General features: G+C 34.3%; 1 protein-coding gene across 5 annotated transcripts; it reads left to right on the forward strand.

Moving 5' to 3' along the window:
- Nucleotides 1–2260: 2260 nt before the first annotated feature.
- MACIR (macrophage immunometabolism regulator) lies at nt 2261–47778 on the forward strand. Of its 5 annotated transcripts, none has more exons than XM_074281915.1 (4): nt 2316–2472; nt 13235–13324; nt 42763–42828; nt 45231–47778. In XM_074281915.1, the coding sequence occupies exon 4, from the start codon at nt 45254–45256 to the stop codon at nt 45875–45877; it is 624 nt and encodes a 207-aa protein (XP_074138016.1). In that variant the 5' UTR covers nt 2316–2472; nt 13235–13324; nt 42763–42828; nt 45231–45253; the 3' UTR covers nt 45878–47778. The 5 variants fall into 5 exon arrangements, with proteins under 5 accessions (XP_074138015.1, XP_074138019.1, XP_074138016.1 ...); XM_074281917.1 differs by lacking the exon at nt 2316–2472 and adding an exon at nt 3668–3768; XM_074281914.1 differs by lacking the exon at nt 42763–42828 and having other exon boundaries at nt 2261–2472.
- Nucleotides 47779–72089: the final 24311 nt, after the last annotated feature.

Below are 72089 nucleotides of genomic sequence, written 5' to 3' on the forward strand. Positions count from 1 at the left end.
CATTTTTTTGGTCTCTATCTTTGCTCTCATGACATTCATCTTTTCATAATTTTAAAGGAACATATTCTTTTTATAAAGTTATTTTTATTTTTATCAATTAAAAGTATACAAAAAATGTTAACACTCTTTAAAAAATATTTTTGAATTCCAAATTCCATCACAATTTCATACTACAATTTGGCTAGCAATTCCCCATTTGATGGGCATTTTTTCAACTTCCAATTTTTTTGCCATCATAAAAAGCTTCTATGAATATTTTTTGTACATGTGATCTCTCTGGGGTACAGACTTAGTAGTAACATTGTTGGGCCAAAGAATACGTACAATTTTATAGTCCTTTGGACATAGTTCCAAATTGTTTTCTAGAATAGTTGGACCAGTTTGCAGCTCCACTGATAGTGAATTGGTGTCCCAATATTTCACATGCTCCCCAACATTTGTCATTTTCCTTTTCTATTCTATTATTATATAGAGGTTCTCAAACTACAGCCTGCTGGCCAGATGCAGTGGGCTGAGGACATTTATGTAGCCCAATGTGTTATGGCAAATGGGCTGAGTGTGAGTTTTTGTTTTTACTATAGTCCAGCCCTCCCACAGTCTGAGGGACAGTGAACTGGCCCCCTATTTAAAACGTTTGAGAACCACTGTCAACTAACTTGATAAGTGTGAGTTGATACCTTAAAGTTGTTTTAAATTGCATTTCTCTAATCAATAGTGATTCAGGACATTTTTAATGACCACAGATAGTTTTGATTTCTTTTTCTGAAAACTGTTCATATCCTTTGACTATCAATTGATTCCCAATCTTATAAGTTTGAGTCAGGTTTTTATATATTTGAGAAATGAGTCTTTTATTAGAGAAACTTGCTGTAAAATCTTTTCTTGATTTCCTTCTAACTTAGCTATAATTCCTCCCCAAAAACTTTTACATTTAAGGAATCATAATTATCCATTTTATATCCCACATTTCCTTCAAGGCAGATAGGTGGTACAGGTTACAGAGTGCTGGGTACTGAGTCAAGAAGATTCATCTTTCTAAATTCAAATCTAGCCTCAGATATTTCCTAGCTGTGTGACCCTGGGGATATTTGCCTCAGTTTCCTCATCTGTAAAATAAACTGGAAAAGAAAATGGAAAACTACTCCAGTATTTTTGCCAAGAAATTCCCAAATGGGGTCATAAAGAGTTAGACATACATGAACAACAACTATATTCTCTGCCTCCTTTGATCATAAATCCTTCTTAGTTATAGCTCTGACGGATAAAGTACTCCATGCTTATGATAATCACTCTTTATATCTCAGTCATGTACCATTTTGATTTTACTTCACAATCTGGTGTGGGATGTTCGTCTATACATAGTTTCTGTCAAACCATTGTCCAGTTTTCACAACAATTTTTGTCAAATAGTGATTTCTTGTAAGAGGGCAAATTCTTACACAAACTAATGGGAAAAAGCTTCCATAGTGGTTAATTTATTTTGATAACATACAAAAAATCTGCTTAACACCTTTTACACTCTGTATTTCACCATTGTCGATGGAAAGGGATGTTATTTTTTTTTTTTTCTTCTTTCATGGGTTTCTTGGTCCCTGTCCTCAAGAAGTTCACATTCCAAACTATGTTACTGATCTTTCCCCTCCCTCATCCCTAGAATTTTCTCCTTCCCCATCTATGTCTCCTGGCTTTTCTAGATTCCTTCAAGACCCAAATAAAACCCCACTTTTTAGGGGAAAAATACTTTCTATCTCCTTGAGTGCTTTTATTTTCTCTTTGTTGTTTATTTCTTCCTGATTTGTCCATATTGCTTTTTCATGTTGTCATTCCCTTCAAATAGTGAGCTGCTTGAGAGCAGGGTTTATCCTGTGCTTTTCTACACATTCCCAGCGTTTAGCACGAAGTCCGGCAAATAGGAGGCGCTTAATAAGTGCTTGTTGCTTTGACTTTACCTTGGACTCATCTTTTCATCCTGAGCTCAGTTCCTCAGGTTGCCTGAGGAAAGGAGGAGGGTTTGGGACTATATGATCCCTTCAGATGCCTTCCAACTTTAAATTCTTGACAAAGAGCAACACTGGAGGGTGAGATACGAGCACTGAACGTGTTTATCTTTGGGGCAGGGACTCTGAGGCTGGAGGTGCAGTTTGGGATTGGCCAGGGGTGCCACCCTTCCTCCGCGCTCCACCCTTCCTTAAGCTCCCGCTCTTTCCCTCCTAGGTGGCCCCACCCCGCTTCTGTTTTGGGCCCGAGAGGGCGGAGCTCCGGGCTCTGAGTGGCAGAGTCTCCGCAGCCAGTGGAGGAGGCGGAGACTAGCCTCGGACTGCTGCCGCTGTAGCGGCTGCTGCTGCCGCTTGGCTCCGCTCCTCCGGGAGGTTCACCACGCTGCTCGGACTTCCGTACCACCTCCCTGCTTCTCCGGCCAGGCCCTGCGCTACCCAGGAGGGCGCTGCTGCCGGGGGAGGGCTCCGGTACCAGGTAGGTGATACAGAGATCATGGCGCTTGGAGCTGCCTTTTGTACTGCAAAAAAGGCGGTACGCTTAAGTGCTGGTACCCCTGCGCCCCAGCCATTCCGACGCCTCTCCCCCGCGAGCGCAGACTCCCGCTCCTGGGCGGCGGCTGGCCGGGCCCGGCTTCTCCGGGACTGTTCCCTGCTGCTTGGAGGGATACCGGGCCGCTGCCGGCCTCGCTCCGGCGGGGAGGCTTCGAACCGGCTTCAGCGAGGGAGCGCGCGAGTGTCTGGGGGTGGGGCCAAAGAGCCTGTGCCCGCAGCGGAGGGGGAGCACGGGGGAAAGGGGTCTGATTCTGCATGGAGGGCAGGGGTGCTCTACGTAAGCGGGAGATTACGGTATCGGCGGCCTTGGGGTGGGGCTGGAGAGGTGTGTGTTATGTGTGTGGGAGAGTGTGTGTGTGCGCGTTTGTGTGTGAGTATATATGTGTGTGTGAGAGTGTATGTGTGTTTGTGTGAGAGTGTGTGTGAGTATATGTGTGTGTTTATGTGAGAGAGTGTGTGTGTGTGTGTGTGAGTATATGTGTTTGAGAGAGTATGTGTGTGTGAGTATATGTATGTGTTTGTATGTGAGAGAGTATGCGTGTGAGTATGTGTATGTGTGTGTGTGTGTGTGTGTGTGTGTGTGTGTGTGTGTGTGTGTGTGTGTGTGTCCACGCCCGGGTGTGTTCTCTGGGAGTGTGCAGTGGTGCTTTTGAATCGAACCAATCCCGGGCACTCCCGTTTGAGGTCTATGCGTTTGTGCTTGTGTACGTCTTGGGCCGTGCAATGCACGCATCCACACTTTTTACGGTCACGCACACATGCCGGCGTGTCCGGGGGTGCAGAGGGTATTTCCGGGGGACCGCTCTGCCTCCTGCTTCGTTTCCCAGTACTCCGGGGTTGCACTTGGTCCCTGCCCCGGAGAGTCTGGGGGAGGGGAAGGGTGACAGATAGTGACTTGTGTGTGGGTGTTTCCCTGTCCTTATCTTGCCCTGCCCCTCCCCTCTCCATTTTCCTCTCCTCACTGTCTTCCCCGACAAATCTGGGTGTAAAGGGGAAGGAGTTGCTGCGACCCTGCCCTCTTGCCCTGTTTGGGCACGGGGAGGAGGGCGGGATGGGCCGTGACCTGCTTCCTTAAGCTCAGCCCGCCGGTGGGGAGGGGGAAGGGGGGGCGGTGATTACGAGTGGGAGCGCCCGCGAGCCAGAAGTGAAAGTGCCAGAGAGAGGCTGCTGGGGCTGGCGTCTCTCCCGGTCCCTTCTGGACTTCAGGCTACCTTGGGAGGTGAGAAAAAAACGACTAGGAAGAGGCAGTGGGAGGCTAAAGGGACGTAGACGCTTATGTACCGTGCCATTGTTGAGGCTGTCGAACTCTCTCTGGTGAGAGAACCTAAATATCACGGGAGGGAGGGAGGAGGGCGGGACAGACGGAGACAGTGTAGCAGGTTGGTAAGGGAATCCCCCTCTGATGCTCTCTGCCCTCTCCTCAGCCCTACATTCCCAAGCATCTTTCCCTTCCCAGCTTGCACGAAGCCCGTTAGTCTATTTCAGCCTCAATGACTTAATTTCTTTTTTAATGTGCCACGTGAGGAGTGGTTAAAGGTACAGAAGGAAGGGTAGAAGGTAGAATTCCTGAGATGGCATTTAGTACAGCACCTATCGCAGCTAGGTTACCTTAGCTGAGAGGACAGCCTGCCAAGCGTTCGTGGCACTGCAGCAAGCCCAAGTTTGACTTCTTTCCCCTCCTCCCCCATACACATACTCGCACACACACACATACTCGACCTACCATATGCTGTGGGGTTTGTGGATGGTCTGCTGTTTTAAAATGTGCCTGTAAAGCTCAGAGATAGAGTGAAGAGAGGACACTTCCTCTTCCAGAAGTTTATTCTCATCATCATCATCATCATCATCATCATCATCATCATCATTTTTTATCTATCTTATCTATCTATCTATCTATCTATCTATCTATCTATCTATCTATCTATCTATCTATCTATCTATCTATCTATCTATCACCGATTTAAGTATTGTTAGCAACCCCCCTGCTCTCCTAAAAAACATTATACTGGATTAATTTCGGGGTTGTGGTTATGAAACTAGACTGGGTGTAGTGTATTTTAGGTTTCACAGTATTTTATGAAACTGACCATGTTAATAAAATAACTTTTGAAGAAAACAAAATTAAATGTGAACTGAGGTAGTTTTGATTTGTTAAGATTAGATGAGAACACATTTTTTAGGGATAAAAACCCAAGAGTAAAATAGGTAGGTTATTTGTTTTCTTAAGTGAAAGTCTGTACAGTTTTATCTAATATTTTTATGCTTGCTGGCTTGTGACTTAATTTTTTTTTTTAAGCACTGGAATATAGTGTAGTTACAGCAGTTAAGCTCTTTTACTTATATACACAATTTGGAGCATTTTTTTTTTTCTTTTCTGATTTATAGCCTGTAAGTTAAAATGACAAAACACTAGTGAGGAAAATCTTGAGCAGATTTTTTAAAAGTGTAGCAGATTCTGTTCTTTTTATTTGATAATCAGTATAACATTTTGTTTGATAATCAGTTGTCCTTCAGAATAGATTTGTCGCCCAAACAAACAAAAGTTCAGATGGACCTGTATTTCCAATGATTGTCAGTTACATTTGAAGCACAACTAAATTTCTTTTTCTAAACAAGGATGATTTCATCAATACTAAAAGCAACTTTGGTAATCTAGTTTGTAGTTTCAGCAGCATTGAAAGATACTGAATGAAACAATGTTTCACTTTAAATTATTTTAAGAAGCTTGATGTCAAATAACTTTCTTAGTTTGATATCAAAGTTTTATTTGTTCAAAGTACCAAAATAATTGAATACCAGATTCCTTAAAATGATTAAAAGTGAATTTTCTTAATAATAGACATTCACAGAGCTAGTATTAGAATAATAAATTAGTCTTGCCTCATTAAATATGGCTTGAGTAGTAGGAGTAATAGAAGTTAATGTTTTATGGAATGCAAAATTATTTTCAGAAAAGTTTTATTCTAATTAAACTGAATGCTTACCTTTAAATGCTTTACCTTTACCTTACCTGTATAACTTGTTTAGAGCTGTCTTAGAATACTTATACTTAGAACTTTAGAATTTATTTTACAGTTATTTTAGAATTCGCCTTTAATTCACTTTTAAATGTTGACTATCTTCACAGCCCTTCTGAGTCTTCACAAATACTAATATCAATTTTTATGAAAAGAAATAAAGATTGTTTTTGGATCTGAAATTATAATTTGTGTCTTAGCCTCACAGTTTCTATACTTAAAAACTCTGTCTTTTCATAAATCTTTAAATAGTAACAGAATTCATTATCTTATCCTTTTGAGGGCATGTGTGCTGAGTCGGGTATTTGCCTATTTTGAGTACTTTTTTCTGTAAATGTATCCTTATTGATTTCTTAGTGAATGCTTTTTACTTTTTCTCCGTTTATAATTTTAAATGGGTCTGTACTCTAATCTTTTTGGGGGTGGGGAGGTGATGATGGTGGTGGTTCTGAATTTCTTTGTCTTAAAATACAATTTAACATCCTAGATCCTAGGAAGCCCTTAGCAGATAGGTAATATTTGTAATCCATTGATCTTAGAGGGATGGATGTCTGAATTTTTTCTTTTATATATTTTATTACTTCACCTACATATATGCAGCTTATCTTCAGGGTAATATCTATAGCATCTTCTTAGGGAGCTTGTACCTTGACTAGCTTTAGGTCTATGTCTTTGCAGACTTACCCCCTGTTTCCTAATGGGCTTTGTTTGCCTTTTCAGTTTCACCCCCTTTGCCTTCTGTGCTGTTGTTGATAAATTCCTTATTCAGGAGTCTGGTTGCTTTTCACCATCTTTAGAATTTTCCATTCTTAGCAGTTTCCAGGATAATGTCACAGTGTTTTATGTCTGCTTCCACATGGTTTATGCATGATTTCTTATAGTTCTGAGCATTAAATCTTATCTGCCTCTCTAGCTATGTCTTTTCTTTCTTTTTTCTTTTTGCATTATTTTACCTAATGCCTAAAGTGCTGTTTCTACCCCCCACTCCAGGTTATCTTAGTATCTATTTTGGCATCATAAATGTTAAATTCTAAGTTAAGAGTAGTGATTATAAAAGCCTTATTGTTCAGGTGTCTTTGAGATGAGAATTAGTGGAAAGAAAAGGTGTTGGATTTGAAGTCAGAAGGCCTGGAGTCAAATTATGACTCTTCCACCTGTGTTATCTTGGTCAAGTCACATTGGGCCTCAATTTATTCATCTGAAAAATGAGGGGCTTGGACTAGATAACTTTAGGGTTTCCTCCCAGTTCTGTCTGTGATCCTATAATCATGAAATTTTCTCTCATTTTTTGATGTCAGATGTTGTTTATTTATAAATATAATATACTTCACTTATTTTTATCACTTTCAGTAATTATTAAAGGGAAGGAAGGAAATCATTATTTATAAAATGCCTACTCTGTGTCAGGTACTTTAAAGAAATTGTCTCACTTGATCTGTACAGCAACCCTGAGAAGTAGGTACTATTATCATCACCATTTTATAATTTAGATCCTGTCTTGCCCAGGGTCACACAACTAGTTAGTTAGTTGAAATTGGGTTTTCCTGTCTGTCCATCATGCCATTTCTGATCAAGACTTTATGATGTATCTTTATCTATTTACCTTTACCTACTTTTAGAAAGTCACTCTTGGAGAATGTTCATTCTTGTACTCTCCTGTGATATTTTCAGTAATGTGAAATGTGATTTAAAAATAGCTGTGTAATGACATATTATTCAGCATTCAGTTACACAGAATAATGAGTCATATCATAAATGAAAAAAAAATGGCGACAAAATATAGAGTGCTCCCTTGGTTTCACCTTGTTATGTTCTCTTTGATGCTGTATTCTATTTTAAACTGGGTTAGTGAACAATAGGTATAATATGTTACTATAGTTTATTTACCATGAAATTACTGACCATTCCCTCTGTTGCCATATATCTTTAGTTTATAGTTTATAGGTCAAGAATTGAGTTGAATATTAAATATTTTATTATAGTCTTCTTAACTATTTTGAATACTCTTAACTATTTTGAGTAGTCTTCTTAATATTGATAAAATAACCTTCTGAGAGTTTTAGTAATATTTTTTAGTAATACCTACAACTTTGTAATCTGTTTTGGAATCACTATTTAAAATTCTAATCCTAGAAGTACACAAACTATATAGATCATACTTATAAGGCTAAACAGGGAATTGGGCTAAGGACTAAATGGAACTTCTAGAGGAGCATAGTGATTAGGGTTTCTTGATTTTTCTTTTTCCTAATTTGGATTTTGATTTGTGTTATAATTTGGGGTAATGTGGTAATTAATATAAAAACATTTATGATGTGCTCCCCTCCTTCCAGAAGTTTGTAATCTACAGAAATATGCAAAGTATATACTAAGGTAATATGAGACCCATTAATTAAATATTTGTGTGTTATTTGGTTGATTTAATACCATGGTGTATCATAGTTGTGCTCAATGATAAGATGACTTGATATTTGGAAATCTAAGTTCAAGAAACAGTCACTAAATTTTATGATTATTACTTAAATTTAAATACTAGGAAAAAAGTCATTATATCACAGCTCTCCTATATGTGGTCTCTCTCAACTGGAATGTAAGCTACTTGAGAACAGAAAATAAAGTTTTGTTCTTTGCACTTGATCTTAGGTGCTTAGCACAGTTCCTGGAATATAGCAGGAACAAATGCTTTTTCATTTGACCATTTCAGAATATGTATTCTTTTTATAAAATAATTCTGAATGCCCTTTTTTTTCCAGAGATAGGAGGAACCTTAGATATTATATAAATACAATTTTAGAATGCTAATAATAGCTAGCATTTACTTAGTGTTTTAAGGTTTTCAAAGTGTTTTACAGGTATTATTTCATTTGATCCTTATAATAACCCTATAAACTAGGTGCTATATTTAATCCTAATTTTACAGCTGAAGAAACTGAGACAGGTAGGGGTAGTTATTTACCACCATAACAAGTAAATTTCAGAGGCCAGATTTGAATTCAGTCTTCCCAACTAATGACTAGTATTCTATATACTTCAATACCTAAAAGAAAAAAATAGAACACTTCCAAAATATGGAGCTCCCCGAATCTGATATTTTATTAAAAACTATTGCATAAAACAAGGCATATTTGTATACATATATATGTATATGTATGCATATATATATATGTTGTTTGTGTGTATATATCTGTTTATCTAGCAGTTTCTATATATCCAAAGGGCTTATGATCTCTCCATTCATGAATATTTGTGATTTAAAGAGAGAATAAAATTAAGAAAGTCATTCAGTACTTATTATGCAGCTTTTATTATATGCCAGTGTGTTAGATGTGAACAATAATCAGGATAAACAAGACTTTATTCTTGCCCTCAAGGAACTTATTATAGTCTAGTAGAAAAGATAAATGTTTTCACTAATTATAATTTTAAGATAGGTACAAATTACTGTTAGTTCTGAAGAGGCCAACCTCACAGGTGGTTGGGCAGGAAATTAGCTAAGTGTCATCTATATGGAAGAGCTGGGCATTCTAGGATGCAAAGGATTTTAGTGATTGAAAATTGTGCTCAGGGAGAGTCTAAGTAAAAATCTTGATGACCCAGAAAGTACAGGAGAGGAGACAGAGAGAGATGAGGTTGAAGAAGTATGTTGGTCCTACTGTAGGGAGGGCCTGGCATTTAAAAAACCCTTCCTACATTGTACCATTTAATTGGGAAGTCATCTCAGAAGGAAGACTCTAAAAAGAAGAGAGGGGGGATTAGAAAAAGCCACTTGAAAAAAGATTTGAGTTAAGTGTTGGAGGAAGCCAGGAAGCAAATAGAATATTCTGATCTTATAAAGTAGTGGGGGTTTCAAAGTCACAGTATCAAAAGGCTGTAAAGTCTGGAGCTGGAAAGAAATTCAGAGGCCAACTGGTACAACCTTTTTTACTTTACAAATGAGGAAACATAAGAGCGGAAATGACATTACTTGGTGCATATGCTGTCAAGCATACTCTGCCCTTTTCTACTTCTGTGATACAGAGGCCATGAGGGCCCTTGGCTGCCATCTCTATTGAATGAAGCTCAGATCATTCTTTAGGATCTATGTCATCTCCATAAAACTTTCACTGATCTTCTTTTCTTCTAGCTAGATAGAATGAGCTTTCCTTCATATATATATATATATTTTAAATACTTTAAATTTTAATAATTTAGTTTTAATATTTAAATTCTCTTAATCATTGTTGTTTAGTTCTGTCTAGCTCTTTATGATTCCATGGACATAGCATGTCAGACCCTTTTGTCATTCATTATCTCTCAAAATCTGTCCAAGTTCATGTTTATTGTTTCCATATTATCTGACCATCTTACCTTCTGCTGTCCCTTTTTCCTTTTGCTTTCAATCTTTCCCACCATCAGGGTTTTTTCCAATGAATACCATCTTATTATATGGTCAGAGTATCTAAGCTTCAGCTTCAGTATTTGACCTATTTATAGCCTGAATTAATTTCTTTTAAGTATTAGCTGATTCAATTTCCTTGCTATCAGTGTTTTTCAGAGTCTTCTTTAGCACTATAATTCCAAAGTGTTGATTCTGTGGTGTATAGTCTAGTTCTCACAAAGAGAACCATAACTTTGACTCTATGGACCTTTGTCAGTAAGATTATGTTTCTGATTTTTAGTTCAGATATGCCATAGCTTTCCTTCTGAGAGCAAGGACCTTTTAATCTCATGACTGAAGTCAAAGTTTACAATGATCTTTGTGCCTAAGAATATAAAATATGATACTGTTTCCACTTCTCCCTCTGTTTGCCAGGAAGTGATGGGACCAGTTGCTAGGACCTTAGTTTTTTTGATGTTAAACCTCAAACCAGTTTTTCTACTCTCTTCTTTCACCTTCAAGAGGCTTCTTAATTCCTCTTCACTTTCTGCCATCATAATGATATCTTTTGCTTATCTGAGATTCTTGATATTTCTCCTGACAACCTTAATTCTAACTTTGGCATTTCTCATGATGTACTTTGCACAGAAGTTAAATAAATAAGCTGGTAATATAATAACCTTGTCATACTTCTTTTCCAACCTTTAGCCAATCTACTGTGGCTTCTTGGTCCACATACAAGTTGCTCAGGAAACAAGATAATCTGAATCTGGTGCTCCTCTCTCTCCTTCCCTGCCTCTCCTTCCTTCCTTTCTTCCCTTTCTCTTTCTCTCCCTCCCTCCGTTTCTTCTTCTTTCCCTCCTGTCTGTAATGTTATTGTGTTTATAACTCTTATGTCAGAAGGTTTCATGATATGAAGGGCTTAAGTGCCATGATTGTTGCTAAAGTCAAGTTAGAGCAACAATATATGAGTGCCTATTATGGCTAGACACTGTTAACTGCTGACATTACCAAAAAAGGCAAAAATACCAGCCCTGCTCTCAAGAAACTTCAGTTCTAACGGAGGAAACCACAAGCAAACTACTATGTAAATGGAAAGTATATACAGTTTAATTAGGAGTCATCTTAGAAGGGAGTCATTAGAAAAGGAGATTGGAAAAGGCCTCTTGAAGAAAGGGATATTTAAGCTGTGGGTTGAAGGAGGCAAAGACAAGGAGGGAGAGCATTTCCAGGCATGGAGAAAAGTTATAAGATGAGAAATGGAGTATTCTGTGAATAACAAGAATTCCAGGAAGGTATTAAAGTGTAAAAAGATTGGAGAAATGAGGGAGTCAAATTGTGAAGCTATGCAGGGGTCAGGAATGTGGGAGATGTTTAAAAAAAAGTAATTAGCCTTTATATTGTATCTTGTCACTAAAGGGAGCACTGGCGTTTATTGTGTTGGGGTGATATGGTAAGACCTATGTTTTTAGAAAGTTCATTTTGGCAGCTGAATGTTTGATAGACTCTAGGCAGGAAAATCAAGCAGCAGCCTACTGCAGTAGTATAGGTATGAGATAATGAGGGCCATATTGGTGACTATATGAATGGAAAGGAGACATCTATGAATGATGTTGTGAAGATAGAATAAAAAAAATGTTTTAAAAGTTATTTTCAGTCATATCTGACTCCTTGTGAATTTGGGATTTTCTTGACAAAAATATTGGAGTGGTTCGGCTCATTTTACAGTTGAGGAACTGAGACAAAAAGGAGTGATGTGCCCATGATTACTTAGACAGTAAGTGTCTCAGGCCAGATATGGCTTTGTGAAGATAACTCTAAGCCTAGTGTTCCATCCACTGTGCTATCTAGCTGCCATTACAAAATCAATAGGACTTGGCAGAGTATAGTATAAGTATAACAAAGTACAATACAAGGATGACACATAGTATTTGAACCTAAGTGACTGAAGATTATGGTATCTCTCAATAGTAATTAGAAAGTTAGGAAGAGGAGATGATATATGTGTGGGGGAGACAATGAATTCTGTTTTGGACTTGAATTTGAGATGTCTATGGGACATCCAGTTTGAGATTTAAGTTAAGCAGTTGTAGATTTAAGACTGAAGGTTAGGGATGAATAAATAGGTGGTGTGTGTGATTATATTAACATTAAATTTGCTCTGTTTAGAAGAATTGCCCATGTTTAACCTATATTGGATTGCTTGCTCTCAAGGGAAAGGGGAGGTGGAGAGGAAAGGAAAAAAACACAAGGTTTTGCAAGGGTGAATGTTAAAAATTATCTTTTCATGTATTTTGAAAAATAAAATCTATTATTGTTAAGAAAAAATAAATTTTCTTCAGAATGTTCAACACACCTGAACCTCAGTTTATCCAAACAACTCATTACTTTTCCCATAAACCTATCCTCCATGCTTTTCAATTTTTATTTAGAGTACCATCATCCTCTCAGCCACACTGGCTTATGAACTAGAGCCATCCTTAATTTCTTTCCTTCCTCAATCCTGCCTTATCCAAGTCCAAAGATATAATTCTTTTTTTCTCCCCCTTTTCCTTGTTCCTTAAAAACACAACAATGAAATCATATGTGGGTAGAAATGCACTTCAGGGAGTTTTGGTGAATCTTAAATTGTTCCAGGAGGAGATACTACCTACCTTCTCTCTCTCTCTCTCTCTCTCTCTCTCTCTCTCTCTCTCTCTCTCTCTCTCTCTCTCTCTCTCTCTCTCTCTCTCTCTCTCTCACTCTCTCACTCTCACTCTCACTCTCACTCTCTCTCACACACACACACCCCTAGAGATGGAGAAATGGTAGAAAACAGCCAGTACTCTTATTGTTTTAAAAAATTAAAACTTTTCTCCTTATTTCCCAAGTGCTTGACAATTATTGTTTATTCCTCATAATAATCTCCTGAAGAGGATTATAATTGCTTACATTTCACTGGTAAGGGGGAGAGACACAGAAAAGATAATTGTATGAATTCACAGAAGGATCAGGATATTATAGCCAACATTTAATCTCCAGATTTGAACTTTTATCCTTTTATTTAGACTAGGCAGCCTTTCTGAATCTCCACCAGGATTTTTTTTTAATAGTACACAAAAGCTAGCACTTAAAAACTTTTGTGTTTTTCTTTAGTTCAATGAACTAAAAACTTTTGTAATTGAATGAATTGAATGCTAAAACCTCTCTTGATATGTTATAGTCCTGTTATTTTATTTTATATTTACAGATTGTATGTGGCTTTGCAAATTGTAATTTAGAATTTTTGGGGAAGTTTAAATTAAAGGTTTATTTTTATATTTCATGTTAAGGATCTGGAGAATAGAAAGAAAATTAGTATGCCTGTGCTCCCTTGGGACTCACTGGAAACTGTATCGTGACATCTGCTGGGATTTAGTCTGGTGAGTCATATTTTTACCTTTTAAGTGCTTGAGCAAAAACATAGTTCTATCATATATTCTGAGATATCATAATTAAAAATAAAACTAAAAAATGTGACATTATTGCAAATATGTCATAATACAGTATTCTAGAGTTTTTAATGTATTAAATGCTTATAATTATAATTGCAAGTAGCTTGCTTTAATTTTTTTTCACTCTAATTTTTTTCTCTTTTGATGTGTACTATTTTTGTGTCTTTAAAGTAGTAGCTAGTGTCTTATGGAACCATATTTCAGAGTATAGCAGTTAATGATACTATGGCTGTTACTGAGCTTAAACTTTTTTCAGGGGGATAAATTTAGGTGGTATTTTAGTAAAAAAAAAAAATTACCCATTAGTCTCCCAGTCAAAGTTTTGGGAAATAGTTTTGTGGAAACACTTATTTTAAATAATGACATGCCAAAAGGTTAAACAAAATCCCAGGGTAAATAGATGACTAAAAGGGTCATCATTCTCAGTCACTTGTACATGTATTAGGATTTAGAAGTTTCTTTCATCATGATTTAAAACATTAAAAATATAGTACATTCCTGTACTCTTTCCATCATGTTGTTAGTATGTCTATATTAATACAACTAAAGAGAACTTGTGCAGAATTATTAGTCTCTACATTATATCATACTGTTTATTAAAGTATTTCACTTGACCTGAAATTTGTAGGTCACTGTTTAGAACCACTTAAGAGTTGTTGTCATAATCCTTGAGCAGAGCAGCTTAGTAAAAAAACACTGCCCAATTATTTAGCAGCAGAATGATAAAGAGGAACAAGATATAAAAAGCTACTTAAGTCAGATATAGCATAACATAATTTTTCATAAAGTATCAAGAAGATAAAGGAGTGAAATTTCACTTTAAAAAAGGACAAGAAAGCAATTATAAATGGAAAAAATCCTCATTAAATCTTCCTTGATTGTCTTTGGTATTTGTGACATTATACTGCAATGCCTACTTTTTCAATCCAACCCCAAAATCAGACTTCTGTGAATTTCAGGTTTCTGAAACTCAATAGCAATAAATATTTGTTTGTACCAGGTAGTGTGCTAGGTTTGGGAGATACAAATAAAAAAGTTAGTTTGGTTTTTGTGCTAAAGTAACTTACATTCTAATGTAATGGAGGTGAAACAAGAGCATCACACAGAAGTCAATACGAAGTATATATAAAAACGGTCATTTTTGAGCAGAGGAAGGGGGAAACTAAGACTGGGGAGGGTGATGTTATTAAAAGCCTGTGGTCTTAAAGGAGGTAGCACTTGGTCTGTGGCTGGAAGAAAGACAGGAGTTCCAAAAGGTAGAAATAAGGAGGGAAAACATTTTAGGAATTGAAGAGAGGCCTATGCAAAAACACATAGATAAGAAGTGGAATGTAATGTAGGGGGCACATTAAAACTAATTTGGTTGGGAAAAATGTATTTGTGAAGGCAACAATGTGCAATCAATCTGGAAAGATAATCTGGAGCCTTAATGTAATGGATTTTAAGTGCCAGACAGAAAAGTTTATATTTTATCTTAAAGGCAATAGGGAACTGAAATGATCAGGAGAGTGACAGTCAGATATTTGCTTTAGGGATATCAATTTGATAGTGCTATGGAGAATAGATTGGGCAGGGGATTCACCAGAAGCAAGGAGAATAGTTAAGTCATTATTATAGTGTAGATGAAAAGTATTGAAGTTCTGAAATAAGGTGGGTGTTGTATGAGTACAGAGAAGGGTGTTGGTGCAAGAGTTGTTAAAGAGAGATGATTGACGAAACTTGGGAACTGGTTGAATTTGGAAGATGAGTGAGATTGAAGAATCAAAGAAAAGTCCCACGTTATAAACTTGAGGTGACTAGAAGCATGGTAGTGCCCTTGATGATAGGAGGAAAAGGGAAAGATGAATTCTCTTTTGAAAATAATGTGGTTGAGATATCTGTGGAATACCTAGATAGATGTGTCTGTAAGTAGTTGGAGATGGGGATTTAGAGTTAAAAAGGGGTTGAATGAGGGCCAGATAAATTGTTTTAGGAGCCATCTGCATGGGGATAATAGTGGAATGTATGGGAAATGATAATCTCATCATATAGAAAAAGAAGAGTCCAAAACAGAACTCTGGAATATATATAAGGATGGAAGATGCATTATAATCTTCCAGTGGAGACCTTGAAGGAACGGACAGAATGAAAGAAAACCATGACAATTCAGTTTTATTAAAACCTAGAGAGGAGAGAAAATCCCAAAGAAGAAAGGCTGATTAATGGCATTAAATGTATAGGAAACAAGGACAATTATGGAGGAAAACAAAAGAAAAACATACCTCCTCTTTCCCTGCCTCCTTTTCTTTTCTTTCCTTTTCCTTTTCCTTTTTTTAAAAAATATTCATAAAGAGATCATAATTGATCTTGGGAGACAGTAATATAAAAAAAGTGGTAGAAATAAAAGCTATATTTCAAAGTGAGTATAATTGAGAAAGTGAAGGCAAGAAGTATAGAGGACAGTTTCTAGAAGTTTGGCTGTAAAAGGCAGGTAAAATAGAATATGATAGGTTGATGAAATGCTTGAATCAAGTGAAGGTTCCTTAAAGATGCTGGAGATCTTGGCATCTTTGAAAATAGCAGGGAAGGAACTAGTAGATAAGTGGAGTAGAAAATTGGGGAATAGGGAATTGGGAATGATTGGGGAAGGAAGAAAGGGCGCCATTAAAGGGTTGGTTTTGTGGAAGGTAAGGACTATTTCATCCTCTGAGATTGGAGTAAAGATGGAATGGACTGGGGGATGAAACTGAGGTGATTTGAAGTATGGAATTGGAAGGAGAATGAGGTCAGGATGTATAGCCTCAACTTATTTTAGTAAAGTATGAGATGAGGTCCTTTTGGAGGTGGTAGTATAGGTAGTTGAGAAGAGAAGATCTGTGGGGTTATCAGTGGATTAGCATGCAGTGGTGAGATTTCAGATTAATTTTTATAGTGGCCTTAAGTCAAAATGGCATTATGACTCCCTAGAAGGATTTAATAGTATTTGAACAGGGAAGAGAAGGTAAATGATTGGGAATTGTGTAAAGATTGGGTTGAATAGGTATGACCAGTGATGGGATAATGGATCCAGAGAGTCAAGGATCAAGGGACATGTGAAGTTGAATTGATTACTAAAGGTCAAGATTTGATGGTGTAAGAACTGAAAAGATAGGGAATTGACTGGATGTAAAGATTTCAGAGTTTTGCTTATAGAAATAGAGCATTTCTGGGTGATGTTGAAGTCAAGGGCTTGTCCATCTTGTATAACTGAAATGGAGTGAAGTAAATAAGCAGTTACAATTACTAGTCTGTACCTTTGACCATTGACCTTTGCAGTGTCAACTCTACCTGGCTCACCTCCTCTGAGGCCTTCAAAGGTCTCTGGCCACGATTTCTTAAATCTATACTTTAATAACTGATAGCACGCTCAAGAACAGCCACGTCTGTTCTAATCTTAAAAGCCTTTATTATACCTACTCACATAATGCCCTGACTTACTGCCCTGATTTGTTAACTCCTTAGTGAACACCTGGTCTGAAGACCCACGTGTTCACTACCAAACTCCTTACCTCTCTGGGCTATCCATCAGCTTGGCTCAGCTACCCCAGGCTAGGGAGCCAGGTTAAAAGAGAGCGACTGGCTGCAAGCAGTGGGCTTATAAAGGGCCTGTGAGGTCACACACACAGCCAACCAGCGAGAGAGCTGTCACCCATTATGAAGCTATCTCAATATGTCCAGAATCCCACCCACAGGGCAGTCCTATATCCACAGAGATTACTTCTGGGCCACTCAATCTCCTGTTGCGCTGTGGCGCCGCCCATTTAAAGGACCCTTACAAAATACTACTGCAGATCATAGGGTTGAGAGACCTGGAAAGTAAGAATCTTTGTGTGGATTCTGTATTGATTACAAGCAAATTAAAATGTTATGTGTAAGGGTAGTCTGTCATTAGCAAGCATTTATAAAGCATCTATTATATACCAAATAATGTGTAAGTACTAGAAATAGAAAGGACAAAAGACAATCTGTATTCTTCAGGATTGCATAGCTTAATGGAAGAGATAACATGCCAACACTTAGGTACAAACAAGTTATGTTTAGGATAAATTAGAGATAATTAACAGTGGGAAGGAATTCAGATTAAGGAAGACTGATGAGAAATGACTTACATGTTTTGATAAATAATAACTCTTAAGAATCTAAGACCTGGACCTGAAAGTATTCCCATTCCCCCCCCTTGACCCCATCAGCAGGATATGATAGAAAGTATATCTGTTTCAGAAAAAGGAACTCAGGCTGTGATATCTTCAGGAAGCCAGGTTTCTATGATTACTAGGAGATAAAAGGAATGTGAGAGGAAGAGGTCTAATATGTTAGTTAAAAATAGAATGAAGGTTCCATAAGAATAACAAAAGTTGAGATCTGTCTTGGTTAGGAATTTTAGAAGGCTGGGGTCACCATGGTCATAAATGAGGGAGTGTGGAATGTGATTGAGGGAAGAGAACTTGTTTCAGAAGCCTGAAGCCTAGAATCATAAAGGTTTCAGGTGGAGCCACAGGGCGGTAGATGATCATGGTCTTTATAGCAGTAAGGGCACTTTATATCTTATAGTTTTCTGAGTATAAGAAGTAGAAAGAGTGTGTGTGTGTGTGTGTGTGTGTGTGTGATGGGGGGTGGCGGGATAGGACTGGCAAGATAGCCTTCTTGCCTGGCCTTGTGCTGATGGATTAAAGCTTTATTTGAGATTAAATATATTCTCTGATTAAGCCAGGGAACTCTGCCTCTTGCAAGACTTAAAGCTTAGTGGATTTATTTCCTGTGGTGGGAGTGGTGCTGTGTGAACCTACCTCCATAATTTCTGGAGTACCTATCATTTCTGAGGAACTCTACTTTTGTAACTGAGAGATGGATGGCAAAGCAGAGGACAGATGGCCATGCTGGTTAGTTTTTGGTATCCTGATGGAATGGTTAGATGAGAAGAAGCTTGTTGTGGTGTAGAGATGAGGTTTGGTTTACCTATAGACTGATCAATAACAGGTGCAATGCTGTCATAAGACATGGACCAAAACTCAGAAGGAACCTAGGGAACCTGGGTTTCTGTCCTGGTTCTGCTGCTTAATATCTGTACAGCCCTGGGCTTTCTTAGGTTATCTCACTTCATGGATTTCATTTTTATCATCTACAAAATGAAGGAATTGAGACTGGATATCATGGAAGATCCCTTTTAGGGCCAAATTTCATAATCCTATAAATATAGAAGCTAAAAAGGTTTTTAAGTAACCTATTTAGCTGCTGTAAAGCCTTTTATTTGTTTTGCAGGCGAAACCCCTCAGGCCCTGGTTCAGAGACCTCTTTTTCTTTCTTCATTAGCACCTCCAACAAGTTTGATTTCTTAGCCCATAGAGGATTCACACTAGCAGGTGGTAGGCTGGGATGGCATGAAGGGAGTAATGTGATTTGTCTACAGTTGCTGTCTTCATTTCCTTTTTCTCTTATTCTTCAACCCAGTTTGGGTTTCTACCTTATCCAAACTATTTTTCCAAAGTTATCTTTTAACTGCCAAATCTGATGGTCTCTTCTCAGTTCTGTTAGTCATTCAATATTTGTTGCATATTGCTATGTGCCAGGGACTGTGCCGAGTGATGGGGATAGAAAGGCTTTAAACAAACAAACAAAAAAACCCCAGTTATATCCTAATGGGGCAAGACAATACAAAAAGAAGAAAAAAAAATCAGTGGGTGACTAATTTTAGAAGTCTCAAAGTTGAAGTTTAGATGGGAAATAAGGAGATATTTGAGCTGAGCTCCTTTCTTAAATGAAGTTTTGGAGTCCTCACTTTCTTAAGCCACCTGCTATGGTTGACATTGTTGGCTCATCCTCTCCTTGTAGAATACTCTCTTTCTGAGTTTTTGTGAGACATTACTCCCTCCTAGTTTATTGACCACTCCTTTTCAGTTTTCCCTTCTTGGTTCATCATCCATATCCTACTAAATATAGACATTCTCCTATGCTTTGTCTTGGGCTTTCTTTTATTTTGGGTGGTATAGTGAATAAGAGCACTGGACTTAGGGTCAGGAAGACCGGAGTTCAAATATGCCCCAAGCACTGTTTGGGAAACTTATGAGAACCTGTAGGGGATTCATTTTTCTCATTTGTAAATTATAATGAAATATAAGGGAAACATAAAGATTAATCTTAAGGCACCCCTATTAAAGTCAAACTGTTATATATGAATGCTGCCATCATTGCTAAGATAGTTTGAAAGAAAGATTAGAGTTGAGCTGTGTAGTATGGGGTGATTCTAAACAATAAAATTGAATAGAGAAAAGATAAAAAGGATCAATTCTCTCATAAAAATGGGGAATGAAATAAAGAACTAGTATAGAGAACAGGTGGGGGTGGAGGGCTGGTATTGTTGGAATCTTATTCTCATCTGGGTTGAAGAGGAAAAAACATACACATCTGGAGGGGGGTGTAGAAGTCTCCTGAACTTGTAGAGAAGTAAGAAAACTGGGGACAGGGTAAGCACTCTTAGAACTTTTAGGACTTTTAGAAAGGTGTATAGATTAACATGGCGGGGGTAGAAGATAAAGGAGGAACTCTTAAAGGGGGTGGATAAAATTAGACATGATGAGAATAAGGGGAGAAGTTAGAGGCTGAGAAGAGAAAATATTACAAATAATGATTGAGGAAATTTACAAATAGTCATTATAACTTTGAATGAAAATGGAATAAATTCACCTAATAAAACAGAAATAGCAGAATGGATTAAATATCAGAATCCAACAATATGTTGTTTACATGAAACACATTTAAGAATGAAAGTTAAAATGGAGGGTTGGAGTAGAATTTATTATAAATCAGGTAATGCAAAAAAGACAGGGATAGTAATTAGGATCCAAGATCAGAAAGAAAGCAGAAAATTGGGGAAAGAATTTGATAGTTTCTCAGGAAAAAAGTCTCATCTCACAGACTTTTCAAATCTATAAGAATATAAGTCTTTCCCTAATTGGTAAATGGTGAAAGGATGTCAACAGGCAGTTTCCAGTGAAGAAATCAAAACAATTTGTAGTCATGAAAAAATTCTCTAAATCATTATTGATTAGAGAAATACAACTTAAAACAACCTTGAGGTAACATTTTGCATCTACTAAATTAGTCAAAATGATTGAATGAAAAAGTGACAAATATGGGAGAAGATATGGAAAAATTGGGACACTACTAATTCGTTGTTAGTAGAATTGTGAACTGATCTTATAATTTTGGAAAACAGTCTGGAATTATGCCCAAAGAGTTATTAAACTGTTTATATCCTTTGGCTCAGCAATACCACTACTACATCTATTTCTAAAGATGATTAAGTAAAAAGAAAAAGAATCTATGTATTCTAAAATGTTTATAGCAGCTTTCTATGTGGTAGCAAAAAATGGAAATTGCAAGGATGCCCAACAATTGAAGAATGACAAGTTGTGGTATATAATTGTGATGGAACACTATGCTTTAAAAAGCATAGTGATCTTGGAAAAACGTGGAAAGACTTGCATGAAAAAAGAGTGAAATGAGCAGAATCAAGGGAACATTGTATAAAGTAATAGCAATATTGTTTTAAGGATGCCTCTGAGAAAATGTCATTTTTACTATTAAAATTACCCTAATTAACTATAAAGGATGTATGAAAAAAACCATTCTCTGTATCCAAAGAAAAAACTGATAAATAAAAGTCTGAATAGAATAATTTTACACAGGCACACATATGCGCGCGCGCGCGCACACACACACACACACACACACACACACACTGTGTCTAATGATAGCTATCTTTGTGGGGGAGGGGAAGGGAAGAAAGGAAAATCAAATAAAAATTATATAAAAACTTTATTATATATTTTAAAGGAACAATGGCTTGTTGTACATAGTAGATTTGCAGTTTCATATGCAGTAAACTTTTTAAAAAAACATTATGTTATGGAAATGCTTGTTATATTCTACAAATTAAAAATGAAAAAAATGAGAGGGTTAGTCTTAATGATTTGGAAAGCCCTTTCTACCTCTAAATCTGCAGTCCCATGATCTCTTTGCACCCTTTCTTTCTTCCTCTGGGTGATCTGGTTTGTTTTCTTCTACATGTGTTTCTAAGATATATGTGTTCAGCCCCAATCTCTCCCCTTAACCCTGGCATCATATTATCAGCTATTTATTGAGCATTTCACAAGGAGTATCCTGAAAACATCACAAAGTTTAAAAGTGTAAAATGGAACATATCTTTTCTTCCAAACCGTGCCTTTTTTCTGTCAAAAACCCTATCCATTCTTCTATTCTGCCTAGTTCATGAGTCAATGCTGTCCTTAATTACTCCCCTCACATAGTCAATCAGTTGTTAGATCTTGCTGTTCCTATTCCCTAGAACACCTGTCCCATGTTTCCTCTTATCATTTTATCCATCATTGCAATGGTGTCCTAATTGGCATCCTGCCACAATTCTTTCACCACTCATATCCATCTTCTGTACTGCTGTTGCTGAAATATTTTTCTTGTGTAATTTCCTGATTCAGTAAATTCTGATGGCTCTCAGTTGCCTCTAAAATAAAATAGGATCAGAGGGTCATAGATTTTAGAATTGGAGGAACTTAATAGTTATCTAGTGCAATCTCTTATTTGATCAACTGTAGCAAAGAGATTCTTGCTGAAAGTTACAAAGAGTAGTATAATTATGATTCAAACATAAGTCTGCTGATTCCAAATTCACTATTTTCAGATTACATAAATTTGTCTTTCTACACACTTCTTTTCTGCATTCTATTGTGTGGCCAAACTTGCCTTCTCTTCCATGTTCCTCATGGGTCATCTCCATTCCTTCACAAAGATCATTCTTGCTTGCAAGCTATCTCCTAACCTCTGACTCAAAGATTCTTTTACTTCCTTTAAGATACAGTTTAAGCACAACCTTCTACAAGGATCTTGACAGCATTTGCTGTTAACTGCCATTTCTCCCTAATTATCTTGTATCTACTCTGCATACCTCCTCTATTAGGATATAAGATCCTTGAGAGTAGGGTGTGTTTCATTTCTTGTCTTTGTATAATCTTCAGCACCCATCTTCTAGCATGATGCTCTTTGTTGTACAGTAGGTGTTTACTAACATGCTTGCTTGTAAATTCTGGTTGGGAAGATCCTCAAGGTTTCTAGCCAAAAACGGAAGTGTTTCTATTTTCATTCTGAATATATTAGGTCCCAAACTATGACCAACTGGGGGCTTGGCCTGGGGACTTTTTGGTCAATCAGTGAGTCAGTGTGATTTGTGTTTTAGACATGCCCTAAGAAAGAAAATGTAGCCAGAGAAACCCCAAGAGAGTGTGAATGAGAGGCCATTTTTTATGCCGCAATTGCTACCTAGACTTAATCACTGAATGGATATGGCCTCAGTGTCAAACTAAGACCTGTTAAAAACATAACATAATATAAAAAGACCAAGGTCTCCCACTGTCCAAGGCCATCTCCAGTTATCCTGTATCTATATCTGGCCACTGGTCTCAGAGGATTCTGGAGGAAGAAGTGAGGCAGATGACCCTGCATAGCCCACCCTCACTTAAATTCAATTCACTTTCATGTCATGGCATCATCTCCCTGATATTTGGGTCAGTATTGGAATTGTTATTCATAAGGAAAACATCAAGTTGACAGAATGTAAACTTGCGCATTATGCTCTGTCCAAGAAGAGAGGGAGGTACATAATCCATTTTATATATTTTTCTATAAATGCTTAAAATAAAAAAAAAATGTTTCAATACTTGAAGGGATCAATTTTAATTGCTGTTTGAGGGACAAGTTACCACAGTAAAACTGAAAAATCTTAATCTAGGAGTTAGCAATTGTTTAATTATTTTCAAGCATATTTGACTCTTTATGATCACATTTTAGGGTTTTCTCAGCAAAGATATTAGAGTGGTTTGCCATTTCTTTCTCCAGCTTACTTTATAAATTAGGAAACAGGCATATAGAGTTATGCGATTTGTCTAGGGTCACACACTAATAAGTGTCTGAAATCAGATTTGAACTAAGGAAGAAGAGCCTTCCTGACTCATGGCCCACACATTCTCTCTTCCAAGGCACCTAGCTACGTAGGAGTTAGTAAACCTAAGTTCTATTTCTGTTTCTACCACTAATTACCTAGGTAACCTTGAGTAAATCACTTCACCTTATCTGGGCTTGATTATCCCTTGATTATCTCTTTCTAGCCTGACCATTCAGTCCTGGAATCCCTAGGGTCTGAGCACAACTGATTCTAGGCTAAATGCTTCCTTTAAATAGATTTATTTTTTTGATGTTAGATTTTCAATTTCCCTCTTCTCTGCCTCTCTCCAACCCATTGAGAAGGGAAGACATATGATTGATACCTATTAAACATATTAACTTATGGGAAACATTAATTTTATTTTATTTTATTTTTTTTTCTTTTTTTTTTTTCCCTGAGGCTGGGGTTAAGTGACTTGCCCAGGGTCACACAGCTAGAAAGTGTTAAGTGTCTGAGACCAGATTTGAACTCGGGTCCTCCTGAATTCAGGGCTGGTGCTCTATCTACTGCACTACCTAGCTGCCCCCATTAATTTTATTTTAAAGGGCATTTGATGACATCTTAATGACTTGTTCTCAGTTATTCTTTATTCTAATATTTAAAGCTAAAAGTCATTATAAACTCATACCATACTTTTTTATGTTCTGTCTACTTGATATGTTTTTACTTTTGGGGGCAAAAACATGTCCAAAGACATGAAACAGTTTTAAAAAAAATTTTGGAGTTAAATTCACTAACATGTATGATGGGAAAAGGTGGCTTATTTGTGCTTATCTAGAAATGTCTTGTAATAGGTGTTAAACATATTGATGATTTTTAGATCTCATTGAAGCAGTTTTTGTTTCAGCATTTACTTTTGCAACACCTTGTCTTTCAAATCCTCTCCCTCCTCCCTTAACCCCTCCAATACAGCAAGCTATCCAATATAAGTTAAACATGCATACAGGGTATATTTTCAAAGTATTGCTGTTTATGTTACAACATAGGACACATGAGCATCTGTGACTATGTATTAAGGTGCATTCATTCCACACACATCCTGATCATTGCTTCTTGATTGTGTTGAGCCTAACACATATGGTTCTACAATTTATAATTGCTATAATTGGAACAATTTAGGTTGTTTTAAGCAGAGATGCCAAAATCTGAATGAAAACATTTATTTATGTGTTCAACAGGCCTTTATAAAAGGCTTATTATGTGCCAGGTACTGTGCTAAGCACTGGGGATGTAAATACAAATAGAAGTAAAGAGAGACCCTTACCTAAAGGTGTTTGTCTCCTAATGGGGAAAGATAGCATTTAAAAGAAAATTGAAATGTTGGGAAGGTTGATGATGGAAACTAGGTACTTAGTGCAGCATCCAGAAAAAGTCCAGAGTCAAGTCTGGAGAGAAATGAGACTTGTCTGGCCTCTGGTACGCCTTACTTAAATGAAGGTTCTAGGAGGAGCCTAGAATTTAGGGGGGGGGGCTGTATATACACACTTATATGTGTTAATAATTGTTGAGTTGTTCATTTGTGTCTCATTCTTTATAGTTGTTGAGTTGTTCATTCATATTTGACTCTCTTTGATTCCATGGACATAGCACACCAAGTCTTTTTGTCTAATACTTTCTCTCAAAGTCTGTCCAAATTCATGTTTATTGCTTTCCTAATATTATCTATCCATCTCACTTTCTAATGTCCCTTTCCCTTTTGCCTTTCATCTTTCCCAACATTAGGGTCTTTTCCATTGAACTCCATCTTTTCAGCATATGGTGAAAGTATCTAAGCTTCTTCCACTTCAGTGTTTGACCTTCCTGTGGATGTCCCAAATTCTTTTCTTTAAATGTTGAATGATTTGATCTCTTTACTGTCAAAGGGTCTTTCAAAGTCTTCTGTATAATTACAAAACATCAGTTTTGTGGCACTTGGCTTTCCTTACAGTCCAATTCTCACAGCCATACGTTGCTACTGGAAAAACTGTAGCTTTAACTGTATGGATTTTCTCAGTAAGGTGATAGCTCTGCTTTTTAATATGTTGTCCAAATTTGCCACAAATTTCCTTCCAAGGAGCAAGTTTGTTTCCCCCCCTCCCCCATTTTCATGACTGTAGATGACAATCTGCAATGATCTTTGAGCCCAAGAATATAAAATCTGACACTGCTTCCTTTTCTTCTTCCTCTATTTGCCAGGAAATGAAAGGATCAGATCCTAGGATCTTAGTTTTTTTTATGTTAAGTTTCTGACGAGCTTTTTCACTCTCCTCTTTTACCCTTATCAAGAGGCTTCTTAATTCATCATATTCTGTCATCAGAATGTTATCTTTTGCATATGTGAGATTATTGATATATCTCCTGACAACTTTATAATTATAGCTTTTTATTTCATCCAGCCTGGCATTTCTCATAATGTATTCTGCATATTAGTTAAATAAATAAGGTGACAGGGGCAGCTAGTGGTACAGTGGGTAGAGCACCAGTCCTAAAGTCAGGAGAACTTGAGTTCAAATCTAATCTCAGACACTTAACACTTCTCAGCTGTGTGACCCTGGGCAAGTCACTTAACCCAATTGCCTCAACAAAACAAAAACAAACAAACAAACAAATAAATAAATAAAAGGACTCCTTTTCCAATCTTAAACCACTCAGTTGTTTTATGTTTGATTCTAACTGTTGCTTCTTGGCTTGCATACAGATTTCTAGAGGACAAGTAAAATGACTTGTTGCTCCTATCTCTTTGATTTGCCAAATTTTGTTATGATCCACATGGTCAAAAGCTGTAGAATAGTCAGTGAAGCAGAAGTAGATATTTTTCTGGAACTCCCTTGATTTCTCCATAGTCTAGTGAATGTTAGCAATGTGATCTCTAGTTCCTTTGCCACTTTGAAACCAGCCTGCTTTTCTGGTAATTCTTGGTTCACTCATTGCTAAAACTTAGCTTGTAGAGCCATAAGCATAACTTTGCTGGCATGTGAAATGAGTGCAATTGTTACATAATTTGAACATATCTCGGCATATCCCTTCTTTAGTATTGGGACATAAACTGATCTTTTGCGGTCTAGTGACCACTGTTGTGTTTTCCAAAATTGCTGGCATATTAAGTGCAGCACAGTAAGAGCATCAACTTTCAGGGTTTTAAGTAGTTTAGCTGGGATTCTATCATCTCTTCTACCTTTATTGTTAGTAGTGCTTCCTAAATCCTCTTGACCTCATTAATCCTCCAGGATGTTTGGTTCTAGATCAGTTACCACATCCTCATGGTTGTTGCTAACATTAAGATCTTTCTTCTATAGTTCTACTGTATATTCTTGCCACCTTTTAATCTCTCTTGCTTCTATTAAATCCCTATCATTTTTGTCTTTTATTATGTTCATTTTTGCATGAAAGTTTCCCTTGACATATCTAATTTTCTTGAAGAGATCCCTTATCTTTCCCATCTTACTATTGTCTTCTATTTCTTCCCTTTGTTCCTGTAAGAAAACCTTCTCCATCCTTGCTATTCTTTGGAATTCTGCATTCAGTTGAGTATATCTTTGTTTCTCCTTTTTATCTTTCTTTCCTCAGTTATTTGTAAGGCCTTATTAGATAGCCATTTTGTGCATGGGCACGTACACACACATAATATTATGTAGCAGGTGGAGAGTAATGCTAATGTGGCTTTCCAGGATAAAGCAGTTTCTTTGACTTGATAAAGTCTGGGGTGTAATAGGAATAGAGGGGTTTACTTTAAATTTTAAAAATTATTTTATTTATTAAAAATAAAGTTTTATTGGCTTTTTCTGCTTTTACATAGGTTAAATTACTCCCAGTGTTCCTCTTCCTTGACTTTTTGTTTAAACATGACATCAGGCATTAAGTTTCTTTCTTGGGTGAGATCATATTAAAAACTATTGAAAAATGGAATTCCTTTTTCCTGTTTGTATAATCTCTCCCATTGGGGGGGGTGTAAGGAGGTATAATTGTAGGTAGGTCTATGTTCTAATAAATTAAAGTTTTTAACAATTATGTATTAAATTTACATATACAATGGACAGCAGAATTTAGGGCTTGAAAAAAATTGGAAGAGGAGCTCTTTTTTTTAGATTATTGTGATATATCCTATCCACAGATTCTGGTGGTACTTAAAAGTGCCCACATTTTTTTTTTTTTAAATTACTATTTCTTTTTTTTTTTTTTACTTAATAATTTTTTATTATATATATATTTTTTATAATATTATCCCTTGTATTCATTTTTCCAAATTATCCCCCCCTCCCTCTATTCCCTCCCCCCGATGACAGGCAATCCCATACATTTTACATGTGTTACAATATAGTCTAGATACAATACATGTGTGTGAATATCATTTTCTTGTTGAAGTGCCCACATTTTTAATAACACTTAGAATATTACTCTGAATTTACTAAGAAAATTAAAAATTTAGGCAAGTTTTTGGGTTGGGTTCTACAAGTAAAGCTTGTTATTAATCTTCCTTATTAGTAACAGATAATCTATAATTGTTTTTTGTGCAAGTTGATGGCTGTACAAGAAAGCTAAATAATGATACTAATAATAACTAGCAGCTATAAAGAATTTTAAAGTTTGCAAGAAATATGTATTTTATGTGAGATGGGTTCTAATATAATTCCCATTTTACAGATGTAGAAAGTGACTGATAGTGTCTAAGGCAAGACTTGATATCAGGTCTTCCTGACTATGAATTATTCATTGTACTACCTGGTTACTCAAAACTCAAAAATAAGCTTTACATATCTAAAGTCACATTTATTAGGATAAAATTTTAGTTTGCATTAAAATTGGCCTAGTCTCAAATAGTCAGGAGCACAGCTGCTTTAGAGCACTTTCAGTTTAGATCACATTCACATTTACCCCTATCCTAATTGTTTCTGGCTTAGGGCCTTTTATTGATTCCGGTTGGTCACCTTAATGCTTGGGACTCATGTTTCTGAAATTCACAATAGCCAGTAGTCTGAAGATGAGGTTTTGATCTTATATTTAGGAGGGAATCTCCTGAGGCCCTGGGGTCATCAAAGATCAAAGTTAATTGTCATATAATCTGGATCTACCAGAGGACTTTCCTTATCTGCCCAGGTTCAGGCTGTGCTGTGGTAGGAGGACATTTAGATTGAAGCTTTATGAATTTGTGACTGGGTCAATATCATGAACAATAGATATAGATCAGATCAGACCTAGGAATTTAAGGACTATGATGAATTAGAAGTCATTTTTGGCACATACAAAAAAAAAAAAGTATAAGGAAAGAGACACATTCCTTATTTCAATGCAAAGCTTTTTTTTTCCAATCTAAAATCATGCAAAAATAAAGCATTTTTATTTACATTCTTTCATGGGAAACTAGGATTCTTTTCAGTAACTTGAAAATAATACATCTTGCTTTCCTCTTCTTGATAATCCTTTGTATTATCTATATAATTTTATTGTGTTTTCCAGGTATATATTCTTTTTTTTTTTTTCAGGTATATATTCTGATGAATATGCTCTCCTTGGTGTACATTCAAATGTATATTGTAATCTGGGAAATAGATATTCCTTCTCTTGATCTTTTTAAAATTATTATTAATATAGCTTTTTATTTACAAGATATATGCATGGGTAATTTTTCAGCATTGATAATTGCAAAACCTTTTGTTCTAATTTTCCCCTCCTCCCTCCCCCCTCCCCCAGATAGCAGGTTGACCAATACATGTAAAATATGTTAAAGTATAAGTTAAATACAATATATGTATACATGTCCATAGTTCTTTTACTGTACAAAAAGAATTGGACTTTGAAATAGTGTACAATTAACCTGTGAAGGAAATCTTGATCGTTTCTTTGTAAATGATGAAATCCTTAATAGATTATAGATTTCTTCTAGGAGGCCAAGCAGTATTCTGGGATTTGATACAATCAGCATAGTATTATCCACAAACTAGATCATCTGCCAGACTTCACTTTCAAAAGGTAATTCCTCTTTAGCTGAAACACTGAGCTGGTATTCTCCATCATAGTTGCAAACATCTTTGATGAACTATATCTCTCCCTGATTTATGCCTTGTTGGATGTTTATGATGCTAGGTTGTTGAAAAGGGCTATTTTTGTTATCTCTTTCAAGGAATCTCATATGGTTATCTTTCATTTAATTGTGAGATGATAAAAATGTGGTCTGTTGTTGACTTGTTTCCCTTCATAAAGGCTCTTCTCAACTGACACAAATAATTCCTATAAAGATTTTGTATAGATTGGCTTGAAGGCATATAAGTTGATTATTATTGATATTTCTTTGGTTACCTTTTTTCTGTGTTAATAAGATCTGATATTTTTTTCCCCTTACATCTTTGATATCTTTTCCTTCTTCAGATATCTTGTATATTAGCCTCTCAGTCTGTCTACTTTTCCTGTCTTGATTCTCTTGTGCTGTATCTACTTCATCTATAAGTATAGGACTTACTGTGACATTAGGGTTTCAGTGTAATGATTTAATTTTTCTTGATGGAGAAAGCAGTTATAATGATTTTTACCAATCTTTTCCTTTTTTCTTGTTTGTTGCCCTCCATACATTTTCATTCTTAAGTGTCCTTTGAATGGCTTTGCTTGCTAAATTGCATACCTTGCCAATGTTTCTTTAAATTATTCTTATTCTCCTTTGCTTTTTTTTGTTTTTGTTTTGTTTTACAAAAAAGATTTTGCTCATAAATGTCTGTCATTCTCCTTCTGTAAGATTATACAAATGAGTTTATATTGTGTATTGTGACCTGGTGTTGCCATTGGCAGCTATCACTCTCATTTTGGCAAGTGTTTTGATGTTTGCTGACTAATGTTCTTTTCTAGCTTTTTTGGTGTCTTTGTTGTGGCAATTAATTTACATTGGCTAAATTTCTAGATAAGATTATTATAATCATTATTGATGTCACTTCATTGTTGTCCATTTTCCAGTTTTGAATGCCAATTATTTGTTTAAATAGTTTGGAGTTAAGTTTTATCCATCATATTTTTTATTGAGATTTTATATATCTATATATCTATATCTATATCTATATCTATATCTATCTATCTATCTATCTATCTATCTATCTATATATATATATATAATTTTTTTTTTTTTGTATTTTACTACTTATCTTCTCTGAGTCAGTTGTCTGAACAGAAACCAGTAACCCTAGAATAGCTCCTACATCAGTAGCAAGTCTTACCTGTACCTAATTTTTTTTTGCAGTGTTTTTTTGGTGCTCATCATTTCTAGCACCTCTTAATTATTTTATTTATTTATTTTTTTTAAACAAAGTATCCATGCTAATATGGTAGGTGTGAGTCTTCTGTATAATAGACAGGACTTTGACCTTTTTTATTCCTTTTTCCTGAATCATGATTTTTCATATATTTTCTCCCATCCTCACTTTTCCTCACCTTTGTATCAAAGTCATCAAGTATCTGAGTGTATGTTGAGTCAATTTGGAAAGTCTCATCAAGTTCTTTGTGGACTTTCTCTAGTACTTCATCTTTAGCAACTGATTTTGATGCCTAACTTCCACTTTTTTTCCAGTTAGCTTTTTTAGCAAACACCTTTTTTAATACAATATGTAATGACCAAGTTATCTCCCTATTATAATGTTTTTGTTACTTTTGGGTGTATGATAAAATCCATTTTCTCAACTCTTTGCCTCTAAGAGCATCTTTCCATTTAACTGCAATTTCTATTTATCTTATATTTATAGTGGGAATTACTATAGGTTGACATGATTTAGTTTCCTCAAGCAATATGACAAGATTGATGTGATTTAATTCCCTTGGGCAATATATTTTGTTTGTTATATTTGTTAGTGGACATGGATCTAATGTTTAAAATGCAAGTACTTAAATTTAAGTTTTTTGATGATCTAAAAACTGTGTGACTATTAGCATGTTCTGTCTCTTTTCTTGCTCAAATTGGAAAGGGGCCATGCAGGATTGAGGACTCTGTGAAGTTTTTCTTGTTGATTGATCAATTAAATTCATTATGATGTGTCCAGCTTCCTGGGGACATACTGTTTTTTAGTTAGCTAAGTTGGTCCTTGGAAAATAGACATGGTCTGTTTCTGGGACCATACTCAAAGCATTTCTGATGTGATAAAAACTGCCACACTTTATTCACTCTTGGTAGAGCTTTCAAGAGTCAAGAATTCAGAATCTTTCCCACATCATGATGAAGCATCAAAATAGGACTTGGTAACTGTATGATTTCTTGTAAAATAAATCTCTAACCATCAGTTTTTATTAGATTTACACTATATTAAATATAAGTAACTATCAAGGCAAGCCCTGGGAAATGTAGGAATTCTTTTTAGTTTTTTTCTGTTTCTGAAAGTGGGAATAGGAAAGGATATATATGTGTGTGTGTGTGTGTGTGTGTGTGTGTGTGTATACACACACACACATGATCTCTTAATCAATATTGCATATGCAGCAATATGTAGCACATTTTAAAATAATTCAAGAGAATAGTTTATGTTTAATTTAACATATAACAAGAAACCTCTCCAGATTTCTTATTGATGATAATTATCTCCTACATTAATAATTTTAGTGATTTCTAAGAACAAAAAAGCTATTTCATAACATTTTTTGTTGCCACATTTTTCTTTACATTGCCTTCCCTTGCTCAATTGAGTTATTATTCACAACAAAGAATAAAAAGGAGAAAAACAAATTGGGGCAAAACCAACATATCAACATTATCTCATAATAAACACACTGTTACATAGTCTTGCCTGAAAAGAAGAGAGAGAGGTTTATTTTCTTAACTTTTTTCTAGGACCAAACTTGGTCATAATTATAAGGCATTCAGGTTTTCTCTTTCCTTTCCATTGACATTTCTGGTATCATTATGTGTATTGTTTTCTTGATCTTGCTTATTTCACTCTACATCAATTCATTTAAATCTTCCCATGCTTCATTTCTCACACAATAAGGAAGATTACATTATAGTCATATACTGCCATTTGTCTAGTTATTCCCTATTTGATGGTAACTTATTCCCAGTTCTTTTCTACCGCATACATTGTGGCCATAAAGACACTGAAGACATTTATTTTTTCTGTCTTTGATCATTTTGTGAGTGGTGCCTATGAGTGAGATCTTTGTATTAAAGGATATGGATATTTTTGCTGTTTTCTTAACCTCATTCTAAATTATTTTCCAGACCACTTGGGATGTTTCCTAGCTTTACTAATATTATATTAGTAATTGTCTTTTTGAAGTATCTCCAATATTAACTATTTCTGTGTCAGCTTTGCCAATTTGTTATTGTTTGTTCTGAATTGTTTTGGTTTGTATTTCTTTTATTATTCATGATTTGGAGCATATTTAGTTGTGAATACTTTGTAATTTTTTTTTTGAAAACTTGTTCTTTGACAACTTGTGAAATAGAGAATAGTTCTTGATCTTAGTATATTTGTGTCATTTATACATATATATTGGATATCAGAAATATTTTATACAAATATGCCTTTCCCATTAGTGTTTTACTTTTTTAAATCTTAGGTGTAAGAATTTTTAAATTTTGTGTAATTAAAATTATATGTTTTATCTTTTCTGATATTTTCTTTGACACTTTTGGCAGCTGTGAAAAGTACGTAATTTGGGTCCTCTTCTACTTTTTAAGTGGTGTGATCTTTTATATGTAGTTGGTTTATGCATTTTGAACTTGTGATATGTGATGTAAGCTATTGGTCTAAAGTTAATTTCTGACAAATTTCTGATAAATTTTTCTCACAGTTTTTGTTCAAGTAAAGAATTTTTCTAAGTTTGTAAATTTGTTAAATACTGGATTATTGAGCTTTCTTATTTTTACTACTCTTGTTTATTCTGTTTTATAGATCTTTTCTCTTTTAAAATTAATACCAAATAGTTTTGATGAGGAGGACTTTGTAATGTAGTTTGAGGTCTGTTTAGTCTACCTTCATTACTATATTTTTTCATCATTTCTTTTAAGACTGAAAACTTTTGTTTATGCCAGTTAATTTAAATAGCATCATCATTTTTCTCACATTGCTATGACCCACATTAATGTTCAGTGACTATTCTGCAATTAAATTTTATTTTTTTAAAGAATGCCTTATATTTTTGTTTGTTTGAGGGTTTTTTGTTTGTTTGTTTGTTTTTTGGTGAACTGACTCCCCTCCCATGCAATATTGTTATTTTAAATGAAATTCTAATATTTCCTTCTTGATTTTGTTATTGCTAAATAGGCATACTATTTCTTTTTGCATGTAATTGAGGAAAGTACACCCAGGGCTTTTAGAGAGGAAATTCTTTTTTGTAATGCTATTTCTTTAAATGCCTTTGCTTTGAATTAATTGTGTGAGGATTGACTGGAGTAAATCTAATTTACTTCTCTTTGGGAGTGCTGGAGATGTACTTTTAGGATTGTGGGCTCATGAAGTACTTTGAACTTAGAGTAGTTGTTGCATAAGGAAATCACTCTGAAGGTATGGATGGTATTAGGAAGAAGGGAGATTGGCATACTGGAGGGATCACTAAAATTACAAAGAAACTTTATGCCTTTACATTACAAATACAGTCTTTGAGAAAAGAATCGTAAGGCCCTTGACATGGTGAGCCTCCAAGAACATCCCACAAAAGAAATATATATAATGTATGTATGTATGTATATGTGTATATATATGTGTATGTATATATGTATATGTGTATATATATGTGTATGTATATATGTGTGTGTATATATATACACATATACATATATATATATATATATATATTTTTTTTTTAATAGGAAAGAGCAAACCTATTACTGCTAATGCTATTTCACTCTCATTCTCTCTCTCCCCAATCAACTGCTTTGTGAGCAACCAGATTGCCAAATTATTAGCGCAAAGGTCACTTTCATATTCCCAAGGATCTTTTATTCTAATGGGCAAGACAACAATGACATATCTGAGTACACACAGAGTACATATGACACTTGGGGGACCAGAAAAGTCTTCATGTAGAAGAAGATGCTTGAGCTTCATATAAAGGGAAGAGAAGGATGTTCTAAAATGGAGGTAGGGAAAGATATATATTCAGGTCACAGGAAATGGCTAGTACAAAGGCACAGTGTTAGAGTGCTGGATAAGAGGAACAAAGTAAAGACCAATTTTGTTAGATTGCATAAAGGATGCTAGAAGGAAATAATGTCCTGTGAAGCTGTAAAGATAGGTTTGTGTCTAGGTTAGGAAGACCATTTAAAGCTAATCAGATATGTTTATTGATCCTTGAGGGAGACACTGGAGTTTATTTAGAAGGATGAATGACAAAGTCAGTTCTAAACTTAAGCCCAAAAAAAAAAAAATCACTTTGCCAGAAGTGTGGAGAATGTATTAAAGAGCTGAGAGATTTGAGGCCAATGAGATATTCTAGACAAGAACCGGTGAGGGCCTGAGCTGAAATATTGGTTGGATCAGTAGAAAGAAGATTTTGGATTTGACGGATGCTTTGCAAGTAATAAGGAGCCACTCATGCATATGTGATAAATGCATACCTCTTGTTGGAAGAGGGCCTCTAAGGCAACATTTTGCTCAAATTTTCTTTCATAGTTAACAAATAATAAGCACAGCAGAATCTTGTATTTTCTATATCTTGTAATCAACTGTGTGATAAAGATGTGGACTCTTACAGAATAATATTTGCAAAAATATGTCCTTTCTCTACTGATGCTCTCATTAAGGATGGCCTTAAGGTACATGTGGTTCATTCTGTACATTGATCACTATTCTTTTTATTCCTGACAAGCTAATTTTTGTTTGTGAGCACAGATTTTTTGACAACATCCTTACTATGGAGCTCTTTAGCATTCTCTACTTGGTAATTGTTAAAGCCTGCTTACAAGTAGCATGTGCCACACTATTTACTCATAACATCACTCCTAATTCTTCAGAATCTGTTGTTCTCTATAACTTGCAGCCACATCCTACTACCATTGGTATTAAAATAGTGGCATTTATATCAGGGAGAAGTTTGGAACCATTAAAGGAACTCTGAATTTTCCAAAGGTAATCCAGCCCGATATTTTGTTTAATTTTTCTCCTCTTTGATTTGGGACTTAGTTCAGTGTCCATTTAATGCAGTGACAGTACAGAAGATATAAAAGGATCCTGACGATGTGATTGGCATCTTGTTTCTGAGTGGAAGCCAAAGCTAATGGCAGTTGCCTACCGTACTGTGCCAGAATAGTTGTAATGGTCTGAATCTTTGTCACAGAGAAATCACTGGAGAAAAAGCAAGAACAAGTGTTCCAAATTCACGCTTCATTTCTCAGGTCCATTGTGTATCATCTATTCTTCTCTCTTAGAAGGAACTCAATCAAATCAGTGTCAGATGGGTATTTCCATTTAAATGTCCTTAGGTGGACTTGACTCAGAACAGTAGAGACATCTTTGTCTATTGCTCTCATCTCAATGAAGTTATCAAGTCCTATAGAATTTTTTTTCATTTCTCTACCATAAGTACCTTATTGATTTATGCCTTTATGAGTTTTAATGTATTCTTAACTGGGTTCTCTGTTTACATTATCTTTTACTCTAGTTCAGACTACATGTTGCTACCAGGTTAATCTTCCTCAAATTTTAAACCATTCTTATCATGTCTCTTTCCTGTCCATAAAATCTTTGGTAGTTCCTTATGACAATTAGACATAGTCTGGATTTCTTTTTTCTTTCTTTCTTTTTTTTTTTTTTCTGAGGCTGGGGTTAAGTGACTTGCCCAGGGTCACACAGCTAAGAAGAGTCAAGTGTCTGAGACCAGATTTGAACTCCAGTCCTCCTGAATTCAGGGCTGATGCTCTATCGACTGTGCCACCTAGCTGCCCCTTGGATTGTTTAACTTGACATTCAAGGCCCTTCATATTCATGTCTGCTTAAATTTTCAATATAATTTCCATTTACTCTTCTACATGAAACATTTCATTCAAACTGATTTATTTCCCCCCAACTCCTTGTGTTTTTCTCCTTTTTTTTTTTTTTTTTTACTTTTGCATTCATTGCCTTTGCCCTGGGTGCTCTCCCCCATTATACCTACTTGAGTTCTACCCAGCTTAAAATCTATTTCTCCATAAACTTTTCTCCATAAATACCCACATCATCCTGAAGTAATCTCTTCCTCCCTTGCACTCCCAAACATTCATTGTTTAAACCATTCAATTTGTAGTTAATTATGTATTGCCTTTTGACATGTGTTATTGTAGTGAACTGTTATTTAAGTTTTCTATTTATATTTAACTTATTGTGTATTTGTTTTGTTTCCTCAAGTAGATTTTTACTTCCTTGAAAGTATAAATTGAATTTTATACTTCTTTATTTCACACCTAACACCGTAGCCATTACTCAAAAACTACTAATTTTTAAATTTTACTTTTCTTCTCAGTTCCACTTAGGACTTTTAAAATGGAAACCAGAATATGCAAGTATATAAATAATATGGTAAAATAGTTCAACTTGAAATTTCATTATGAATGTGAAAAATGTCCAGTTGAGTTAAAATTTGCTTTTATTGTATGTACTTCAGTTCTTAAGAAGTTATTTGAGAAGTTTAAAAGATTAAAACTAGTTTTAATTTGAAGAGAATGCATCTTAATCAGTTGAACTCAGAATCATGGTCATATGAGAACTGTCTTCAATAGCCTGTAAGTCATGTCTCTTGACTTGCCTTTTTTAATTAAATTCTTTTTTTCTACAATAGAAATTTACTAATTGGGGTGAATTAGCCTGAAATGAAATATCTTTCTAGTCAAACTTATATCGAATAGGGCAGACCTCTAAATCATTCATGCAAAGAGCATTCAGTCTTAGAAATTTCTTAGGGAAACAGGAGGAGGGATGAGTAGGAGACACAACTTTCCTAGCAGCCTATTATTTTCAAGTATTAATAGTTACAAAGTAACTAAAAGTAACTAAAAGTATTAATAGTTACAAAGATTGCCTTTGTTAAAACGGAATCCTTCTTTCATCAGCTTCTACCTGTTGTTGTTCTAATGTCTTTTATGTAATATTTTCAGGTACTTTGAGATATTTGCCACATTCCTCTAAAGCTTCATTCCTCAGTTCAGTCTCTTATTTTCCATAAATTCCATCCTAATTGTCATCTTCTGAATTATATCCATGTTCTTCCTAAAACATGGTACCTAGTTGAACCTAAAACACTATATGTGTTCCAACAGAGACAGAATAGGATAATGATCTTTCCCATTGTGGACATGTTACTTTTAATGTAGAATGAATCACATTTATTTTTTTCCCTTTTGACTATCATGTTACAATGTTGATTTATATATTACATTTGACTCATAATATACATATAATAGTTTACTAAAACTCCCTGGTCCTTTCCATAGGAACTATTGTCTAAATATGCCCCCGTCTTCCCATTTTGTACTTATAAGACTGATTTTTTGAACATACATTTTAGACTTTATGTTTTTCTCTTTTTAATTTCAACTTATCTCTAATTTATTGTATTCATAAAATTGTGTAATCATCTATTTAGTACTATGTTGTAGACAGTAGAAGTATTCCTGGATGCTGATTGTCTCTTTTCCTTTTAGCTTTGTGTTATTTGCACTTTTGATAAGCATGACATTTATGCTTTCATCCCAAGTCATTGATAAAATAGTAAATAAATAACACAAGGCCAACTATAGAGTTCTGGGACACTTCACTAGAAAAACCTTTGGGTTGACATTGGATCTGATCTTATAACCAGTTCTGAATCTCCCTAATTGGCCATATAGCCCATGCCTCTCCATCTTATTTTCATGAATAAAATGAGATACTTAATGTGAGATTTCAGAAAAGCATTTTATATTGTCTACAGTATTCCCCTGATCTACCAGTTTAGTAAATCTGTCAAAAAGCGGAAATTAGAATAGCCTGGAGTGATTTATTCTTGATAAAATCACATTACCTCTTATCAGTCATCATTTCCCTTTGAAAATGATGAAATGAAAATGAAAATCTCTTAAATTGAATTCCTCTTTCTTTAGTCCTCAGTCACCCCTCTCATTCTCCTTGACCTTTCATGTTCATAAACTGTTTTTATTTTGAAAACCTTGGGATATAGTTTATTCAGGCCTAAAAACTTATTTATGGTAGCTAGGTTGTTTTTTTTTTTTTTTTTTTTTAACTGTCTTCCTACTTATCTTTTTCAACTTCTTGTTATTTTTTTATTGATCTTATTTATTTATTTATTATTATAGCTTTTTATTTATAAAACATAGGGTTGGGTAATTTTTCAATACTGACCCTTGCAAAATTTTCTTTTCCAAATTTTCCCTTTCTTCCTTCCATACCCTCCCCTAGATGTCAGGTATTCCATTACATGTTAAAATATATGTTAAATCCAATATATGCATACATATCCATACAGTTATCTTGTTGCACAAGAAAAATCCGATCTAGAAAAAAACAAACAAACCTGAGAAGGAAAACAAAACTGCAAGCAAACAACAACATAAAGAGTGAAAATGCTATGTTGTGGTCCACATTCACTTCCCACGTCCTCTCTCTGGGTGTAGATAGCTCTCTTCATTATGAACAATTGGAATTGGTCTGAATTATCTCATTGTTGAAGAGAGCCACGTCCATCAGAATTGATCATTGTATAGTCTTATTGTGACCGTGTATAATGATCTTCTGGTTCTGCTCATTTCACTTAGCATCAGTTTATATAAGTCCAGATCTCTCTGAAATCATCCTGTTGGTTATTTCTTACAGAGCAATAATATTCCATAATATTCATTTACCACAATTTATTCAGTCATTCTCCAATTGATGGGCATCCATTCATCTTCCAATTTCTAGCCACTATGAAAAGAGCTGCCACAAACATTTTGGCACATACAGGTCCCTTTCCGCTCTTTAGTATTTCTTTGGGATATAAGCCCAATAGCAGCAATGCTGGATCAAAGAGTATGCACAGTTTGATAACTTTTTGAGCATAGTTCCAAATTGCTCTCCAGAATGGCTGGATTCTTTCACAACTCCACCAGCAATGTATTAGTGTCTGGGTTTTCCCACATCCCCTCCAATATTCATCATTATCTTTTCCTGTCATCTTAGCCAGTCTGACAGGTGTGTAGTGGTATCTCATAATTGTCTTAATTTGCATGTTTCTGATCAATAGTGATTTGGAGCATCTTTTCATATGACTAGAAATATCAGCTTCTTGTTATTAATAATTTTTGATCTTTCAGCCAAAATATCATTCTGTCAGTCAATATTCATTAAATATTTGTTATGTGCTAGACATTGTGCTAAACACTAGGGATACAAACAAAGCTCTTGGTTCCAAAGAGCTCACAATCTAATGGAAAAGATATCATGAAGACAATTATGTATAACCAAGCTATGTAAAGGATAATTTGGAGATCATTAACAGAGGGAAAGCATAAGAATTAAGGGGAATCTGAAAATATTTCTTGTAGAAGATAGGGCTTTAGCTGAGACACAAGCAGGACTGTTAAATTATAGACTATGTACAGAAATTAACAGCAAAAATATTCAGAATAAAGACATTCAGTTATATGCAGAGACTTCAGGCTACAAAATGTTGCCAGTAAAAACTGTTAAGGAATTTGCCTAAAAGGACAAAGAATTATAGTTAGAATTTTGTTTTCCCAAAATCGGGTCAGGGAAGCTTTTAAATCAAATTCCTTTATAGAAAATGTAAAGATAAAATAACATTTTACATTGTCTAAATCTTGAAATTCTGAATGGGCAAGGTCTGAATTTATGATCTTTTAATAGATTTGCAATTTAGCAAGAACAGTTTCAATGAAATTCTTCCCTGGATGAGGACAAGGAAAATATCATTTTCTAATGTGTTTTAGTTCATAAAACTTTGGTGATAATTAATGGATTCAATAGAACCAGGCATCTTCAAGTTCATATACCAGCATTTTATATTATCCATACTATATCAGTGGTGTATCAGTAAAATACTATTAGAAACAGGTGGATGCTGCTTTAAAAAAAATATTGGCATAGAGTTTTGTTTACCCTCAATAGTAATGCTAGAGTTAGAGTTAGAAGACATGAATTTGAGGCTTAAGGTACACCATATATACACTGTGTGATCTTGGACAAATCACTTTTGCCTCTGTTTCTTCCTCTACAAAATGAGGATAACACATTCATTATCTTCAAAATTGTGCCAAAATGTGTATTTTAAAAACTGAGGGAGGACCAAATAAGTGTGATTATATTCAGAATGTGGGTAAATGGTACATTCTGGTTCACTGAGAATCTGGGTAACTGGGAATTATCATACACAGTAAATATAAATTTTCAACAAATTAATATATCATAGAACATGCTAAAATTATTCAGTATGTTATTTGAATCTCTTGTTCAGATGACAGTCAATTTTGGTCAGAAGTTATTTTTTATAAATACTAGTTATAATTGTATCAGATTTTAAATACAATAATAGTAGAAAATTGATATAAATTTGTATTAACCTGATGCCTATTGTTTTCCCTCCTATAAATAAATAAAAAACTGTATAAAAGAAGAATTCTGATCATCTTTACTTCCTAATTTGGATTATTGATATAGGAATTTAGTGTATTTGATATTCTTATTTAGGAAAAAGATTAATGAGGAAATTATTGAACATAGTTGAGAAATTTATGAAACAATTCTTCAGAATATCTAAAAGCACAAGTTTCTTTTTATTTATTTTTAATTACTTATATTATTTCAGTATGTAGGAATGAAAAGGGATTGTATATGAAACTAAATTTCTGTTATATACTTTGCTTTTTTAAACACTATATTGTTTAATATGGCAGTAACCGAACTTCCTTGCTTGCCTGTGTCTCTTTCTGATATCCCTTCTATTTGTTTTAGAAACTGTTGCATTGATGCTCCACTTCTTTTATGGGCATTATCACTTTTTCACCCTCCCTTTAGGAAATATGTACTGTCAAGCAAAAATAAATTATAAAGTCTGAACCTCAAATCTGCTACCTCTCTACAAAGAGGTGGGAAGTCTGTTTTATCATCAATCTTCATCATCATCAGACCAGTCATAGCTGGTCATTGATCAGATTTCCAAAGTCTTTTAGAGTTGTTTTCCTTTACATTATTGTGATCATTGTGTAAATTGTTCTCCTGGTTATGCTGACTTCACACAAATATCCCTAGGTTTCTCTGAATATCATATTTCTTTCAGCATAATATATTTATTTGTGTACCATAATTTGTTTGGTAATTCCCCTAGATGAAGTTTCTGTGGTAAATTTGTACTTCACAAATTGCTATAGTATAGAATAATGGATAGAGGATTATATTTGGAAGATGCTCTTATTCTACAAATGAGGGAAATGAGACCCATTGAGGTAAAATGATTTAACAAAGGCAAAAAGCAGTTCACCTAGGTAGGCTTAATGTCCTCTTCTCTAAAGTGTTTGCAGTCCTGAATCCATGAACCCATGATTCCTAGAAGGATAGTTGAATGTTGAAGATCAGAGAAAATTAAAGCTGTAAATGTTAGTCTCAAATTCTAATTGAAGAATAGTGATAAGTAGATAATGATATCATGTCATTTGATGTTTCCATAGGATTTGGTTTGATATGTGAAATAATAGAATTTAGTGATAAAGTGTTAGAAAAGGTACAGTTGACAAGCATTCACTATCTTGGGGGGTTGCATTTGAAGACTTTTTTTTTCTCATTTCCTTTGTCTTAAAGTCCCTTCATATCATCTCCTACTTTTCCCTTCCTCCTCTCAGTCTTTGACAAGACCAAACCCTCTGCAGCGTACTTGATTTCTTTTCCCTCTCATCTTTTCTAGCAGATTTCATCTTTCAAACATTCCTTCCTTCTTGAATTACTTCGGTTAGCTGATTCCTTTCCTACTTTTAAACAAGTCCAAGTTTCTCCTATCTTTAAAAGTCCTTAGCAAGACCTATAATCTCTTTAAACCATCATCCTAACCTTCTCTGCCCCTTCTCAGCCAGATCCTTAAAAAAGCTGTCTCTTGTGATAGAGCCCATCTGCATCCAGAGGAAGGACTGTGGGGACTTAATATAGATCACAACATAGTATTTTCACCCTTTTTGTTTTTATTGCTTGCTTTTTGTTTTCTTTCTATTCTTGCTTTTTGATCTGATTTTTCTCATATAGCATAATAATTATAGAAATATATTTAGAAGAGTTGCACATGTTTAATCTATATTGGATTACTTGCTGTGTAAAGGAAGGAGTAAGGAGGAAGGAAGGGAGCAAAAACTGGAACACAAGATTTTGCAAGGGTGATTGTTGAAAACTATCTTTGAATATATTTTGAAAATAAAAGTTATTATTATTTTTTTTTTTTAAAGAGAAAAGGCTGGCTCCACTTTCTTCCCAACCTTTTGCGCTCTGGTTTTTGGCCTCATTACTTAACTGTAAGTACTCTCTCAAAAGTTGCTAGTGATCTCTTAGTTGCCAAACCTTATGATCTCTTTTCAGTCCCAATCCTTCCCTAAATTTAATGATTTTGCACAGTCCTCTCCTATATAGTCTTGCTTTCTAGTTTTTGTTTGTTTGGCTTTTTTTTTTTTTTTTTTTTTTTTTTTTTTTTTTGTGAAATAATTCTCTTGGTTATTCTGTTTTCTGATTGCTCCTCAGTCTCATTTGCTGGTTCATCCATATCATACTTCAAACTGTGGCTGTTCAACAAGGTTTGTATTAGACCCTTTCTCTGTCTGAAGTCTTTCCCTTGGCAATCTCATCAGCCACACAATCAGTTTAATTATAATCTCTCTGCAGATGATTCTTGGTTCTGTTTGTGTCTCCAGTTCATCTTCCTCCTAAGCTGCAGTCCTGCATCACCAGTTGCTTATTAGCTATTTTCAAGTTCCATTTTGAACTCAGCATGTTTAAAACTGAACTCATTATCCTTCCTCTAAGCCTTCCCCTCTTCAAAGCTTCCCTATTTCTGTTGAAGGTACTATAATTACTCTAGTGTGTCAGATTTATAATCTCAGCACTATCTTGAACTCCTTTCCCTCATCCCTACATATCCATTTCTCACATGTGACTTTTTCCTCTCCAGTCATAAAACTATCACTTTAGTTTAGCCCTTCATCATCTTTTATGTTATCTTTAACATCATCTTTTATGTTATATTGTTAACAATTCCCTAATTGGTCACTTTATCTCAAGTATCTCAGTCCATCTTACACACCACTGCTTAAGAAATATTTCTTAAGCTCAGATCTGACCTTGTGATTTCCCTATTCTGCCAGCTCCTCTAGGTTAAAATAGAAATTCCTCTGTTTGTCTTTTAAAAGCCTGAACAACCTGTTTTCAGCCTGTCTTTCTGGGCACATTAGACACTACTTACCCTCCAGCACTCTTTGAATCAAGCAAACTGGCCTTCTTTCTGTCTCTCACATAAGATACTTTATTTAGGATTTTTGTTCATTTTCCAGTCTTTCCCTTTTCATTTCTACCTTGATGTAGCTCAAGTATCATTTTCTACAATGAACTTCAGTAATTCAAGAACATATTTATTATGTGTACTGTCAGTTTATTATTTGCAAAAAAATATATAATAAATGCTTTAACATAATATTAAAATGCAAAAGTATTTGCATAACTCATTGAGGGTATAGAAAAAGGAGCTTTGTAGATTTATGTGTTTTTGTGGTTTAGGGAAGGGATTAAGTGTTGTAGAACTAAATTTAAAGATTAAAAAGATGGTAATTAATTATTTTTCTCCTCATAAGCACAATTAGAAATTATCTGCCTCAGATCATTTTTGGACATGGATGGACTACTCTTGCCAAATAAATAACTGGAAATGATGATTGATGTCAGTAGCTGGATCTGTATTTTAAACAGATGTATAAAAAGAAAGCTGAATTCTAAGTAATTGAAAAAACCAGTGATGGTTCAGGAGACCATAATAGAACATTTCTTTCTTCTTACAACAGAGGAGAGAGGGGCTTTTTGGGCAATATGTTGTTCATACATGTTTAGATGTGGTCATTTTGTTTATGCTTAACTGTTTTCTCTTTATTTAAAAAAAAAAAAAAGTTTTTAATCTGAAGGGATGGTGAGGTTTTTTTACCTCCAGAAATAGTTGTGCTGTTAAGACAGAGCACCATAAAACACTTTTTAAAAAATCAGGTTCTTGAGAATCTAAAATTGCTTGTTTTCAAGGAATGCAGTTTGATACCTTTCTCAAATTTTGGTTATGTGTTAGTTTGGGAAAGTTAGGTAATAGAGTGAATAGAACACCAGTCCTGGAATTCGGATTCAGTCTGTGTGATCCTGAACAAATCACTTTACCTCTATTTGCATCAATATCTTCATCTGTAAAATGAGGGGAATAATAGCACCTGCTTCCCAAGGTTGTTGTGAGGATCAAAGGGGACAATAATTAAAAGCATTTAGTACAGTGTTTGGCACATAGTTTTATATAAATGTTAGCTATTTTTAGTAGTGAGTGGTAGAAATGTTAACTGTTACTAATAATTTCCTGAATGCTGCACTAAGAACTTTACTTTCTGTGAATTGGTAAAAAGATATATTTTCTTCATTGTTGTATTTCAGAACTAAATATTTTGGAAGCACTTCAGAACTTAGTTTCACTTGATAAGTTCTTTAAGGCAGAAATGTAGTAGCAACTTTATAGCTGATCTGAGATATTTTACAAAATGAAGGATGAAATCTGTCACAAGAATATTGACTGTGTTTCTGTCAAGTGTTATTTCAGGTTTCGTAAGCCTCCCAAAATGATCCAGCTTAGCTAAAAATTTCCAATGCTTTATTTTCTAATCTGTGTCTGTTTTATTTATAGGGGTGTGCAGGCTGGTACTTAAAATGGAAGTAGACATTAATGGAGACTCCAGAACTACCCTATCTGCCCTTCCTTTACCCGTGTCAGAGGTGAGTTCCCCAGGAAAAGCTGAAACAGAAAAGCCTCGGTGCTCTAGCACTCCCTGCTCACCAATGAGACGGACCGTGTCAGGTTATCAGATCCTTCATATGGATTCTAACTACTTGGTTGGCTTCACAACTGGTGAGGAGCTCTTAAAGTTAGCCCAGAAGTGCTCAGGAAGTGAAGAGAATAAGGGGGAATCCATGCCTACCTTGCGCTCCAAACAACTTGAAACAGGACTTGCACGTTCCTCTCGTTTATACAAAACCAGAAGTAGGTACTACCAGCCATATGAAATTCCTGCTGTTAATGGAAGGAGGCGAAGACGAATGCCCAGCTCAGGAGATAAGTGCACTAAGGCTTTACCTTTTGAACCTTACAAGGCTCTTCATGGCCCTTTACCTCTCTGTCTTCTCAAAGGTAAAAGGGCTCATTCAAAGTCACTGGACTACCTCAATCTAGATAAAATGAACATCAAGGAACCTGCCGACACTGAAGTACTGCAGTATCAACTTCAGCATCTGACCCTCCGAGGGGACCGTATGTTTGCTAGGAACAACACATGAATTGCTTTTATGGGAGGGTAAGCCAATTCTGAGTTGGTTTCACTTGGCTGCAAAAATCCTAGAAATGAATCTCCAGCATCATAGGAGGTTAATCAGCTAAGTGTTCTTGAAACAACAACAACAACTATAACAACAACAAAATTTGAATAAAATTTTGAATATGGAAGCAAAATTTACAGGTGTTTGGGAGGAAAGTTATTCTAGAACAAATGATCTCCAGGAAAATCAGAATGACTTTAATTGGTAGGCATAACTATTAGGTAGCAAAAACAGACTTCAATAGATGAACATAAAGTCTTTATGATGATTTGACATGCAGCTTGGAGATGGAATCTGCTTAGTTGTTGTTAACTTGGTATGACATACTGGAAATTTATATCAGATAAGTACTCAGTTACTTCTTAATTTCTTTCTGTATTTTATTATGATATATAGATATATGTATGGTAATGATATGTTTTTGAAATTGAGAACCTGAATATTGCTGTATTGGACCATTTTTTAATTTTTAAAAATTCAGTTTAATGTTTTATAACTGATTTTGCACTGGAAAAAAATAACATTTCAGATGGACAAGAAAATCTTTGTTCACTTGCTTCAATAATGTTATTGAACAACTTTTAGAAATTTCCTCTTGGAAATTTATTGATCTTCCCTATTGTTGTAAAATATTTCTTTAAAGTATATCTTAATAAAATTAAATTTGAGATACAAGATATTTATTTTACCATTTATGAGGGTAGACTTCTCTAGGAAGTTTACGGTATGAAGTTTCAAAAGTTGAATACTTTTTTTTTTTTTTACTTCTAAATTCAGAATTGAAATTCACCTGAAACATTATGAGGTACAAGATTTGGTTTTTTTTTTTTTTTTTTTTGTTTGTTTTTGGTTTTGATTGTGGATTATAGTTATGATACTGACTGCATCTGATTCTTCAAAGAGTGAAACTTTTAGAAATGAAGTCATGATTTCTAATACTGAATATTTAAATTAATATTGAAGTGATATATTTCAGCATGGCATTAAAATAATTTCAGTTTTAGCTGTGCATAGCACAGACATTTTTATTGAAAACCTAGCTTATAAGATTAGTTTGAAGGCATAAAATGCTTCTGCAGTCTTAATGGGTCAATCCTGGATTAGCTAATAATTTATGTCAAATGCACTGGTTCAATTTTGTGGCTGAAGAAATAATGTCCAAACATTAATAACAAATACTATTCAAACTGGGCTTGAATATATTTTGAAAATGGATGTAACTTAACCTTTTTTTTTGGTAAAAGTTCCTATTTTATTTTATTTTATTTTTTTTTTTGCGGGAGGGGGGCAGTCTCTTAAAGGTGCAATTTATCACTGAAGTGGCATTTCTGGCAGCATTTAACATTTTATTTTGGAAGGCTGGTGAATGATTTCATGGTTAGGAATCTTGTTTATGAAATAGGGACATATTTTAATTGATGAAGTGCTCATTCCTGGTGCAATTGCAGCCATTTTTTAACCAGACTGAGTAGTAAGCTCCGGAGTTGAGCATGTGCTATAAAACACTAGGAATGTTTTTCACTCATTTTTATTATACCTCTGCTGTAGTTAGCTACAGTAAAGAGCTTTGAAATAGTTTGCTTACATCCTGCTGATTTGATCAGAGTTGTTTTGCTGGAAATATTTTCAGCTTTTGTACATTTTCAAGTAAATTGCACCTTTCTAAACTTATTGCATTAAAGAATAATCTCCAAGATAAACTATATATCTATACCGTCATTAGTTTGACAAGAAATAGAATACTGTCAGATGCCAAAGAGAGGTGGGGTTTTATGTTTAATGATTAAACAACCATTATTTATTAATGATTTACCCTATGGAATTGTATTGTTTCTGGTTATGAAATAAAAGGGTAATGCAAACATGCATTGTTGTGTAGTATTTTAAATGTAGATTATTAGAAATAGACTAAGTATACTCTTAGAGATTATATCACAAAGAAATTTTAATTTTTGATGCCCAACTTTGTTTAAAAAATTATTTTCAATATACATTACATCTATTAGAGAGCAAAACTTCATCTGTGTAAAGCTTGGTGGTATCTATACTTCCCCATCTAATTATATTTGTCATTATTTTAATCTATTATTATATTTCATTAAAATATATATTTATGTGCACATAAATACATATATTTAAAATGTGTTGTGTGTGTGTGTGTGTGATGGAATGTACAAATGTTGATTTCCCTTAATTACTTTCTTGTCTCATTTCTTCTAAATCTAACATCAGAATTCTTTATGCTTATGTAGTTATTATTCTTGTGATACTTTCAAAATGTTTTAATATTAATTATTATTCATATATAGATATTTTAATGTTTATTATTATTCATGATAAGTAGTTATAATTCATTATATTTTTTCACTATAGATAGTGATAATGAATAATAATAATGGTCCCTTCCTGGAAGACAAAGGCATTGAGACATAGTAGACAGAGCATGAGTCTTGCTGTTAGGAGCATCTAGGTTCTAATATTACTTTGATACACACTAGCTTTGTAACCTTATGCAAGCCATTTAACCTCTCAGAGTCCTAGGCAACACTCTTGCTGCTGCTGTGAATTGAGAAGTATGTGGTTTGCTCATCAGAAGTTCATTCTATCATTTCAGGAAAGGGATTTTCCAAGTCAAAAGCATTTTCATAATAATAAGATATTTTATTTTCTAATATAGTACATATCACTATAACCCACAAAAACAAAAGCTGTGTAGGAAGTCCTCAGTAATTTTTAAGAATATAAAAGGGTCTTGAGAACAACAAGATAAATTCCTTTTTGACAATGGATTCTAAAGATCTAATTTAAAATTTTAAAAAATTCCTAAATTACATATAAAAATAATTTTTAACAATTTTAAAGTTTTGAGTTCTAAATGCCATCTTTCCCTCTTTTCCTTCCTTGAAACAGTGAACAGTTTGATATAGGTTACATATATGTAATCACATAAAACATTTCCGTGTTAATCATTTTGCATGAGAAGAGTAGGAAAGAAGTGAAAAATAATATGCTTCAATCTGTATTAAGATAATATCAATTCTTTCTCTGAATGTGGATAGTATTTTTCATCATAAGTCTTAGAACATCTAAGTCATTCAAAATTCTTTACCATGCAATTTTGCTGTTTCTATGTACAATGGTCTTGTTCTGCTTACTTCACTTTGTATAAGTTTTATAATTCTTCCCAGGTTTTCTGAAATCGTCCTGCTTGTCATTGCTTATAGTAATATTATTCTATTATGATTCTATGCCACAACTTTTTCAGATATTCCCTACTGATGGCATCCCCTCAATTTCCAATTCTTAACCACTGCAAAAAAGAGCTACTATAAATATTTTTGTACAGAAAGATCTTTTTCTTCCTTCCTCCACTTAAAAAAAAAAAAATCTTTTTTTGGATACAGACCTAGCAGTGGTATAGTTCCACATCATACTCCACCATGATCTGATCATAATTCCACCTGTAATGTATTAGTATCCCAGTTTTCTCTCACCCTCTTCAATCCCCTATCAATGCCCTTTTTTATCATTTTAGCCAATCTGATAGGTGTAAGATGGTACCTTAGAATTGTTTTAATTTGCATTTCTTTAAGCAGAAGAACATGACTGTAGCCAGCTTTGATTACTTGTCTAAAAACTGCCTGTTTAGATCGTTTGACCATTTATCAAATTGTATTCTTATAAATTTGACTTATATTTCATTAATGTGATACTTTTTCAGAGATACTTGCTATGACTCCCCCCGCTCTACATTACTTTTAATTTTAACTTTGTATTGCTTTTGTTTGTATGAATCTCTTTTAATTTAATGTAATCAAATTTTCTTACATTTTGTAATGTTTTTTAGAGATGTATTTTTGAAAACTTGGTGGAAAAGCCAAAAAGGGTGATAATATGAGAAATGTTATAATATCTGCTTTATTATCTGATCAAGAAATTTTATTTTTGGATCACAAAAATAGTTTAACATTTTCAACTATTTATTAAACCATCTTAAATTATTTAAAAGTAACAATTATTTTTCAACTCTCTTTCTTGCTAAGTCATATTCCCTTTAATTTTTCTCCTGTGATTTTTTTTTCTTTTTTTCTTTTTTGACTTTTTCTTTGTCTCAAATGAATCTTGAGTTAGCTTGGAAGCCAGAAAAAAGTGCTATGTAATCTTAGAGCAAATCACTTAATCTTTTGAACTTTTAAACTGTTTTCCCAGATTATAAATTGGTAGGTGGAGTGAATTTCCTTATACCAGTGAAATAATAGGTGCAGTCCTATCACATTACCCATCTCTATGATAGGGTCATGAATATTGTGTAATATAGTGGAAGAATGTTTCAGAGATAATTAGGGCATCTCTGCCCTTGCCCCGATTAGATTTCATCTCTTGACTTCTGTTCCCCTGACTACTCTCAACCCTTGTACATCCAGAACTATACACAATCAGAAGACAACCTAAAATAGAGCAGAATACAATTATATGAGAAGCAGATTTTGGTCATGTTTCGGGTCCTTTTCTTACTTCTTGAATCCAGAGCCTGTTTCCATAAATGTATGGTACTTGCTTAATATTTTCCTGGGTAAGCTGGTCTTTTTGTTTCTGTAGATTTAGTAATGACAATAAGGCTATCCCTGATTAGCCAAAGTACTGACCTTTATCATAGTTTGTCATAGAATTTAGGGCTGGAAAGTACTTTAGTGGTCATCTAGTCCAAACCCCTCTTTTTATATAGGTGAAACAGAGATTGAGAAGAGAAGTGATACAAGATTGTATAAGCAAATAGGAGACGAGATTCAAACTCTAATTTCAAACCGAGTGTTGTTTTCACTATATCATCCTGCCTCAGATACCTCTCTGCTGGACTTAAATATTTTAAGTTATTTCCAAACATATTCTCATATTAGGGCAGTTAGGGTTTTAATTCAGGGAGGTTCTATTAAATTTGTGGAAAACATGTTAAGAAATTTGCTACTAGAGAAAGGATTGCTCTTTAGATCTTGAAAAGAGAAATAATTCATATGTATATTTTCCAATTCATCAATAAATACCATGTGTATAATAAATTTGCTGTACCACAAAGCTTTTGTTATAATATGACCAGTGTTAAGGCTTGTAAAAGGAGATATCAGAGTTGGGGGATGTGCCCATATAATTAAAAGTGGTATGTATTCAGATGACATGAGATTATAATGAGGAAAATATAAAAACATGATGCTACTATGTAAATTGGTTAAAAAGAAAAAAAGGTAGATACATATATTGCTTATAATTCCTGTAGCTGAGGAGAATAAATATTAAGCAAAATGTTTTTCAAAGAAAACAGTTTGACATTGGCAAATGAAAATCAATGATGAATAGTGTTTGAGAAATGTAATACACTCAATAATAAAAGCAGAATTGGAGAATATCAGTACCTAATGAAGCTTTCAAGTTTTATATTTAATGTACTTTAAATATTGTACTGTAGGGAAAAACTAAAGGATTTTTATTCCAACTAGAACATTTCAGAAAATTTATCAAGAGATTTAATTTAATTCTGAATCTTGAGTGATAGGAGATCCTGGAATGCTTCTCTGTCTTGACTAGATACCAGACTTTAAATACATGTTTAAGCCAATGGATAAATGACAAAGTAAGATATAATTTGATGCTTTTAGAAGAAAAGTCTGAAAACTGATTTTTTTCACCCACCTGACTCAAAGATTGATTTTGAAGTTCATTTGATGGAGTAGTAAGTACAAAGAGAAATTAAATAATCAGAAAATTGGAAGCAATTACTATAAAAAAAAAAAAAGAACACAAAATCAAGTGAAAAATTTCAAGTCACCAGTGTTGTTTAAAGTTTTTTTCTCCTGAAAGATCTTTGATACAGAAGCAATATTGTTTATTAAGTTAGAGTTGAGAGATGAGAAAGGGCAGCTTCAGAGGGCCAATGCGGGGGAGAAGCATAAGTTGGGTCAATAGGTCTGACTTTTAACCTGATTCAGCAGTAAAATAATCCTATTAATGTAAGACTTTGATATGGCAACATTTTGGGAGAAGGCTTTGAGTCTCCCATATGTGGTGTTATGCTTCTGCTAGGGAAAGAATCATAGAAATGTGGTTGGAAGAAGCCTGAGGCCATCTAATACAACTCTTTATCTCACAGGATTGTTGTGAGACTCAAAGGGGATATTTGTAAAGCATTTATCACAGTTCTTGGTACATGGTAAATATAAGTAAGTATTCCCATAATATCTGGGCAATTCCAACCTTTGAAGATCTTCCATAGGGAACTTATTGCTTCTGGAGGCATATCACTCAATTTTTGGGCAACCTGTAATCATTAGGAAATGTCTTTAATTTAAAAAAAGAAGAAGATAAACTCTCAGGTTTGTTATCTGAGTAGGGCTAAATTGGATTTTTGGTGGATTAGATCAGTTGACCTGCAAATAATTAAAATATGGTTTGAAAAATTTATGCCAAGCTTAGCTGTTAGACAACTTTAAAAGTGATGATAACCGAGTCATACTGCCCGCTTCTTGTAGTCAAATGGCTAATATGGGGTTAATCAATTATGATAGCAACATCCTTATCAAAGGTTATTGAGTGTCTAAATTATTCAAAGTACTTAAAGTACAAATATATTTATGACACTTTCCCTCCTTAAAAGAGCTTGTAAAAATAATCAAGATAAGGAATATATAAACAATTATATGTGATAATATGTAAACATTGCCAGATAAGTAAGCATTACAAGACTTTAGGGGAGGAGAAGATTATTTTAGATTAGAGAAATGCAACTTTAATAACTCTGTGTGAAGTCCAAAGATATGGCAAGCTTATTTTTCCTTGTGATCACATCTTGCGTGACTACAGATAGCTAAGTGGTATGATGATAGAATGTGCTGGACTTGGTATCAAGAAGAGTTCCAGTCCTTCCTCAGATCCTAACTGAGCAAGTCATCTTTTCACATTAATTCACTCATCTTTTCACATTAATTTCCTCATCTGTGAATGAAGATAATAATAATACCTATCTAATAATGAGACTTCTGTGAAATTTAAAAATATTTCAGAATCTTTACTTGTACCAATATATAAATTTAAACATTAAATGAGATTGGATTAAATTTTTAAAAATTGGAAATTGAGGGGATGCCCATCAATTAGGAATGGATGAACAAATTATGGTATATGATTGTGATGGAACACTATTGTGCTATGAGAAATGACAAGCAAAATGATTTCAGAAAAATAAACCTGGAAAGACTTAGATAACCTGAACCAAGTGAAGTAAGCAGAACCAGGAGAACTTTATACACAGAAACAACAATAATGCATGGTGAAGAACTGTGAATGATTTAGCTATTCTTAGTAATATAATTATCCAAGACAGTCTCAAAAGACTCATGATGAAATATGCTAACTGCCTCCAGAGAAAAAAACTGATGTTGTCTGGATGCACATCAAAGTGTACTATTTTTTCCTTCCTTCTTCCATTCTTTCCTTCCCTTCCCTCTTCCTTCCCTTCCTCCTTTTCCTTTTTTCCTCCCTTCTTTTTTCCTTCCCTCCCTCCTTTTTTAGGGTCATGAGTTTGTACCCAGATAGTATGGCATATAAATTGGATTCTATGACCTCTGAGATCCCTTCCAACTTTGCTTTCTCAAATTCTTGGGAGAAACTAGCTAGAAAACTTGGCAAAAGAAGAGAAGAATGACCCCAGGCTTAACAAAAAAAAAAAAAAAAAAAAAAAGAACTTAAAGAGGATTAATACAATACTATTGGTAGAAGCAAGGGCAAACATTCTTCAGACAATATATCCCTACTTGTTTCTGTGGTAGGGCATACTATGATGTATGTACAGCAAAGAGGTTACATGAACTCGGTTGAAGCAAGAATTGAGGCTCACATATGGAAAAATTAGAACAAAATTAGAAATTTCATGAGAAAAGAGGACAATTGTAAGGTTTTATTTTTATACACATGTGTGTGCATATATGTGTATATATGCCTCTCTCTCTCTATATATAAAATGAATTATAAATACATGTATATTATATATTATAAATATGTGTTATATATATTAGGGAGAAGTTCATTTTAATTCTCTTTTTCCAGTATTTATTGGGAGGTCAGGAAAAGGAATTTTTATACATGGGATGTAACTTGTACATAAAATAAACTTATATTGCTTTTTTAAAAATTCCTTTCAAAAACTGAAGAATTGTATTGAGAGAAATTTCTTACCTTCTAGAGCTAAAAATTGAATTCATTAATTGATTTTTGTCACTTTCTCATATATTTGAGAGTCTTATTTTTTCCTTAGTTTTGTTATGTTTAACACTGGTTATTCTATCTGTCGGTTTTTTTAAAAAAAGTTTGGATTATTCACAGATATGATTCAAATGCTATTTCATAGTCTTACTACTCAAAAAAAGTCATATTAAAATAGGAAAATTGTGTTTTCTATCCCTCCTCCCCACCCTATCCTTAGTCTCTTGTTCCCCATTCCTTTCTTTTCCATTTTATTTTGCTTATGTTTGCATACTTGAATCCTTATATGGATCTGTGATCTCTTTATTGTGGTCATTTCTTCCTGTGATATAGACCATAGCATATCCATGCAGTCATTAAAGGAGCTTGCAGTTTTCCAAAGGTAATTCAGTCTGCTCTCTCTATATTGAGTTCTGGACTTTGTTCATTCATGAAAAACATTATTTATACTTTATTCCTGGCACTGTGCTAAGTGCTGGTGATAAGAGGAACGTATATTCTAATAGGAGAAGATAGCATGTATTGTCAAGGACTGGTGGCCAGGGAAAGAGAGTTGGAAAAAGGGTTAGGTAGAAGATGAGACAGGCAGATGGGAAGGTGACCTATGTGGATGGCTGGATGGGATATAAAGGTAAAGCATGGTCTAGTGTCCAGGAACACCTTGAACAGAGAAGTGATATGGTCAGACCTATGCTTTAGGAATATGAATATGGTAGCCATATGAAGAGTGGATTAGGAAGGATTAGTTCTGGAGACAAGGATAAGAATTAGGAAGTTATTGTGATAGAACAAATAAGGGATGATATGAGTCAAGTGATGTGACCAGTGTGAGTGGAGAGATGGGGAGGGTATTTGAAAGATGTTAAGGTAAAATTGAGACTTAGCAACTGGCTAGATTTGTGGAGTGAACTTGAAAGGTTGGCTGTTTAGTAGTTAGTATTAATGGCTAGTACTTATATAACTCTAAGGACAAAGTGCTTCCCAAATATTATCCTATTTTATCCCCACAGTCATCCTGGGAAGAAAGTTATGTTATCTCCATTTTATAGATGAGGAAACAAGCATATAAAGGTTAAGTGGCTTGCCCAGAATCACATAAGTACCCGAGGCTGATTTTAAATTCAAGATTTTTCTAACTTCAGGTCTAGCATGGTCTATTCACTGGGGTACTTTAGCCGTGAAACTCCTTTTTCCCTTTTCTCTCTCTTCTCCCTCTGCTGCTGTTCTCTTCTCCTCCTCCTCCTTGTCCTCTTCCTGGACATCCTTTTAGTTCCTGTTTTCTTCTTCTATTGGTGGGTGAGCTCTCTATCTGGTGGGTATATCTGGAGAATGGTATTCTTCATTCACCTAGTTTTTCTTGTATGGATAACCTTGAATGGTTATTGATCTTGTTCAGGAAGCTCTGCAGTATTACAGGACATGATGCAACTAGCATAGTGTCATACCCAGAAGCATTGGAAGACTTCACCATCTATATGGACTCCCTCTTTAACCTGGTCTCTGTAAAATATCTTCATTATAAGAGGATGCATGTTTGGCCATCATGTCTATTTTATACCATACCCAATCAGTCTGCAAACTACTTAGTCAAAAGGTGTACTAGAAAGGAGCAGACACTAATGATGTCAAGTCGACTATAAATAAGCTTCAGGAAATATCAAAGAAGTGTTTTTCACTTTTGAATTCAGAAAAGATAGCAAGCATATTTGAAATTTTTTATATAACTTTAGAAATTTGGGCATTTTACCTTGGAAGGGGAATGCACACTTTCATTGCAAAACTAACAGACTGCCTTACCACCCACAGTAATGATATAAAATGCTAAGAAAAGGAAATATCAATATTGAGAAAGATATATTTATACATGTTTGTTTTTGTGCATATCATTTCCTCCAATAGAATGTAAATTCCAGCAGGGCATTTTTGTCTTTATGTGCCCAGCATCTAGCATGGTTCCTTGCACAGAATAAATATATAAGTACCTTGATTAATAAGTGGTACTGATTGATTGATAAAGATATAAAAGTGTTTGAAAATGAAGCCTTGTTTGAGTTGGAGCTACTTAGGAAAATTAATTTGCATTTATTAGCTTCTCTAGATTAAGTGTATAGTTATATTCAAAGAGAATTTAAAAAATTATAATTCAAAGTTGGAAAATTCTCAAGTGTCATTCAGTTCAATTTAATAAAAATAAGTATATAATATTGCTAAAACATGCAAGTATGACAAATAGAAGGAAAACTGAAAGATGATCATTTGACTTAGCAATTAAGATAATTTTGGAGAAAACTGTTTCAGTGGTGAGGTTGTAGGTCATGGGAGGGAAGGTTTCTACTGGGAAACCATCCTATCAATTCTGATACTTCCCATCAACCCGGACAGATTTCTATATTATTCTTAGATATTTTTGTGGTAGAAAATTGCCCTTTGGAGTACAGAAGTCAAGATTTTTTGATTCTAGGTGGTCAGCTTAATGAGCTATTCAGTAATAGCTAAGAATTGTTGAGACTACTAAGCAAATATTTCAAAGAGACTATCCTTGTTTTTTTGTTTTTATTAATTTCAAAATAAAGAGCTGGGTGAGGAGAAAAGAAACCATGCAGGGGCTATTTACTTTGATCTAGGTTTCTTACCATTACCTTTTGAACTTTCCCTATGTAGAGTAGAACTATCTGTGTGCTCCAGCTATGGCTTTTTTCAAACAATATCAGTAAGTGATTTATTGCTTTAGGTTTAGAGATCCCAGTTACTGTGGGTATTGCACAAGAAAGTAATGTTTTAGGGGCCTTTGTTACCTCTGATAACACATGAGCTGAACTTAACATTTGGTAAAAGACTACAATGCCACAATTGTACAGTGTGACAGATACCTTTTTACATTTACAAATTGCTTTCCTCACAACTTTATATTGAAAGCAGGAAAATGATTTTGTCCATGATAAAGCTGAGAAAACTGAGGCATAGAGAGGGTAAGTGAATTGAAAGGAGGGTGCTTTTTAGGGCAGTGAAAAGCATTTTACTTTTGGAGTCAAAGAACTTAAAAATCAAAGTTTGCTTGACTAAGTTTCCTTATTACTTTTATGATATTAAATAAATCACTTAGCCTCTCTAAATCTCATTTTCCTCATGTGTAAAATGAGGGAATTGAACTAGATTACATCCAAGGATCCACACAGTTCTAAGTCTGAGAACTCTGGGTCTTAAAATTTGTTTAGTATCACACAGTTAAGGTTGGTGGCCATGCTGGGATTTAAAGTTAGATCATGTTTGCTCTCTAAATTTTTAAATATGGAATTGTATCAAAATACTTATATGGTAATTTTACAATATAAAAAAGACAGTGACTCTAATATTTTGCATTAAAATTTCTATCCTTTTATTCTAGGCTGCTCTATGCCCTAGTAGTTCCCGAGACCAGTACTTTGGAGTTTTGAAAATATAATTTAATCCCCAATGTAGTCTGTGATTTACTGGCTTGAAGAATGTTGACTTAAGGGTTGTCTACACCTCCAGTTCTAGTCCTCTGTCTAAACCTTGTACTGTATACTGTGATGGAAATTGTGTTAGAGAATCATCCCATATAATAAAATTTTTTAAAAGAAATTTAAAAAAAAAAGAAAAAGAAGAGAAAAAAAATCAGTAAGACTCATTAATATATTGGGGGAAAAAGTGTGATCAATACTTCCAGCAGTAAAAAAATCAACTCATTAAATTAATTGCCATTTTAAAATGTATTCCACTCTTGTTCTGTTGGATGGGAAAGGTAAGTATCTATTACAAGTAAAGAAAAGATTGAATTAGCTGAAGTTTTTTGACCTTTCAGTAAATGTAGGTGATTATGCTTCTAATGTATTAAAATATTGATTTTTACCCAAATAATAATTTTTTTAGTTTATTGGGTTAAAAAATGCAAATCACTGCTGTTCTAATATATTTTCTTGTTTTCTCTCTCCTTAGTTATATAAGAAGGCTACCAATTATACATTACAGATATACAAATAAAGATCTATTAAGCTGAGAAATCTTGCATAACTTTAAATTTAATTGTTTTGAATGAAATATTACAAGATCAGTTTCTTCCTGTGTTGGTAAGACTCCTACTTCATGTTTTATTAATAATTTAAACTATTATTATATTAGTCTAAACATCCTGCAATTTTCCCCCAAGACTGTCTTGTAGGAAACCTGAGTGTAGACTCTGTTATATAATTTTAGTCATACCAATATATTTCTTTTTATTCTTTTCAAAAAAGTCTCTCATGTATATATATATGTGATATACTTATATATATGGGTATATATGTATGTATGTGTATGTATATATGTATGTGTATGTGTGTGTACACATATATCATCTATATTCAAAGTGTTCTTTATTCCAGATCAATGTCGTATAATTCTTACTCCCTATAAATTCTTCTCACTTTGTCTATTTTAACACAATAGACTTTGACATAATACTTGGTGTCACCAATTTAAATACAAATTTGAGTCATAAGGTTTTTTTAGATATATAAATTTCTTGGCTTTCTAAAAATAAGCTTTATTTAGAAGTCTCTTGACTGTGTTCAGTTGTTTTCACCAAGTAGGAATTTTCTTGGACTTCTCATAGTCTGGTTATAGACCTTGACATAATTTGATGGGCACACAGCCAATCCAAACAGGTTTCTGTGCTGCTTTTCTTGTGAATTTGTCATATTTCAGGCTTGAGACAATAGAGTCATGCAATAGAAGTTTTTTGCTTTGTACATCATTTGCAGAATTTGTGCCTAAAGCAAGGTCGTGTATTTGACAATGATTACTGGCAAGGTCTCTTAAGAATCTTCTGGGGTTTTGCATTGTAGAGCTTTTACATCAAGTAATCCTTTGAAGCATCTGGATATGTCTGGGGCAATAAGCAAACCTCTTAAAATCTCTGGAGATAGCAATATTCTTGATCTTGTTAGGTCACACATGTGAACAGTGGCACTTCAGAAACAAAGCATATTTCTTTGTATTGAGCTGTTAAGTTTAAAAATATCTTGATGAATAGGTGATCCCTTTGATATGACTATTCTTTCTGTTAATACAGACTAAAATTTCTTCTTGCATTTTTATCTGATGCTTTTTATCATGGTCTTAAATTCAATACATTTGTCAACTATATAGTAGTATACCTGAACTAGTTACAGGAAGAGATAATTTAAAAAAAAAAAAAAAAAAACAACTCAAAACAAAATAGTATCTATCTTCAAGTGAAAGGATGCAATTAAATATAATGAGGTAATTTGAAAAAGGAACATTAGGAACAATCACAGATTTCTATAAATATGTAATAGAGGCTCTACCCAGTAGTACAACAGAAGTCCTTCCTTAATTTTGTGAATATTCTGTGCATGCCAAGGCAGCATTCTTACTTTCCATCTATGGGAGCAGCATAACCCAAAAGATAGAGCACTGAACCTGGTAGCTCAGCTGAGCAGAAGATCTAAGTTTGAATTTTGCTTTAGACACATTATTATAATTAATCAGTTAAGTTCTCAGTTTCCTCATTTATAAAATGGGCACAATACAGCATTTATATTACCTGTCTCATAGGATTGCAAGAAGAACTTCATTTAAGGAAAATATGGCAAATTCTGACAAACATGGAATTTCCATATATAAAAAACAGAAACAATTCATCTTTAAAATTTTTTAAAGTATACAATATAAAAGTATTTAACATGTTAATTTCCAAGCTCTCCTGCTTGTTTTTTTTCTGAGATTTCTTTAGTTCTCTCCTTAGCATTATTTAAAGTGCTGCAGAAGCTTTTTTTTTTAAAAAGGCTCTTGTAACAAACATATTCAAGTACAACACCATTTTAAACCAACTCATAGATAAATTTTACTAAAGGATAGCTCAGAGTTGCCTGTCCTTTCTAAGGACTTTTTAATAATTTTCATTTCCCTTTTTTGTCATCTTTGCAAATTTAATTGATCCAATTAGAATTTCAAATTTGGTTTAATTTGCATTTATCTTATTGTGAGTCAGAGCATTTTTTATATTAGATAATGGTTTGGATATTTTCTCCTGAGAACTGATTATACATGTGCTTTGACTATTTTTAAAAATTGGATGATAGCTTTTTTCTTAAAATTTTGAGTCAATTCTTTAAAATCTTTATTAGAAAACTTCCGGCCAAGATGGCGGAGAGGAGGCACACAGCTGCTTGAGCTCTGAGTTTTCTCTCAGAATTTACTTCATGACAAGCCTCAGAATTAATGCTTGACCAGAAAAACCCCCCCACAAATAATCACCAACAGAAGACATCCTTGAAATTCACCAGAAAAGGTCTGTTTTTGCTCAGGGGAGGGGATGAACAGACTGGGCACAGACTGAGGGCAGGCAGCAAGTGTGAGGCATTCGCCTTTTCTGCGGAACTACCTTTAACCCAGTGTGGATATTCCATTTTGGCAGCAAGCCAGGATCAGCAGAGAAGGTATAAACACAGGAGGTAAAGAATAAAACCCCAGAAAGCTAGTGTCTCTCGGACCGACCATCCCCACCCCCACCCCCACCCCCACCCAATGTGACTCAGCACATTCTTAGAGCCTCAGAGCGAAGACATAGCACAGCTATCGCTGTCCTGTTAGTGCCTTGCTGCTGTTTCCCGCAGTCTGTAGAGAAAGCCCGATAACACAATGCAGCACCATCCCCCCCCAAACAGACCAATAGTTTCCCTTGTCAATTTGTTTTCTTCAATTCCCGCTCTGACAAAATGAACAAAAAATTTAAAAGGGCTCTAACCATTGACAGCTTCTGTATGGAGAGAGTAAACTTCAAACCCTAAGGAGACTAAAAGTAAACTGTCTCCAGAGGAATCCCCTAAGGGGGATATGATCTGCTCCTCAATACACAAGACTCTCATAGAGGAAATCAGAAAGACTCTCACAAGAGAGCTAGAAGAGAAATAGGAAAAGGAAAGGGAAGCTTGGCAAGAGAGTCTGGAGAAGTCATCCAGAATGGATAAAGAGATCAAATCATTGAGAAATAAAATTAGTGAGTTGGAAAAAGAAAGCAGCTCTCTAAAAAATAAAATTGATGAAATGGAAAAAAATTCCATAGAAGAAAAAAACTCACTTAAAAACTCAATTGGACAATTATAAAAAGATATAAAAAAAAGTGAGTGAAGAAAATACATCATTGAAAATCAGAATCGAACAAGTAGAATTGAATGACTCAAGGAGAAACCAAGAAGTAGTCAAGCAAAACCAGAAAAATGAAACAATGGAAAAGAATATCAAGTACCTTATAGGGAAGACAACAGTCCTGGAAAACAGATCCAGGAGAGACAATTTGAGAATAATCGGACTCCCTGAAAAATGTGAGGAAAAAAGGAGCCTGGACGCTATTTTTCCAGGAAATTATCAAAGAGAACTGCCCAGACATTTTAGAAACAGAGGGTAAAATAGATATTGAAAAAATTCATCGATCGCTTTCCTAAAGGGACCCTAAAATCAAAACGCCAAGAAATATAGTGGCCAAGTTCAAGAACCATCAGACGAAGGAAAAATATTGGAAGCTGCTAGAAAAAATCAATTGAGATATGGAGGAGCCACAATAAGGATAACCCAGGATCTAGCAGCATCCACATTAAAAGAATGAAGGGCCTGGAATATGATATTCCGAAAGGCTAAGGAACTTGGTATGCAGCCAAGAATAACTTACCCAGCAAAAATGACCATCGTTTTCTAGGGAAGAAGATGGACATTTAATGAAATAAATGAATTCCATCTATTCTTGATGAAAAAAACCAGCTCTACACAAAAAGTTTGATCTTCAAATACAGAACTCAAGAGATTTCTAAAAAAGTAAAAAGAAATCTTGAGAACTATATTTGTGCCATAAAGATATGTAAAGAACACATGTATAATTTGTCCTAGAATCTAGAGGTGGAAAGGAAACTGTATCATAAAAAAGGGTAAAGTGGGGGTACTACATCTCATGAAGAGGCAAAGGTAACCTATTGTATCTGAGAAAAAGAAAGGAGGGGGATGAACATAGTGTGTATCAATAGACATATTCAATTTATGGTGAAACTCTTTCCACTTCATTGAAAAATGGGAGGGAAGGAGTAAGCTAAGGGGAAGGGAATACAGAAATTGTGAGGAAAAGGGGTAAAATAGGAGGAGGAATCTTAAGGTGGGAGGGATACTAAAAAGGGAGGGCTGTGAAAAGCAAGTGGTGCTCACAAGTTTAATACTGGGGAGGGGGGGTAAGAGGGAAGGAAAGGAGAAAAGCATAAGCAGGGGTTAACAGGATAGCAAGCAATATAGAATTAGTCATTTTAACCATAAATGTGAATGGGTTAAACTCCCCCATAAAGAGGAAGCAGTTAGCAGACTGGATTAAAAGCCAGAATCCTACAATATGTTGTTTACAGAAAATACATCTGAAACAGGGTGAGACAAACAGAATAAAGGTAAAAGGTTGGAGCAGAATCTGCTATGCTTCAGGTGAAGCCAAAAAAGCAGGGGTAGCCATCCTCATCTCAGATCAAGCAAAAACAAAAATTGATCTAATTAAGAGAGATAAGGAAGGGCATTATATCTTGCTAAAGGGTAGCATAGATAATGAAGCAGTATCATTATTAAACGTATATGCACCAAGTGGTGTAGCATCTAAATTCTTAAAAGAGAAATTAAGAGAGCTGCAAGAAGAAATAGACAGCAAAACAATAATAGTTGGAGATGTCAACCTTGCACTCCCAGAATTAGATAAATCAAACCAAAAAAATAAATAAGAAAGAAGTCAAAGAGGTAAATAGAATACTAGAAAAGTTTGATATGATACATCTTTGGAGAAAGCTAAATGGAGACAGAAAGGAGTACACTTTCTTCTCAGCAGTTCATGGAACCTATACAAAAATTGATCATATACTAGGACATTATAAAAACCTCAAAATCAAATGCAGTAAGGCAGAAATAGTAAATGCATCCTTTTCAGACCACAATGCAATGAAAATTATAGTAAAAAAAAAAAAAAAAAGCCAGGGGAAAATAGACCAAAAAATAATTGGAAACTAAATAATCTCATACTAAAGAATGAGGGTGAAACAGCAAATCATAGACATAATAACTTCATCCAAGAAAATGACAATAATGAGACATCATACCAAAATGTGTGGGATACAGCAAAGTTTTATATCTCTAGAGGCCTACTTGCATAAAATAAAGAGAAGGTCAACGAATTGGGCTTACAACTAAAAATGCTAGAAAAGGAACAAATTAAAAAACCCCAGACAAACACGAAACTTGAAATTCTAAAAATAAAAGGAGAGATTAATAAAATTGGAAGTTAAAAAAACAAACAAACAAAAAAAAAACTGTTGAATTAATTAATTAAACTAAGAGTTGGTTCTATGAAAAAAACAACAAAATAGACAAATCCTTAGTAAATATGACTAAAAAAAGAAAGAGGAAAATCAAATTGTTAGTCTTAAAAATGAAAAGGGAGAACTCGCCACTAATGAAGAGGCAATTAGAACAATAGTTAGGAGTTACTTTGCCCAAATTTATGCTAATAAATTTGATAACGTAAATGAAATGGAAGAATACCTTCAAAAATATAGCTTGCCCAGATTAACAGAGGAAGAAGTAAATAGTCTAAGTAATTCCATTTCAGAAAAAGATATAGAACAAGCTATTAACCAACTCTCTAAGAAAAAATCCCCAGGACCAGATGGATTTACATGTGAATTCTACCAAACATTTAAAGAACAATTAATTTGAATGCTATATAAACTATTTGAAAAAATAAGAATTGAAGGAGTCCTAGCAAATTCCTTTTATGACACAGACATGGTACTGATACCTAAACCAGGTAGGCTGAAAATAGAGAAAGAAAATTATAGACCAATCTCCCTAATGAATATTGATGCTAAAATCTTAAATAAAATACTGGCAAAAAGACTACAGAATATCATCCCCAGGATAATACACTACGACCAAGTGGAATTTATGCCAGGAATGCAGGGCTGGTTCAATATTAGAAAACTATTAGCATAATCGACCATATCAATAACCAAACTAACAAAAACCATATGATCATCTCAATAGATGCAGAAAAAGCATTTGATAAAATTCAACATCCATTCCTACTAAAAACACTTGAGAGTATAGGAATAAATGGACTATTCCTTAAAATAATCAGGAGCATATATTTAAAACCATCAGTAAACATCATATGCAATGGAGATAAACTGGAACCTTTCCCAGTAAGATCAGGAGTGAAACAAGATTGCCCACTATCACCATTACTATTCAATATTGTACTAGAAACTCTAGTCTTGGCAATAAGAGCCGAGAAAGAGATTCAAAGAATTAGAGTAGGTAATAAAGAAATCAAACTATCACTCTTTGCAGATGACATGATGGTATACTTAGAGAACCCCAAAGACTCTGCTAAAAAGCTATTAGAAATAATTCAGAATTTTAGCAAAGTTGCAGGATACAAAATAAATCCACATAAATCCTCACATTTTTATACATTACCAACACAATCCAACAGCAAGAGATACAAAGAGAAATTCCATTCAAAATAACTGTCGATAGTATAAAATATTTGGGAATATATCTACCAAAGGAGAGTCAGGAATTATATGAGCAAAATTACAAAACACTTGCCACAAAAATAAAGTCAGATTTAAATAATTGGAAAGACATTAAGTGCTCTTGGATAGGGCGAGTGAATATAATCAAGATGATAATACTCCCTAAACTAATCTAGTTATTTAGTGTTATACCAATCAGACTCCCAAGAAACTATTTTAATGACCTAGAAAAAATAACAAAATTCATATGGAAGAACAAAAGGTTGAGAATTTCAAGGGAATTATTGAAAAAAAAAAAATCAAATGAAGGTGGCCTAGCTGTACCTGATCGGAACTATATTATAAAGCAGCAGTCACCAAAACCATTTGGTATTGGCTAAGAAATAGATTAGTTGATCCGTGGAATAGGTTAGGTTCAAAGGACAAGATAGTGAATAAAAATAGCAATCTAGTGTTTGACAAACCCAAAGATCCCATCTTTTGGGATAAGAATTCATTATTTGACAAAAACTGCTGGGAAAATTGAAAATTAGTGTGGCAGAAACTAGGCAACTTAACACCACATACTAAGATAAGATCAAAATGGGTCCATGATTTAGGCATAAGGAACAAGATCATAAATAAATTAGAGAAACATAGGATAGTTTATCTCTCAGACTTATAGAGGAGGAAGGAATTTGTGACCAAAGGAGAACTAGAGATCATTATTGATCACAAAATAAAAAAATTTGATTACATCAAATTAAAAAGCTTTTGTACAAATGAAACTAATGCAAACAAGATTAGAAGGGAAGTAACAAATTGCGAAAACATTTTTACAGTTAAAGGTTCTGAAAAAGGCCTCATCTCCAAAATATACAGAGAATTGACTCTAATTTATAAGAAATCAAGCCATTCTCCAATTGATAAATGGTCAAAGGATGTGAACAGACAATTTTCAGATGAAATTGAAACTATCTCCACTCCTATGAAAGAGTGCTCCAAATCCTTATTGATCAGAGAAATGCAAATTAAGACAACTCTGTGATACTACTATACACCTGTCAGATTGGCTAAGATGAAAGGAACAAATAATGATGAATGTTGGACTGGATGTGGGAAAACTGGGACACTGATATATTGTTGGTGGATTTGTGAAAGAATCCAACCATTCTGGAGAGCAATGTGGAATTATGCCCAAAAAGTTATCAAACTGTGCCTACCCTTTGATCCAGCAGTGCTACTACTGGGTTTATATCCCAAGGAAATACTAAAGAAGGGAAAGGGACCTGTATGTGCCAAAATGTTTGTGGCAGCCCTTTTTATAGTGGCTGGAAACTGGAAAATGAATGGATGTCCATCAATTGGAGAATGGTTGGGTAAATTATGGTATATGAATGTTATGAAATATTACTGTTCTGTAAGAAGTGACTAGCAGGATGAATACAGAGAGGCTTGGAGAGACTTACCTCAACTGATGAGTGAAATGAGCAGAACTAGGAGATCATTATACACTTCAACAATGATACTGTACGAGGATGTATTCTGATGGAAGTGGATATCTTCAACATAGAGAAGATCTAATCCAGTTCCAGTTGATCAATGATGGACAGAATCAGCTACACCCAGAGAAGGAACACTGGGAAATGAGTGTAAACTGTTTGCATTTTTTGTTTTTCTTCCCAGGTTATTTTTACCTTCCAAATTAAATTCTCCCTTTGCAACAACAACAACAACAACAACAAAATTTGGTTCTGCACATATATATTGTATCTAGGATATACTATAACATATTTAATATGTATGGGAATGCCTGCCATCCAGGGGAGGGGGAGGAGTGAAGGAGGGGAAAATTCAGAACAGAAAGGAATACAAGGGATAATGTTGTAAAAAAAAATTACCTATGCATATGTACTGTTAAAAATGTTATAATTATAAAATTAATTTTTAAAAAAGAAGATCTTTATTAGAGAAATTTGCCCTAAAAAGTTTTCCCTATTCATTATTTCCTTTTAGCTTTACCTTCATTGTGCAAAAGCTTTTCAGTTTTTCATAATTAAAACTAGTTTTGTCTTCTGTGATCTTGCTTTCTTTATGAACCACATGGACTTTTCACTGATGTGAAAATATCTTCTTCCATCTTCTAATATTTTTTCTGATATGAATCTATATCCAGGCTATATATCCATTTGTAGGTTACTATAGTATATTTAGTGAGATGTTGAACTAATTTCTTCCAGACTGCTTTCTCTGTTTTAACTCAAATGAGACCTGGCCATAGTAGTTGGTATCATTTCATTATCAAACACTATGCTTCTATGTTGGTTTGTTTCTGGATATTGTGTCCCTAATTTGTGCACTTGACCAATTTTCCTCCAAATAATTTGCTTTGTAGTATGGTTTAAGATCTGGTACTGCTAATTTTCTTCAGATAAATTTTCATAGTATTTCCCCTATACAAAATAATTCTTTGGTAAACTACATTATGTAGCAATTATGTAATTTTTATTATACTGGATTGACCCAACCACAGTAATTACATGAACATAGTTGTGAAACACTGCTTACAAAAATAAAAACTGACAAATAATTAATATGTATTCATTGCTTATGGTTATAGGATTTTGAAATATTTTATATGTTTTATAGTTGTTTCACATAAGAGTTTTCTCTATGTCTTCTTGCTAGATTTTGTTAGTGAAATGCAGAAGGGTTTTATGATGACTATGGTTTTATTTTCTTTCTGTTTCTATTATTATTATTATTATTATTTTGCTGAGGCATTTTGGGTTGTGACTTGCCCAGCGTCACATAGCTAGGAAAACAACATATATACACAGGAAAACATTGTGTGTATATATATATATATATATATATATATATATATATATATATATATATATATATATATATATATAAAGAGAGAGAGAGAGAGAGAGAGAGAGAGAGAGAGAGAGAGAGACAGACAGACAGACAGACATATGTCTACACACATATATATAGTGTCTGAGGCCAGATTTGAATTCAGATCCTCCTAATTTCAGGGCTGGTGCTCTATCCACTGCACCAACTAGCTGCCCTTGTTTCAACTATTTTTTAGTTAAATCTCTAGAATTTTTTAAGTAAACTGTTAAATCATTTGAAAAAATATATAAATTTTTTGCTTATAATTTTTTAATATAGAACCAACTCTACATTCCTGTTATAATTTTACCATAATCATACTGTATAATCTTTACATGTTGCTATAAACTCTTTGCTAATATTGTATTCATTGGGAATATTATATATTTCATTCTCTGTTTTGTCTTTCCCTGCTTTAGATATCAATTTTTTTCTTTTTATCCTAGAAGGAATTTGGTAGGATCTTTTTTTTCTATTTTTTTTTTCTTGAACAGTTTATGTAATGTTGTAATTAATTGATTTTGGAATGTTTCATAGAATTCATTTGTAAATTGATATGGTCCTGTGTAAAGGGTGAAACTCTGAATAGGTGCACTGGAATCAGACAACTGAGCACTTAAGGCTAATAATTACCTATTGGACAATATTCTATTAGCATATGCTTGGAAAATGGCCCTTCTCTCTATTCTGTGCTGGCTTGATCTTTTGGTGTATACAAATAATTGTCACTTTGGAGGAGAACAAGGAGAAGGGAGGTTGGTAGGTGGAGAGCTTGTGGCAGTTTCGTCTATCTCCTTTACTTCTCCCCTTAAAGACCAAGGACTTTTGCTGATCCTGACTCTGACTGATCTTGAAGTCAACAGGGAGCTAACTTGGACTTCACAGTCCTGTCTTTTTTTTTTTCTTTGTGAATTTGCAATTTATTCAATTTCCTTTTTCTCAAATTGAATTATTTAAACACCTTGTTTTTGTTTGGACATCATTTTGTGTAAATATTGCTCTTTCATCTAAGTTAATCAGTTTTGTGGGCATGTAATTGGGCATAATTTCTGGTAATTTTCTCTATTTTATCTTCATTTGTTATGAATTCCCCCCTTTTTTGGTTTGGTATTGCCAGTTTTGTCCCCTTCTTTTAAAAAAATCATATTAACCAATTTTTAATCTATCTCATTAATTTATTCCTTCCCCAATAATTCCTAATCATATGTTAATTCTCTTATAATGAAGGTCCCCAACTATTATGTTTTGTTGTCAGTTTCTTCTTGTAATTCAGTTATTTTTTTCCTTTGAGGCTTTATATATAATGTGTATATTTTATATGTTTTATATATAGTTTATATATAATTTATTGAGTCATGCCTACTTTTATTTTTGCTTTGCTTGACATTGCTATTACTTCTCTTGCTTTTTTGAGTATACCTGAAGCATAACATTTTGTTCTAGCTCCTTATTTTAACTCTATGTAAAATTATGTTTTTAGTAGTTTTTAGTATGTTTACTAAAAACAATAACATTGATTATGCATTCTAATTCATTCTACTTTCATTTTTTTATGAGTGAGTTCATTCCATTCTCAATTTTTTATTAACACCAAAAAAGAACATTTCCATATATATATATATTGAAATGCAAAAGAGATATAAAATATTTTGTTGGCAGAAATTTTGTTAAAAAAGATAAAAATAATATGGTGATCATAGGGAAATTTTTCAGGATATCATTGTTCTCTATAATGCACTGGGAAAGAGCCCTCTATATTTTTCCTTTAAGCAAGATAAGCTAAGGTTCCGTGTCCTTCTGGACTAAGTAGAGAGATTGCCGAGTCTGAAGTTAGGAAGACCTGTGTTCAAATGTGAACATAGATCCTTAATAGTTGTGTGATCCTGGGCAAGTCACTTAACCTGTCTGCCTCAATTTATTCAAATGTCAATTGAAATAATAATGCCACCTAATCTTGAAGGATTGTTGTGAGGATCAACAGATAATATTTATTTAAAAAAAAAAAGTCCTTAGTACAGTCCCTGGCACATAGTAGGCACTATTCTGATACTTATTCTCTTCCCTTCTTCTCCTTCCTACTATTCACATTATTGTCTTATACCCACTGATTGGACCTACACATCTATCACAGAAAAAATCTTTCTGACAAGTGATGAGACTATATTATAGTGATGTATGGATTGTTGAGGGAGGACACTAACACCTCTGGTGTGAGTACTTACCAAAACCTTTTCAGTTTTGCTCATTCAATTTTGATGTCCACCTTCTTCCAACTCTCACTTATGGCTTCAAGAAGCTATAGCTTGTGCAGCACCACACTTCAGTAAACCATCCTGGCAGTTGGGCTAAACTAGATTAAGTCCTCAAGCCTGTCAGTGAGTTAGGGAGATGCCAACCACAAACATAATGATGATTTCTCGATGGAAACAATGGATGAGAACAGTTTGTTCCAATGGCCTTGAAGGTGGCTGAAATAGATGCTTTGGAGGGCTTAGAGCTTTTACAAACATCAAAGATACCAAAATTATTCCCTTCATCCTGGCTATTGCCAATTGTTTTGACTTTCATACTGCCGCTTATTTTTGATGACTCAGAAAGAGAGAGGCAGACAATTTTGTATAATTCTGCCTCCCTTAAATCTAATTCATGTTTAAGTCAAGATATTACCTGTTTTTAGTTCTCTTTGAAAAGAAAGGATGAAGGACAATAATTTTGTAGGGATTACACATAATCTTTCTTGAGCATGACCCAGCTCTTGGCTGACTCAAGAGATTCTGTATCTGAGATAGTTCTACCATTTTCTCAACTGCCAGTGCCCATGGTGAATATGTGTATGTATGTGAATATAATATGTATGCAAGTAATGTATGTATATGTGTGTGTGCTTATGTAATAGTTTCAGTGCTGTCCAATTCTGTGACCTATTTGGAACATTCTTGCCAAAGATACTTGAGTAGTTTGCCATTTCCTTCTTCAGCTCATTTTACAAGTGAGGAGCTGCGGTAATAAAATTAAGTGACTTGTCCAGGATTAGATTGCTCGTAAATGTCTAAGGCTATATTTGAATTCAGGAAGATAGATCTTTCCATCTTTAGCACAGGCACTCCACTATGCCACCTAGCTGCACCATTTCTGAGACATATATGTATACACACACACAGTTGTACAAATATACAAATATGTAAAATATATACACTGTTAAATATAAAGAGGAGTAAAGAGGAGAATCATCTGCCTAAAGATTCCAATTGTACCCATGAAAACTGATGAAATTACCAAATGAGAAAACATAAAGGGATAATAGAGGGTCCAAGACAGAGTCTGTAGTACTTCCTCCTTTCCCCTTCCCCCGGAATCAGTGGATATGACATGAATGATGAACCAGGAATGGAAACTAAGAAGGAATGTTCAGATAAGTAGGAGAAACATGAGAGTGAGGTCACAAAATCCAGAGAGAACATCTCAGAAGAGGTGTGGCTAAGGATGTCAAATGCTACATAGAGGTGAAGAAGGATTAGGATTGAGAGGAGGAAATGGAGGGATCTATCAGGGAGCTTTTCCAAGTAATTTCAAAAGGGAAGGAGAAATATAAGAGAACAATTAACATGAATTCAGGGCTTTAGGGAGCATATTTTAAGCACGTGGGAAACATGAATGTATTTGTAGGCAGCGGAGAAGGATCTAGTAGATTGGGAAAGATTGAAGATGAGACAGAGACAGAGAAGAGGGATTATGATAGAGAAAACAGAAAAGGATGGGATCCAGAGCACATTTAGAGGGATTGGTTTTGGTCATCAGAGACTGAGGAAAAAAATGAAATAGTATAAAATCATGTCAGTAAGTTGTGCGATGTTGAAGGAAGGAAGAAGAGGGAGTTTTTAGCCCATAGACTTCATTTTCTTAAGGAATGAAGCAAGGATTTTAGATGATAGGGTAAAGGGAAGGGGCATAATAGAGGCTTAAGGAAAGAAAAAAAGTTTAGAATTGCCATTTTCAAGAGTAGAGTTTAGATAACATAAAATTGCATTGAACCTAATTTATTATATATTAATATATTTAATTTATATTATATATATTATAATAGGTTATTATTATAATATATATATATACATATATATATATAATTTATTATCACTTCCTCCACCTCCTTTCAGCACTGCATCCAAAGGAATGGATGGTGGGGATTAATCTAAGATTGAGGTATTGATAATTTGTATCATGCTAATATTTTATTTTTAGTTAATATAGTTTAGGATTAGGCATAATTTCATGTGAAATAAGGCAGACATTCAGAATATAAACTATTGGTTATGTGAGCATAACTTTCTAAAAGATTTACTTAGCAAATTTTTATTAAATAATATATGCAGAGCATTGTGCTAAGTGCTGAGGGAGATAAAAAGATAAACAGGATAAGGTTTGTGTCTTCATTTAGTCTATATTTTACTTTGAGTGTGAGGCTGGAG

Source organism: Sminthopsis crassicaudata, chromosome 1 (genome assembly GCF_048593235.1).
Source record: "Sminthopsis crassicaudata isolate SCR6 chromosome 1, ASM4859323v1, whole genome shotgun sequence".
Classification (NCBI taxonomy): Eukaryota; Metazoa; Chordata; class Mammalia; order Dasyuromorphia; family Dasyuridae; genus Sminthopsis; species Sminthopsis crassicaudata.

Coding starts and splice junctions, on each gene's coding strand:
- MACIR (XM_074281914.1), top strand. CDS start 45,254: ATGGAAGTAGACATTAATGGAGACTCCAGAACTACCCTATCTGCCCTT.